The 63,413-nt window shown below is 33.1% G+C and overlaps 2 protein-coding genes across 2 annotated transcripts in view; one reads left to right on the forward strand and one right to left on the reverse strand.

Moving 5' to 3' along the window:
- Window positions 1-16,502: 16,502 nt before the first annotated feature.
- LOC142334343 (mitochondrial mRNA pseudouridine synthase RPUSD3-like) lies at window positions 16,503-60,558 on the forward strand. Its single transcript, XM_075382313.1, has 5 exons — window positions 16,503-17,136; window positions 27,702-27,933; window positions 36,926-37,127; window positions 47,293-47,571; window positions 60,273-60,558. Exons 1-5 carry the CDS (start codon window positions 16,965-16,967, stop codon window positions 60,531-60,533), a joined length of 1,146 nt encoding a protein of 381 aa, XP_075238428.1. The 5' UTR covers window positions 16,503-16,964; the 3' UTR covers window positions 60,534-60,558.
- A 1,790-nt stretch (window positions 60,559-62,348) lies between these two features.
- mRpL34 (mitochondrial ribosomal protein L34) overlaps window positions 62,349-63,413 on the reverse strand; it is a 3,008-nt gene continuing 1,943 nt past the window's right edge. Inside the window, exon 2 of the mRNA XM_075382315.1 lies at window positions 62,349-62,733. Coding sequence (XP_075238430.1) covers window positions 62,454-62,733 — 280 coding nt within the window. The 3' untranslated portion in view covers window positions 62,349-62,453. The remainder of the gene's footprint in view (window positions 62,734-63,413) is intronic.

Genomic DNA, 63,413 nt, shown 5'->3' on the forward strand with positions numbered 1-63,413 from the left:
CAAGATGCTGTCACACGAAGTCCACATCGGTCAATCCGTCGTCTCTCAGCATCTTTACAATTGCATAGTTCAAGTGTTCGAAGAATGTTAGTGAAGGACTTGCAATACCATCCATACAAGTTGCAGATCGTCCAGGAACTGAAACCAAATGATGAAGTTGTGCGAGCACAATTCTGTAATGTAATGCTTCAGAAGATAAATGATAACGAAGAGTTTGTTCACGAACTGTGGATGTCAGACGAAGCGCATTTCCACCTCAGTGGATTTGTTAACAAGCAAAATTTCAGATACTGAGCACAAGAAAATCCTACGCAGCTGCACCAGCGTCTGTTTCACAGCCAGAAAGTGACCGTGTGGTGTGCTATGTCATCTTACGGTGTTATAGGCCCTTATTTTTTTGAGGATAACAACGGTCTTACGATTACAGTGACATCGGCTCATTACGTATCCATGCTTGAAACCTTTGTTGTGGAACAACAAAAGAGATTTCCACCAATTCTTGGTTTCAACAAGACGAAGCAACGTCACATACTGCACGAATATCGATGGCAGCTGTACGCCAATTGTTTGGACAACGTGTCATTTCACGAAATGGTGACATTAGATGGCCTCCCAGATCGCTTGATCTCTCAGCTTGCGATTGCTTTTTGTGGGGTCACCTTAAAAGCAAAGTGTTCCACAGTAGACCTGCTACAACGGAAGAACTGAAGGCAAAGATCCGAGAAGCAATTGCGGAAATTCCAGTTGAGATGTTACATCAAACCATGAACAATTTAACGAAGAGACTTTGTGAGTGTTTACGTAGAAGAGGAGGTCACCTGGAAGATGTCATCTTTAAAAAATAAACTAAAATGTATGTATCCTAAAATGGCAACATTTGTACAATTACATGAAATAAAATTTATTTTCTAAAAAATATTTTTCATTGTTATTTAATTTTTTTAATTTACCGTTTCTTTGAATCACCTGTACTTGGGGTGCTGATTGAGTATGCATGCTTCCACTTCTACCGAGCTCTGATCTGTTCTCACTTAGATTATGATGCATGGCTTATTCGTCCACTTTGGCTACTACAATAAAAATGTTTGATGCAATCCATCATTCATTTATCCGTCTTGCTACAAGTGGGTCAATCCACTTGAAGTGTCCCAAAAAAAAATATGCTGGTTGCTTGACCAATTCAAAAGAAATTGAAACCTACCCACTTGTTTCCTACATGTTTCAGGATCTTAAAACTATTTTTTATTTAAGCAGTTTACCTATGGTGGCCATTTTTGTTACTGTGCACACCTATTTTTTGATTGTAAGGGTTTATGGAAAAGATCATAATTAAAAAAATATTGGTTCTGGAAGGATGGAACAAAAAGCAATTTAATCATTTTTACCTTGAGAAAATATTTTTGGTCCAGTGGTTTATTTGTGTATTCCTCTTCTTTTTATGAGAAAATTATCAATAAAGTTGATCATGAAAATCTGTGAAATTTCACTTTTTGTAATTTATTTCAAGAGGCAGGGATGGCATACACAGTTTGAATTATTTTTTTTATATTTAGGTAGTATATGTTGGTAGTTTTACCATAAATAATATTAATGGGTGATATACTTACCCCTAAATTTTTATCAAACTAATTTTTTTTTTTAAATTTAAATTTTGGCCTCCAATAATTCTGATGGGGCTGGTTATAAAATTCGCAAATTTGCACATCTTGCAGTGTTTTTGTAGATGTTTATGGCAAATACGAATGTTTCTTGTCTGTTGCACTAATAAAAAAGTTAATACTCTCAAAAATCACGAAAAACCTGTTAAAGGCGATATCATTTTGACTCACTAAATAAGTGCTACAAGGGGATTTCTTATCTTCTTGCTCTTTAAATTTTTTATCCTTAGCCACTATGTTGAAGTTGACATTTTCAAATGATAACTTAACCAATACCAGTAAACAATCAATCAAAATACAATTTTGATTCAAATATGCTCGTTAAACTTACCCAAACTGAGATTTCAATTAGTAGCCTACATCTTTTTTCAAGAATTCATTTTTATTTTTATATTGGTTAACCCTTTTGTAAACCCTTTCAAGAAAAAATAAATTGTAGCAATGAAAGTTTATTATTACTGTGGTTAACCAATCACACTGTGATATCTCTTCTGCTAATTTTCTTGAAATTGTGTGAGAATAACCCGTCACTGTAGTTAGAAAACTTTTTTATTTGCCATAAACATCTACAAAACACTGCAAGTTGTGCAAATTTGAGAATTTTATCACAGGCCCATCAGAGTTATTTGAAATTACCCAAAGTGAAATTTCACTGTTTTTCATGTTCCAGCTTTATTGGTAATTTTCTCTTTGGAAGAAGAGGGTTAGGTAAGTAAACCACTGGACCAATCTTTTACCCTGAGAAAATATGATTAAATTGCATTTTGTTTCATCCTTCCAGGACCAGTAGTTTTTTTTTAATTATGATCTTTTCCATAAACCCTTACAATCACAAAAATAGGTGTGTACTGTAACAAAAAGAGGCCGCTACAGGTAAACTGCTTAAATAAAGAATTTTAAAAAATAGTTTTAAGGACCTGAAACATATTGGAAACAGGTGGGTAAGTTAACATTTTTTTTGAATTGTCAAGCAACCACCCTTGGGTCACTTTGAATGGATTGACCCTGGTGCATTTTGCTCAAGCCGTGTGGTAAGCCTACTCGTGGACAGTGATGAGCTAGCTATCTCTCTGGAATAGATGGATCCAAATAAAATGCTTGTATTAAAGCGTGACCAAATCATCCTACCTTTGATGCAGTTTTCTCCAAACCACATCTTAATCGATATCAGGAACATCCGAGATCTACTGCTCCGCTAGGCATCTAGAGCTCAGCACCTTTTCTTAGCTTTAAATACACATTACATTCTGTTACTCAATGTTGTTTCTCCCCTTGGTAGCCTTCTTTCATAAATTATTGCTGGTCATGTCAAAAAAAGGACACAAATCCGGTTTTCATAGTGCTATAGTTTATATGGATGGCTGTAAAAATGTTAATTCTGTTGTTTGTGGTTGGCAATAGCATATACATGTTTGGCCTTTCCAGTATCATTAGTGTTTTCGTTGTACAGCTGTAAGTTATTAATAAGGCCTTACATATAATTAGCCCAATATTTTGACACAAAATATTTGTTCAGATTCCACGAGTGCCTTACAGGCGATTAAAGTTGTGCTATAGACACTCTTGTCATCTGTGACACAATCTGTTATCTCTGAAATGACTCAGCGTAACTACTTGATCTTCTGCTGGATCCCCAGCCATGTTGGAATTTCAGGCAATGAATGCACTGATAGTGCAGCAAAAGAGACTTGTTTCCAGTCTCCTTTCACTAATCTTGTTTCTGATGATCTTGTCTGTTTTCTGAAGAGGGTGATCTGTGTGTGGCGAACGGTAAAGTGAATGGAATGCTACCATCAACAATAAACTTCTCCTGTTAAGAATACTGTGGAGCTCCTCATGTAGGAATAACCGCCAAGAGGATGTTATTATTTGTTGTTTGCATATAGGGCGCACTAGATTCTCTCATGACTCAGACCGATGCACCCGTTTGTGTTTGCTGCAACTGCACATTACATCCTTATAGATTGTGTCTGTTTTGCGGCATTGCATCGGAGGTTTGAACTAGGGACTAAATTTCAAAATATCTTACAAAACAATGAGACACAGTTACGAATGTTTACAATTTCTTAGGGTTCTCCATTTTTATTCAACTCTTTGAGTTTTCTGTAGTATGTTTCAGTTATTTATGTTGTGTTTTGATGTTACTGACTTTAAGTTTTTAATTTAATTTTTAATATTTATTTACTTAGTATATAAGTATCATGTTCAGGCACTGATAATGACACTTCATTGTGCATCCAGGAAGAAACCTTCCACAAGATCATAAACAGACTTAATGTTATCATTGAAATTGGTACATGGACTACATTAGTGACTTTCGTTCTCCATTGCATCATAGCCACTTCAAAATTGTTAGGACCAATCAAATACTTCAGTTCTTAACAGGGTAGAATCTCCAAACTGTGCCTGGAGTTGAGTCAAAATTTCAGAGGTTTTGACACTTTCATTGCTGAAAAATTGGATAATAATTTGTTGCACAATTGATGATGGTACCTCCTGCTGACCTGCTACTGATGTGGGAACATGACCTACAGGCATGATTGGTCAATAGCTTTCCCTCCACACATAACCGACTACCTTTCCTGTTTGGCTTCCAGTAATTACCGTTCAGATATTACTTCAGAGGATGATATATATTAGTATAAATGAAGTGTAATCTTGTACAGTCTCAGTTCAACCATTGCTGAGATGTGTGGTTAATTAAAACCCAACAACCAAAGAACACTGGTATCCACAATCTAGTATTCAAATCCGTATAAAAATAACTGACTTTACTAGGACTTGAACACTGGAACTCTTGACTTCCAAATCAGCTGATTTGGGAAGACGTGTTCACCACTAGACCAACCGGTGGGTTTCCGACTAACTACCTGCACCTGCCACATCATATTCACTGCTCAGTCCATGTGGTAAAATAGCAGACAAAAATATAAAATTCTACACATCAAGAGTCGATCTTATGACGTTTAACATTGTGTAAAACATTGAAAAAGATCTCTGTAACATGTAAACAAGTATTGAATTCAAATTTAATAGTTACAAATATTAAAATTTTAATAGTACAGCAATAGTCTACATTTATGCTGTTATCAGAAGAAAACTACCGAAATTAACATAATAATTAATTATTAAATAATTAACATTATGTAATCTATAATTATTCTGCTGAACCATGGCAGTAATGTAGGAGATATTGTAACTTACTAGAATGTTGAATTATTAAAGTGTAAAATATGTATGTACCACAAGGATTGTTCTATAATTGAAGAGACAGTTGAAACTGTCTGAAGTTGAAGTTGACAACTTCTTGCATATACGAGGGATATATCTCTAAGTAAAGACCGCTAGGAAATTTCTCGTTAAGGTTGGCGAACCTGGGTCGTTCCTGGCCACGCAGTAAAGTACACACTGCCTTGTTGTCTGTAAATTGTCGCGTTGTATTAGTTTTGATTGTGTGCGAGTTATTACGTTATAAAATGAATAGGCAAATCGATGTTGCCGCCGACTGTGAAATATGTGGAATCATACGTTTTTTAAACCATGAAAACGTTAATCCGGGAGAAATTCGTAGGCTGCTGATTGCAGTATACGGTTATAAAGTAATGAATGAAAAAACGTCCGAAAACGTGTGAAGGTTTTAGAAATAACAGAATTAATGTGCATGATGAAGAACGTTCGGGAAGGCCTTCAACAATCACAGCGACTTGTTGAAACGCGTCGATGATGAGATCAGAAAAGATCGTCGCTCAACAATTTACAACCTGGCCCTTCTTTTTCATGATGTTTCAAGAGCTGTTATCGGTCGCATTCATAATGACCATTTAGGTTTCAGATAGGTTTGTGCACGTCTTAACGGAACGTCATAATAAAATCCGAATGGAATCCGCTTTGGAATTTTTGATACGTAACACAGAAAAAGGGGATGAGTTCCTTAATTCAATTGTTACCGGCAATGATACATGTTTTTCGTATTACACGCCAGAGAGAAAACGTTAGTCAAGTGAATGGCATCATCCTCAATCACCAACCAGACCAACAAAGGTCAAGCCACAGCCATTTGGACGCAAACTGTGACCACAGTCTTTTGGGATCGGTTTGGCATACTACTGATTGATTTCATGCTACATGGAACGAATATAAATGCAGAGCCTACTGTGAAACTCTACACAAGTTACGGCGCGCCATTCAAAATCGGCGACTTGGAATCATTTGTTTGGGAAAATTAAAGTTCTTTTAAGTGGTAAGCAATTTGCGGGCGACAATGAACTTAAAAATGCTGTTAATCAGTGGCTAAATGGACTGCCGGCAGAATAATATGACGAGGGTATATTGAAGCTGGTGTAACGCTACGACAATTGACAAGTAGTATATTTAAAAAGTTTTCAGAATAGATTTTTTTGACAATGAAACTGTCTTTACTTTAGAGATAACCTGTCATAAAATAACAGCTGTTAAAAAAGGATTTCCATTGTTACAACCTCTTTTGTTTATTTTAAAATGTCAATTCGGCTTGAACGAAAAAAAGCTTGGGTATTAAAATATTTATTTTCTGAAGGTGAAAACCAGCCAAAGTTCACTTACTGTTATTAAAACAGAATGGTAAAAAAATATTAATTAAATTTTTATAAGTGGATTGAACAATATAAATTTGCAGAAAGAAATGCCATAGACTTTTATGGTAGTGGAATTTTAATTGATTCTGCAAAATCTCATTAATGATCTAATTTGTAAGGATAGATAAATAAAAATTTTTGAAATTGCTGAAATTTTTAGTGCTAGTATTAACACTGTTCATTCTATTATCCATAAGCTAAATTGCTGCAAACTTATTCTGAATTAATCAGCTCAAAAATAGATACCCAAACTCTCATTAGTACAGAACATAACTGTTTTTAGCAGAAGATAATGTTTTTTTTAAATTGTATAATAACTTGTAATGAAACTTGGATTCGTCATTTTAATCCGAATATCACAGAGGATAGAATGAAGACATCCAAGGTCACCCACTAAGTAAAAATTTTAATACTTCACTTCAGATTTTAAAGTGATGCTGATGGATTTTTTTTTGTTATGGGCAAAAAACTTCTGCGTTACCATCATCTGGAAATGAGATATTTGTTGCAATAAACAAACATATTACATTTTATATTTGAATTACAACAATAAAATTTTTAACTGTTATATGACAATTGGCAAGAACAGCTGATACAAACTACAGTAATTTAAATTATTGTGTATAAACAGATGGCTCTAAGAAACTGTAAAACATGGATAAAAACATTTCATTATCTCCTAGGATAGTTTGATTGCTAGCCTCCAGTTTAAACTTGTGACGCAGTGCCACATAACAAATACAATCCACAAGGATGTGGTGGACTGTCAATTAGCATTTGCAGCGAGTACAAACTGGTGCATCTGTTTGATTCACCAGATATCCATGACTGAGCCTAGTGTGCCCTATTCACAAACAGCAGATAATAACCTTCTATCAGTGGTTATTTCTACTTGAGGAGCTCCACAGTGAAACAGTGTTCTTTATTGGGTGAAGTTTATTATTCATGATAGCATTCCAATCATTTGGCATTAGAAAGGCTAAATTTATTATGATTATTTGGAAGAACAGTGTGCAATCAACAGCAAGTACTATTGTAACATAACCAAAACAAAAAAGGAAACCCACAAGGAGGAAACATCCTAGTTCTCTCTCAAAAGGTATAATTCTTCTGCATTATAAAGCCCACCCCCAAACCGTTCAAAAGACATGGGAAGCTATTCAAAAGTTAGGTTGGGAGGTGCTGTCACATTTACTTTAAATTTAAAATCCTGATCTCACATCAGGTTATTTATGTTTGGTTCCCCCAAGAGCTGGGCAGTCGAACATCATGTGTTTGTTCGACGGGACCTCCCCGCAGACGCAAAGCTCATCAGCTGCCAGGCAGAACCAAAACAAATATTGGTTTAAATTTACATGTTTGGAGAGCACTCAGGCTACCGTTGTCCTTAAAAACAAAGAAGAGGCATACCATCCCCCCAGATCCTGTATAAATCTATACAAGAACCTACCCTTAGTTGTGGCATGCCATTCTTGCTGCCATGCTTCCATCACGAGGCTGTAAAGCTTCCTCCGTAGACAAGAGATGGGAAACTGTTTGAAATTTAGAACTGGTGCATTGCAATCACCGTTTTGCTCCGGTACAGGCCTGGCTCAAAACCACATCCCAAAAGGGAGGCACCTCAGCCTCCCTGCCTCTACACAATCTCCATATGGCTGCTCGAACTTTCACCACTAAATCAATTGGGAGAGCCTTTCCCAATACAGTGGTAGCCTCGTAGGAGATTGTTTTAAAGACACCAGTGCAAAAAATTAAGGCTCTGCGCTGGGCACTCCTTAAATTTTGAATAAGTGCTCGATTTTCATCCAACCTATGCGCCCACTAATTATTGTATGACCTTCATAATAGTAGTCAAGTGTTTTCAGTTTAGATTTTCAATATAAATTCTATAGATGTGACCAATCAACAAATCTGCTCCAGCACTTAAAAATTTGAGTCCATCAAAATACTAATGCTTGAGTTTTTCTCATATATAATCTAATAAATTACATAGCACTTATTATTTTGGCTTTATTTAACTTTTACATATAATTTTGACATTTTATAATTTACACATACATTACCAAAAATTACTTATGAGACAAAATGTATACACACCATGTTGAAATAAAAGCCACTATAACATACAGGTTATTTTCAGGGTTATTTAAAACACAGTATACACACAACAAAACTTGTAAACTGAACTTCAAAAAAGTGTATAATTAACTAATCTGCACGTGTACCACCAAATGCAATAAAAGTAATAAACAGATATGCACTGCCTAATTGTAGAAGGGAAGAAACATTTTGAACATTTCTCATAGACTAGTATGCCTTGAAAATTTACTGTGTTAAATAAATTAGGACCAAAAATATGAAGTAAGTATTATGATAATTAAAATAAATAATGTCACTTCACCAAGCTACATAACAGAAACACTAATCAATCATCAGAAAACAATACTCTTTCTCTGAACACTTCATTTGGAATTTGTGCTAATAAAGTATTTGCTGTTCGCCGTTTCTGTTCAGTAATCCATTTACAAAAGTTTGTCAAAATGATTTCACTTACAATTTTTTTTTTATTTCTAATATTATGCAGTGTTGATCACAGTCTATTAAGTTTAGCCACTTGTTTACAAATAGACATAGGGAGACCACTCAGCTGAATCAACAAAGACATATATATCTTGACTAAAAACCCATGACAAGTGAAGTCATGTGTTTTGTCCACTACAAGGCCTGTTTTTAACACTGCATTATTTGAGGTATTGTTTACTCGTTCATAGTAGTTTGTACACCTAAACCAGCTGCCCCTCAACACTGTAACTGTGCCTGCTCATATCAGTCATGTTTATGTAACTGAAATAAGAGAGCGAGTGTCATGTGTGGCCTTAAAAGCAGGGATACCAACCTGGTAAAAGAATTACTTATTATGAACTGATTACTCCATGACTTTCAAAACAGTAACCACATGATAATTGCAGGGAGATGTATGAGGTCTTGGATGTACTATAGATTAAAAAAGTAAAAATAACAGTCAAGCCAAATAAAAGCTTGATTATTTAGAACAAAAATGCCTTGAATCTATGACAGTACCAGCATTAGAGTACTACAATCTTTATTGAAATCAGTTTATTACAAACTCTTTCAATAATTATTCCAACAATATATCTATATTATTTACTTATTAATTTCACCTCACCAGGAATTAGTGAGGTTCGGTGGGAAGAGGAAGGCGACTTTTGGTCAGGTGATTTTAGAATAATTAACTCAGCATCAAATAATGGGCAGGCAGGAGTAGGTTTCGTAACCCACCGGGTTGGTCTAGTGGTTAACGCGTCTTCCCAAATCAGCTGATTTGGAAGTCGAGAGTTACAGCGTTCAAGTCCTAGTAAAGCCAGTTATTTTTACACGGATTTGAATACTAGATCGTGGATACCGGTGTTCTTTGGTGGTTGGGTTTCAATTAACCACACATCTCAGGAATGGTCGAACTGAGAATGTACAAGACTACACTTCATTTACACTCATACATATCATCCTCATTCATCCTCTGAAGAATTATCTAAACGGTAGTTACCGGAGGCTAAACAGGAAAAAGAAAAAAAAAAAAAAAGGAGTAGGTTTCGTGATGAACAAGAAGATAGGGAGGAGAGTGGAGTATTTCAAGACGCATAGCGATAGAGTCATTGTAATAAGGATAAAATCAAAACCTAAACCGACAAAGATTGTTAACGTCTATATGCCTACAAGCGCCCATGATGATGATGAGGTAGAATGTGTATACGAAGAGATTGATGAAGCAATTAAACACGTAAAAGGAGATGAAAATTTAATAATAGTTGGAGATTGGAATGCAAGCATTGGAAAAGACAAGGAAGGAAATATAGTGGGTGAATACGGGCTGGGCAAAAGGAATGAAAGAGGGGACCGACTTATAGAGTTTTGCACGAAGTATAATTTAGTAATTGCCAACACCCAATTTAAAAATCATAATAGAAGAATATACACTTGGAAAAAGCCAGGCAATACTGCAAGGTATCAGATAGATTATATCATGGTTAAGCAAAGATTTAGAAATCAACTCGTTGACTGCTAAACTTACCCTGGAGCAGACATTGATAGCGACCATAATTTGGTGATAATGAAATGTAGATTGGGGTTTAAAAACCTGAAGAAAAGGTGTCAGATGAATTGGTGGAATTTAGAGAAGCTTGAGGAAGAGGAGGTAAAGAAGACTTTTGAGGAGGACATCGCAAGAGGTCTGAGTAAAAAAGATAAGGTAGAAAATGTAGAAGAAGAATGGGAGAATGTTAAAAAGGAAATTCTTAAATCGGCAGAAGCAAACTTAGGCGGAATAAAGAGGACTGGTAGAAAACCTTGGGTTTCAGACGATATATTGCAGCTGATGGATGAACGTAGAAAATATAAGAATGCTAGTGATGAAGAAAGTAAAAGGAACTATCGGCAATTAAGAAATGCTATAAACAGGAAGTGCAAACTGGTGAAAGAAGAGTGGATTAAAGAAAAGTGTTCAGAAGTGGAAAGAGAAATGAACATTGTTAAAATAGACGGAGCATACAGGAAAGTTAAGGAAAATTTTGGGGTACATAAATTAAAATCTAATAATGTATTAAAAATAAACAGGAAGTGCAAACTGGTGAAAGAAGAGTGGATTAAAGAAAAGTGTTCAGAAGTGGAAAGAGAAATGAACATTGTTAAAATAGACGGAGCATACAGGAAAGTTAAGGAAAATTTTGGGGTACATAAATTAAAATCTAATAATGTATTAAACAAAGATGGTACACCAATATATAATACGAAAGGTAAAGTCGATAGATGGGTGGAATATATTGAATAGTAATACGGAGAAAATGAATTAGAAAATGGTGTTATAGAGGAAGAAGAGGAAGTTGAGGAGGATGAAATGGGAGAAACAATACTGAGGCCTGAATTTAAATGGATTTAAATGGCAGAAAGGCTCCTGAAATAGACGGAATACCTGTAGAATTACTGCGCAGTGCAGGTGAGGAAGCGATTGATAGATTATACAAACTGGTGTGTTATATTTATGAAAAAGGGGAATTTCCGTCAGATTTCAAAAAAAGTGTTCTTACCAATGAAAGCAGGGGCAGATAAATGTAAAGAATACAGAACAATTAGTTTAACTAGTCATGCATCAAAAATCTTAACTAGAATTCTATACAGAAGAATTGAGAGAGGAGAGTGGAGGAAGTGTTAGGAGAAGACCAATTTGGTTTCAGGAAAAGTATAGGGACAAGGGAAGCAATTTTAGGCCTCAGATTAATAGTAGAAGGAAGATTAAAGAAAAACAAACCAACATACTTGCCGTTTATAGACCTAGAAAAGGCATTCGATAACGTAGACTGGAATAAAATGTTCAGCATTTAAAAAAAATTAGGGTTCAGATACAGAGATAGAAGAACAATTGCTAACATGTACAGGAACCAAACAGCAGCAGTAACAATTGAAGAACATAAGAAAGAAGCCGTAATAAGAAAGGGAGTCCGACAAGGAAGTTCCCTATCTCCGTTACTTTTTAATCTATACATGGAACTAGCAGTTAATGATATTAAAGAACAATTTAGATTCGGAGTAACAGTACAAGGTGAAAAGATAAAGATGCTACAATTTGCTGATGATATAGTAATTCTAGCCGAGAGTAAAAAGGATTTAGAAGAAACAATGAACGGCATAGATGAAGTTCTACGCAAGAACATCGCATGAAAATAAACAAGAACAAAACAAAAGTAATGAAATGAAGTAGAAATAACAAAGATGGACCACTGAATGTGAAAATAGGAGGAGAAAAGATTATGGAGGTAGAAGAATTTTGTTATTTGGGAAGTAGAATTACTAAAGATGGACGAAGCAGGAGCGATATAAAATGCCGAATAGCACAAGTGAAACGAGCCTTCAGTAAGAAATATAATTTGTTTACATCAAAAATTAATTTAAATGTCAGGAAAAGATTTTTGAAAGTATATGTTTGGAGTGTCGCTTTATATGGAAGTGAAACTTGGACAATCAGAGTATCTGAGAAGAAAAGATTAGAAGCTTTTGAAATGTGGTGCTATAGGAGAATGTTAAAAATCAGATGGGTGGATAAAGTGACAAATGAAGAGGTATTGCGGCAAATAGATGAAGAAAGAAGCATTTGCAAAAATATAGTTAAAAGAAGAGACAGACTTATAGGCCACATACTAAGACATCCTGGAATAGTCGCTTTAATATTGGAAGAACAGGTAGATGGGAAAAATTGTGTAGGTAGGCCACGTTTGGAATATGTAAAACAAATTGTTAGGGATGTAGGATGTAGAGGGTATACTGAAATGAAACGACTAGCACTAGATAGGGAATCTTGGAGGGCTGCATCAAACCAGTCAAATGACTGAAGACAAAAAAAAAAATTTTCACCTCTTCAGTTCAAGAGACACTGGACACTTAACTTACCAACACCCATTAGAGGCTGGGACATAACTTTTGTGTAGGGCAGGTTAATATTTTAATCCTGAGTTGTTGCAATTATGATTATAATATTATTGTTGATAAATGTTAATTTTTTTAAAAACTAATTTAATATGATTATGAAATTAATTCCACGAAGTAGTTATTGTTATGGATAATGCACCATTCCATAGTAAAATTAGAAAATATGCTGAATACATCATGGCTAAAAGCAGATATAGTAAGTATCATGGCTGAGAGAAAAATAAATCCCTTTGAGTCTACATTTTTAAAAGTTGAACTAGAAGTAAAAAAAAAAAAAAAAAATTAACAAATATGTAATTGATGATATGGCTGAAACAAATGGACATACAGTATTATGGCAACCACCATACCACTGCAATTTGAATCCAATAGAACTAGTGTGGAGTCAAGTAAAAGTATTTTGTAGCTCAGAATAACAAAGCTTATAACAAGTAAGTACTAAGTAACGTTTTTTGTTGTTTTCTTAATTTTTAATTAAGCTGTCAAATTTAGAAATACAGTATTAACAATTTTGACTAAGAAATAATTTAATGTATGACCCCAGCAGTTCTTAATAGAAGAAGGCATTTAGAATTTTGTTTCCTAATTGCCAGATACTTATTGCTCTGTTTGTAATTAGACACTATCTAATCTAAGTTTTTAATTTAAAGGTTTTAAAAAACATTAAACTATTTTCATTTTCTGCCATAAAAAAGAATTTAATTACAAAAATCTATCAATAATACATACTGTAATTGTAATTATTGATGACAAATTTTTTTTTCAATCCTTTTTTAACCACACCAGGTCAACCGGTAACTGCCTAAAAGACGTTGCCTCAGTTGACCTAATTTGACGCAATGATGCCTAACCACCACCCATCAGCATTGTCCTCCCATTGGATACTTTCCCATCGGGGTCCCTTCTGGTTCACTGAAGCATTACGACCTCTGCTTCTGGATGTTGCAATGCCCCTCCCCAGGAGAGTCCAATCCCTATTCCTAGTTGGGGTCCAATTATGCCCCCCATGCATACATCCCCTGACCCTTGCATGCCCATACCTCAAACCTCAATGGTGCTTCATGCTTCACCAGAGTGCCCCAACCTAGACATTCTTGCATGTGACCAGGGCAAGACATCCTCCACAAGAATACTACCTCCCTAGCCCTTTACAGTTCTGCGCTTTGTCCCCTCTGGCTGCATCATTTTTTTAGCCAGGCCTTTAGTTAACAGTGCCTTGCCCACTCTTCCTGCTATACCTTCTTCTGCCCTTACTTAAGGCTCCGATTTGTTCTTCCATCGATTGTCTCAATTTTAAGATATCTGAATCGCTAGAGTGGCATATTCATTTTACCCCTATACTCTGCGTCAGTGTGTCCCTGCTGTTTTCTTATAGTGCCAGGCACCAATATTGCCCCAACCGAGCCAGTATCTCACTAGTAGTCCTGTACGTTGATATGTCGCGTACCCAACATTCTTGTCTGTTACCAACCTTTATATGGTAGTAGATGCAAGGTAGACAACAAAATTTTTATACCAATATACATCAAAATAAACACATTAAAACAACTAAAAATTAAATTACAGCAAAATAAAAGAACATCATGAATAAAGACTTTAAATAAACTTAATAATTAAGAAATCAGCCAATCCCGTCTGATATCAGCAGTTAATAATAATAAGTATAAATGGCCATCAAAATTTATACAAGAAAATATATATTTCAAGGTTCATACAGTAAAATATACATTAAATTATAGGAAACAAATATTTACAATTAATATATAAACAAAAGATACCGAGGTTTGACACATGAGATGAAAGCAGGAACTAGGGGATCAATTAATCCTGCCTGCCATTAACCATCACACACATAAAATATTTACACAGATTAAATACAACAAAATAATTACAAGATACATAAACAATAAAATAACTATGTACGCAGGTGAGATCTCAATTGACCTGTAGCACAGCATTAGTCCTCCCAAATTTTCACTTCCCTCTCCTTCATCTGAAAGACCCTTGTAGCCCAAGTTGCAAAGTGTCTCACTGCCTTTTTCCCTGAAGCATATTACCCATCAGTCACCAGATTCAGGAGGTTTCTAGGACTTAGTTACCTGACCTCCATGAATCGATGACACTGGAAGAATGTATACTCTGGTGAGTCATCTTCAGCACAGTAGATCCACATTGATTCTTCCCTGTCTGAAACCGAGGAGATATGTCCCGAATTCTACATGTCCAGAGAGGAGTTGAGTGAGGTAGTAATCCACCGCCCCAAAAACCCTCCGGACTTATGGTTCCACTCTGGGAATTAATTTTTTCATCCAGCTTCCTGTTGGAAACACATCCCACTTGGCTTACCATCTGTTCAGCATATTCCTTCTGGCTATGTCCCTGGGCGTTCCTTCATACACTGATCGAAGCTCCTCTGCTCTTAGGTGAATGTGGAGACTCCTGCAATGATACCAGCTGCCCTCTCCGACACTACTGGCTAGGAACAGAGGGGGTGGTGTAGCAACCTGACACGCTACGAGGCGGGATCTTCTCCCCTCGGGGGGGAATCGAGATGCCCTTTCTGACACGGTACAATAACTATATGTTATCTTTAAATTTGCCTGGCGTTGCAGGGATGACAAAAGATGTACATTTCGCTTGACCTGCAACACCTCGTGTCATACCGGTACCGGGTACAGCATGATAGATCGGGCGACCGAGAGGAGGATTCTCCTCTTGCTCGCCCTCGGTCCATCCTTCGTCGAGAGCACCTTACCTAGGTCAATCAGGATCTTTCCACTTTCTCGGCCACCTTCTGGATAAGGAGGGTGAAGCGCCCTGATCGATCTAATCAGACCCCAAGGTATTTGGCACTTCTTGAGTCCGTCACCACATGGCCATTAACCAGGACCCTCATCCTCCTTCTGCTGATTAGGGCCACCATTACAGTCTTCTGCCGGGGGTGTTGGAGCCCTCTCTCGTTGAGCCATGCGCTCACTCTTCTCATTGCTTCGCTGGCAGTCTCTTCTACTTGACACTCAGTATCTCCAGCGACCAGCATCATCGGTGTATGCAATCACCTGGGAATCTCCCGGTAAGACCAGTCTCAGGACGCCACGTTACAAAGCAACGAGCCGAGTACCGAGCCCTGCGGTGTCCCCCCCTGTATTTCAAAATGCTCCCTGTTCTCTTCTGCATCTACGAACACTGTTCTGTCCCGAAGTTAGTTGTTGATTATGGACAGAACAGTGTCCTTTATTCCCCAGTTCCACCAGAATAACACTCCAGGGAAGACTTAAACACATTCTGAATGTCAAGCAGGACACATTCTGGAACGTACCAGCGGAATCCTATGTGTCCTCCAGGTGCCTTCTTTCTTTTTCTGTTTAGCCTCCGGGAATTACTGTTTAGATATTACTTCAGAGGATGATATGTATAAGTGTAAATGAAGCGTAGTCTTGTACAGTCTCAGTTCGACCATTCCTGAAATGTATGGTTAATTGAAACTCAACCACGAAAGAACACAAGTATCAATGATCTAGTATTCAAATCCGTATAAAATAACTGTCTTTACCAGGATTTGGACGGTAGAATTCTCGACTTCCAAATCAGCTGATCTGGGATGCGTTCACCACTAGACCAACCGGTGGGTTGTCCACCAGGTGCCTGCGGCTCTGTTTCTGCACCAGCCCAGATGACAAATTTGTAATGCACCAACTTCACTGATCTCTATATAACTGAATAGAGCGTATGGCGTAAAATACAATTAAGTATTCAATATTGAAGCATACAACAGCGCTGCAGAAAGAGATGCTGGAAACGAAATAGAACAATTGTACGCTTGCGTGACTGTAATGTGATGGTAGAGCAGTTTTATCATCCGGAAGTCTCGGATTCGAATCCCGGTCAGGCATGGCATTTTCACACGCGCTTCAAATCATTCATCTCATCCTCTGAAGCAATACCTAACGGTAGTCCCGGAGGTTAAACAAACAAAAAATGTATCGCTATTTTTACACTTACATCTGCGCATACGCTGCTTCATTTTATTTATTTTACCACTCATTTTGTAGCACTGGTTTATACTTCAAAATTTACCAATTCCAATAAATGGTCCCCTATCCAATTATATAGAGATCAGTGACCAACTTCTGAAGTTGGTTATAGGTTATGTTGACTAAAATTCCATGATTTTAATTTTGTATGTAGTGTGCAGATGTCTGGGATGAAATCTGTAATTTTTGCTGTACATAAACCCAAAATCAAGTTTTTGTGCCGATGCTTTTGCTCAAATTTAAATAAGCACCCATATGATGAAATTGTTCCGTTTCATACCAATCGGCAATTAGCAAAATATGTATGTGAAAATATACTGTATAATAAAAATGGTATGTAAAATTTTTCCGTTTTTTCACCTTTATTTGTAAGTAATTATATTTCTTTGATAGGTTATTTTTTAATGCAGTTTTTTATTGTGATTACTGCTTATAAATGTACATGCAGACAATTTTCGTTCCTTATAATTAGATTTAATTCACAAGGTTTTTTTTTGTAAGATTTAGAGTTTAAACTGTTAACCAAACGTAACAATCGTAGCTTAAATATTTTCTGTAGTATTCCATTTCAGTGTTATCTTTATTTTAAATCTTAGTTATGATTATTTTTTGTACATATTTAATGATTCTTCTCTAATTTGTTTCAACGAATTACCCATACATTTAGGTATCTGATGACTGAACATTAGGTAATTGTGTTAAATTGGAAATTACAAGATAATGCATTTTTAAGTGTCATAAATTGATTTTTTAAGTTTTTTTAAATTGAAAATTTTAAGTATAAAATTTTAATTTTATAATTAATTATTTAGTTTAAAATAATTCTGCAATATGATATTTGGCTGTATAATAATTGTATGATTATAGATTAGTTACGTGAATCATAGTTTGACCAAAAATTGTATGGTACATGAAATATGTAACTGCATTTGCTTATTCTTCAGTGACTGCAGTTGTTTACCACACTGACAAAAATTATTGGCTTTATTGATATTTAACAGTAATTGCAAACCTAGGCTGCCCTTTAGTGATTGACTCAGTGTAAAAATAAAATTTAACATCTCTTTATAATTGTCACATTATTTTTTATTGTTGTAGTGATAAGTCGATAGAATTGTATGGCCAGAACTTAATATTACCTGAAATGATTCAGTCTCTGAATTTGATGCACATAAATTTGTCTCTGTAACCATTCATGTGATGTGAATCATCTTTATATTTTATTACTCTAATTTGCTGAGCCCCATCTGTTCATCAAATTTACCTGCGTGGAAGAATGTCCAGATCAAGTAAATTATAGTATTAATTTATTGTTAGATGTTGGAGACCTGCAGGCACCAAATTGTTTGAATTTGTATTGTTTGTTGCAGTTTTAAACAGTTTTCAGGTATTTTTTCTTTAATGATTTGAGAATTGAGAATCAAGTTCAGCAAAAATCAGTCCAGTGTCTATACAAGAGATCCTTGCTCTATTTTTCTACACAGCCCTCATTATCCATTGCAGGAGGTGTACATTGCCAGCAATGTTCTTTTTCTTGGTGAATGAATAAATCTCTGTCTTGCTAAAGGGTCAATCCATTTGAAGTGACCCAAGGATGGTTGCTTGACAAATTCAAAAAAAGTTGTAACTTACACGTTTGTTTCCTACATGTCTCGGAACCTTATAGCTGTTTTATATTTAAAATTTTTATGTAAGGAGTTTACCTGTGGCAGTCATTTTTGTTATGGTGTGCATACGTATTTTTGTGATTGTAAGAGTTTACAGAAAAAATCATAATTAAAAATCTATTCGTCCTGGATGGATGAAACAAAATACAATTTAATCATTTTAAAGTATTTTGAGAAATACCTTGAGAAATTATTTCTCAAGGTAAAAGATTGGTCCTCTTCTTTCTATGATAAAATTAAAAATAAAGTTGAACATCAAAACGGTGAAATTTCACTTTAGGTGATTTTTTTCAAGAAGCAGGGATGGCATATACAGTTTGAATTATTTTTTCATATGTAGGTAGTATATGTTTGTAGTTTTAACATAAATAATATTAATGATGATATACTTACCCCTAAATTTTTATGAAATTTTGTCAAACTAATTTTTTTTTTAAATATTCAAATTTTGGCTTCAAATAACTCTGATGGGGCTGGTGATAAAAATTTCAAATTAGCACAACTTGCAGTGATGTTTATAGCAAATAAAAAAGTTTCTTGTGTATTGTAATAATAAAAGAGTTATAACCTTTCAAAAGTCATGAAAAACCTGTTAGAAGCGATACTATTTTGACTCGCTAAATAAGTGCTCCAAGGGGGTTTCTTGTCATTTTTGCACTTCACATTTTTAAAGGTTAGGTTTTTAATTATAAATTAAAATGGTACTTACGTATTAATGCCACCGCAGCTACAGCTTTATTTAAAAACAAAGTAGTCAATCGAATTTCGGTGGAAAATGGGCCGATATAGAGTTTAACATAGATTCAAAACAGTCTCTTTATTAATTTTAATATAATTTAACCAAACTTAACCTACGCAATTATTACCTTAACCTACCTATTGCAATTATTTATTATTTAAATTACAATAATTACTGAATTTATTAAATAAATACTCAAAAAATTACGGTGTTACTTAGTCAAGGTTAGCAAGCGAAGTGAGCGTAGGTTAAGTTTGGTTAAATTATATTTATAAAATAAATAAATCTAAATAACCATTTCTTAAAATTAATAAACAGACTCAATAAAATAAATACTCAATTTTAAATAAAGCTGTAGTTGCGGTGGCGTTAATACGTAAGTACCATTAAAATAATAGTAAATGGATATGTAAGTGAAATATTATTTATTTAAGAAATAATATTTACTCTTATTAAAACATATAACATGTTGTTGATGGGTTTTAAAGAAATACTAATTAAATCAGAATTTTCTTCGGCCTTGTTTAATGTGTATACATTCACCAAAATAATTTCAATGTGTTAAAAGTTTTGTTTTCTACAGATTTCATTTCTTTTTAATTATTTTCTAGTATTCATGTTGTAATTGACCATTTCTCATTTTTTAATTAGTTGTATTTTATAATGCTCTGATCAAGATACCATAATTTCCAATGGTTCTTCTAACCAAATTCTGGGTCAGTTCATTTTTCTTCCGTTAAATGGCAAACCTACTCATTGTGATCTATATAATGTATAATTATGTAACTATGTGATTGAAATATATGTTTATTTGTATTTCGAGGCATTCATTTATATATTTACTTATTTATTTGAGTGAATTAAAACTTCTTACTAGATAATTCTATTTTTATGAATAAATTGTTTGTTTGTTCTTATTAACTGTGTGAAATTTTTTGAAATATAAAATCAAATTTCCCACAGAAGATCCAAAAGAAATGAAGCAAAAACGATCTACTGGAAAATTAACTGCTTAACAATCCTATAGAAATTCAGACTGGAAACTTTTGTTAAAACATGAACTATTATTTGTCTGGTTTGTGATAAAAGAAGGAAAAAACAAAATTAATTTAATAAATTGCAACCAACACCAGAGAAATGACTTTTTCTTAAAAGAAAATCCTTAAGTTCCTTCATTAATGTTTTAACCAATTACAAATTACTTAGGTATGATTTGTCAACAGCACTTCTGTTTCGTAAGAACTATGGAATCATTTGCTTATGTTAATGATTTGATTAGTTGATTTGTGTCTGTTAGGTTATCTTATGTTTGGAATTAACTTTTTTGGGTTGTTGCTGATCTGCATGGTTTTCTTTTCTTTCTCTACTAATGTGTTTTTGTTGAAGCTGTGAATCCATTAGATGATTATTTTCATAAAATGTTATTACTGGTTTCTGTCTGATATTTTAAAAAGTGGAGACTAATCCTGTAATATTCAGGACTACAAAAAGAAAGAAGCTACTAACAAAGTTAAAAAACATTTTATTTCTTAGGAAATAAATCCATATTAATTATGAAAAAGTATTTATAAATTATAATTTATAGTTATAAAAAAAAAACATTTTTTATAAAAATAATTGAATGATCCAAAGGTCAGCACAACAGATTGAGGTTTACATATTTACATTTTATTATTCTTTTTCTTAAATCAGCAGAAGTGAACTTAGGCGGAACAAAGAGAACTGATAGAAAACTTTGGATTTCAGACGACATATTGCAGCTGATGGATGAACGTAGAAAATATAAGAATGCGAGTGATGAAGAAAGTAAAAGGAACTATCAAGAATTAAGAAATACTACAAACAAGAACTGCAAACTAGCAAAAAAGAAGAGTGGATTAAAGAAAAGTGTTCAGAAGTGAAAAGAGAAATGAACATTGGTAAAATAGACGGAGCATACAGGAAAGTTAAGGAAAATTTTGGGGTACATAAATTAAAATCTAATAATGTGTTAAACAAAGATTGTACACCAATATATAATACGAAAGGTAAAGTCGATAGATGGGTGGAATATATTGCAGAGTTATACGGAGGAAATGAAATAGAAAATGGTGTTATAGAGGAAGAAGAGGAAGTTGAGGAGGATGAAATGGGAGAAACAATACTGAGATCTGAATTTAAGAGAGCATTAAAAGATTTAAATGGCAGAAAGGCTCCTGGAATAGACGGAATACCTGTAGAATTACTGCGCAGTACAGGTGAGGAAGCAATTGATAGATTATACCAACTGGTGTGTAATATTTATGAAAAAGGGGAATTTCCGTCAGACTTCAAAAAAAGTGTTATAGTCATGATACCAAAGAAAGCAGGGGCAGATAAATGTGAAGAATACAGAACAATTAGTTTAACTAATCATGCATCAAAAATCTTAACTAGAATTCTATACAGAAGAATTGAGAGAAGAGTGGAAGAAATGTTAGGAGCAGACCAATTTGGTTTCAGGAAAAGTATAGGGATAAGGGAAGCAATTTTAGGCCTCAGATTAATAGTAGAAGGAAGATTACAGAAAAACAAACCAATATACTTGGCATTTATAGACCTAGAAAAGGCGTTCAATAATGTAGACTGGAATAAAATGTTCAGCATTTAAAAAAAATTAGGGTTCAAGTACAGACAGAAAAACAATTGCTAACATTTACAGGAACCAAACAGCAACAATAACAATTGAAGAACATTAGAAAGAAACCGTAATAAGAAAGGGAGTTCGACAACGATGTTCCTTATTCCCGTTACTTTTTAATCTTTTCATAGAACTAGTAGTTAATGATATTAAAGAACAATTTAGATCCGGAGTAACAGTAAAAGGTGAAAAAATAAAGATGCTAAGATTTGCTGATGATATAGTAATTCTAGCTGAGAGTAAAAAGAATTTAGAAGGAACAATGAATGGCACGGATGAAGTCCTATGCAAGAACTACCGCATGAAAATAAACAAGAACAAAACAAAAGTAATGAAATGTAGTAGAAATAACGAAGATTGACCATTGAATGTAAAAATAGGAAGAGAAAAAATTGTGGAGGTAGAAGAATTTTGTTATTTGGGAAGTAGAATTACTAAAGATGGACGAAGCAGGAGTGACATAAAATGCCGAATAGCACAGGTGAAACAAGCTGTCAGTCAGAAATATAATTTGTTTACATAAAAAATTAATTTAAATGTCAGGAAAAGATTTTTGAAAGCATATGTTTGGAGCGTTGCTTTTTATATGGAAGTGAAAGTTGGACGATCGGAGTACCTAAGAAGCAAAGATTAAAAGCTTTTGAAATGTGGTGCTATAGGAGAATGTTAAAAATCAGATGGGTGAATAATAAATAACAAGTGACAAATAAGTAATAATAACAAGTGATAATAAGTGACAAATTAAGAGTTGTTGCGGCAAATAGATGAAGAAAGAAGCATTTGGAAAAATATATTTAAAAGAAGAGACAGACTTATAGGCCCCATATTAAGGCATCCTGGATTAGTCACTTTAATATTGGAGGGACAGGTAGAAGGAAAAAAATGTGCAGGCAGGCAATGTTTGGAGTATGTAAAACAAATTGTTAGGGATGTAGGATGTAGGGGGTATACCAAAATGAAATGACTAGCACTAGATAGGGAATCTTGGAGAGCTGCATCAAACCAGTCAAATGACTGAAGACAAAAAAAACCATTATTCTATAAGATTAATAAAAAATTAAATAGAAATGCATAGTTAATCTTAGACTAGGATATAATGTAGAATAATTTTCATGAATAAATTGTTCCTTTACAATTATTTTAGTAAACGTTTGTTAGAAATCCTGAATATGTTTAAATTTTTTCTTAAAAAAGAATAAAAGTAAAATTTACAAATTGCAAATTTAAGGACTGTTTAAAAATATTTTGAATATTATTTATAAAGTGCAGATTTTTAAAATTGATAAATATTTTATTAGATTTATTTTTAAAATGTTATGAAAATAATGTTTTTAAATGTACTGGAATTTTAAAAATTTGAGGTATTAATCTATTAATGTAGTAGGCGATCTACTACTGTAGTTAGTTTGTTAGTTCTTAGATAGTGCCATTGAAATAAGAAAATAAATGAAATTATAAATATAATCTAACCAAACTTTAACATATGCTTGCTAACCTTGAGTTAAGTTTGGTTAGATTATATTTATAATTTTATTTATTTATTCTGTTATTTCAATGTAGCATTTCAGTGGTGGCATATAAGAACTAACTGCAGCAGTAGATTGCCTACTACATTAATTTTGACTTCAGTAATGAGTTAGTCTTCTAACTGTCAATTAATGCGCACCTTTTGGTACTTGTTGGTTAGCTTCCCACCTAATTTATTTTGTTGGTTACCTAGACACCACCAGTGTTTTACTTTTTTCACAATTTTGTTTTGCTAAAAACTGCTATTATAAACTTTTATAACCTTAAAAAATTTATTTTTTTAAAATTACTTATTGTTAATTAGGTGATATTAGCAAGCATGAGGTTATGTTAATGTTGTACAAATCAGTACAGATTACAATACTTACAGATTCAGTATACAGAATCAATTAGATTGTCAAATAAGCCAGCCTCTGTGGTGCAAGTGGTAGCGTCTCGGCCTTTCATCCGGAGATCCCGGGTTCAAATCCCGGTCAGGCATAGCTTTTTTCACACACATTACAAATCATTCATCTCATTCTCTGAAGCAATACCTAACGGTGGTCCCGGAGGTTAAACAAGAAAAAAAGAAAACGTTATCAAGTAAGCTTTTGAACTTTTTGTGTTTAATTTTTTTTATCAGTGCTCATATTAAAAAATAAATAAGGTGGTACGCTGACAAGTATCATAATTTAATTACTAGAAGAAGATCTCTCAAAATATTTTTTTTACTAAGGGATATCCTTTAACATTAAAAAATAATTTACATGAATTAACCAAAAGACTTGTTTTAAATGTCTTTGTTTGGTTTTGTCTTGTTTTAAAACTTTCCAAAATAATTCTTTTTAATGGTACATGATCAGCTGAAGATTGGAGATCTAATAACATAGAAAAATATTAGAACTTATAAAGATTTTAAATTTGAACCCCAATGACTAAAAGTTATTGATTCAAGTAGCACAAGATAAATGTATAAATTTTATAGAGAAAACTACTAGCTCTACTTCTTTCAGTAAATTCACACACATACACCAAGGTTGTTCACCGACCAACTAACAAGCAATAACCATGAAAGTGTGGCTAGCAATATACATAAAGTATTATTCTCTCTTTTGTAAATTAATGGTATGTATTATAGTGAAACTTAATCCCTGATTTTATAAAAGTGTTGATTTTCAGGCATTTATTTGTATCATCATCCATCCACCCCATTTTTATTATTGCAACCATTCAGAATTACTGTTTACTTCCACATATATGCATACGTTATCACATATATTTATAAAAACTTATAAAAATCTTGCCATTTGATAACCATTTTTAATAACTAAAAATTTTACAAAATTTAATTCAACAATTTTCTCATGAACAGACAAAAAAGCAGCATCATATAATAATATATTGCTTATTGCATCTCATTTTCACAAACAAAACACATTATGAGAGCAGTATTGCACAAGGCAGCTTCTATTACGAAATATAAAATAAGTGAATAAAAAATATTTATTCAACCGAAAAATAGTCTGCATTATTTATTTGTCTGTAACAATGTTTTAGCACAGTTTGTCTCAATCTTTCTAATGAATTTAATAATTTCATTAATATTATTTATTTCCTAACTGTTCTTGTTACTCATTGCTCAGTACTTATACAACAGTTAGTTCACTTCTGATAATGTGGTTGGGCAGAATTATATTAGTAATAAAGTATTGACAGTTACTGTGTAACGTAAAATAATCACTGGCTTATATTTTACTTGTTAGTGCATTTTTAGCCAACTTATCTGATCATTGATGTTATAAAATATTAATTGATCTTCACCCATAATTTTCTTTGGGTGTTTAACAGACAGTGTAATCAATGCTTACTATTTGTGCTATAAATTGAGATCACATTCTCTTTTAAATGTAGCACAAATGCAAATCGAGGATTTTTTGTTAGACTATTCCCTATAATAACTTACATTTATGGCGTAAATATGAAATACATATAACAAATGCAGCTAATAAAATAAAACAACCGAAATAAATATAACAAATGAAAATTATTTAAAACTTATAGTAATTAAAATATTATTTTAAATAATTTTATTTAAAACTTATAGTTTTAAATAATTTTCACAAAGCATTTGTGTTACAAAGTCTTCACTAAAATATAAAAATGTAAAAAAATTATTGCAGTGGTTGTATTTTAATTTTCACCCAGTGTTAGAAATTTTCAGATTGCATTAAGCTGTAATGTATAAAACAAAATCATTACCCCCCCCCCCAAAAAAAAAGAAGAATTTAGTATTATTTTGCTTGGAATAGGATAACCATCAAAATTCCATCAGGAATATCGATTGTAAATTTTGCAGAAAAAATGTATAATTTAATTAGTTTTCAATGATTTCCTTATGAAATGTTTTACATTTAATTATATTCTATGTATCCTGTTTTTTGTTTTTTTTTTTCATTTAAAATATTTATGCTGCAATAAACAGTATATTCTATTGACAATATCTTTCAGAGGAATGAAAAATTTACATCATTATCAATGCTTTTGTTTTTCTCTGTGAATTTGTTATTTCAGTAATATTAACACTTTTGGTGTATCCTTCACTGTATCTTCTTTGGATTATTTCCTGCATTTCCTCATTGTAGTCATGATTCTTTTTTTCTTTGGTGTGGTTGAACAGAGTAAGATGCCCTATTACAATCCCGGTTCAAAAGCTGCCATATAGGCAGAGATGATTATGATCACCATACTATTAAGATTCATCTCAAATATTATGTTTAAAGTATGCGTTAAATAGTAGTCAGTTCAAGGTTTCATTTTCTTCAAGCTGTTCAGCAACTTTTTTGTGCTAATTTTTTTTAAATAAAAAAAAAATTAGATTAGGATTGATTAAAACATTTTATAAGGAAAGTATTAAAAAATAATTAAATTGTAATTTTCTTTTTCTGCATAATTTATCATCAATATTTCTGGTGGAATTTTGGTGGTTATCCTATTGCAAGTAATACTAAATTATTATTTTTTTTTAATAATGATTTTGTTTTATACAGCTTAATGCCATCTAAGGGATTCTAACACTGGGTAAAAATGAAACTAAACCCCTTTGTAATGTAAAAAAATAATTATTATAAAAATAATTGTTTTTATATCTCTATATTTCAGTGAAGAGTTACACAAATACTGTAAGAGCATTCTTAGGTGAACATGGTAATAAGGAGAAAAACTGGTCACTAAAACTCTTCAAACGATTCACTCCAGCCACCTTTTTCACTTTGTCACTGGCAGAGTGTTTGAGAGTATAGGTAGCATTATGCCAAAAAATAGCTCAGAATTTGTCTTACTCTTACTTAATATTGGTATTTTTGTAAGAGCTGTAGTTATTGTGCTTTATTTTGCAATAACTTGTCCGACTGATTTAACTTTTAAACTTTTGTGTTAATCTTGAAGTGGTCAATTTTGAACCTATCATTTTTCTTTTAAATCTAGTCTAGTCATCTTGTTGACAAAGAAGACTATATGAAAGCAGGAAGAAGTATACAGTTGACAGATATAGTGAAGGTCGTCCAGACAAAGCAGTTGTATCCATAAAGTCTCTATAATATTTTACGTTATATATTTATTAAACGTTTTATTGATTGGTTATTAAGTTTTAGTTATAAATATTTTATTTATTTATTTATGTCTCAAAGTTCCAGAAAAGATATCAATTAAATTTTTAAAAGAACTGAAAATATAATACATTATGTTCGTGTAATTTAGAGCTAATTCAAAATTTTATGTTAACTGAATTATGTAGATAAATATATGAGAAAGATAGATGTGGTTCTAATCAAAACATTGTAATTTAATGCTGTTGAGATTAATTTCCGTTAGGCCAGTGCAGAAGTTGAAAAATAATTCTTGCTGAATTGAATATCGATATATAAACCACAAAATAAGGTAATTGTGCAGAATTCGCCAATCAAGTGGTGCCTTTTGAAATCATCAACATGATATATAAGGTACATTTGATATAATCAGCATGTATATCTATGTTTTTACTCTGGCTTAGTGGAAAATCATGAAAATTAAAGGGCATAAATTAAGTTTACATTTAAAAAGAGATAGAGCTATGAGAGAACAAATATGAAACATATTCTTCAAAGTAAGTTATATTTTTTTATGTTGCTTTAAAGCAACTAGAAAGTTCAAGTTAACCGTAATAATTGACATTAGAAGCATTTGAACTAATTAACCCATCAAAAAGATGTAAAATAGACAACCTGTTTCTTAAATATGAATTTGTCTAAATTTTTTTATAGTATATTTTAATTTATCATTTTTTTATCAGGTATTATTGTTTGTAATAAACCATATGGTATTAGTTTTTCAAGAACTGAATCACAGTGGAAAAAAGGATTGAGCTCAATAAAATCAAGCGTAATCACACATAAGGTTTTTGAAGAAATTCAGGATCATACTATAAGCAATGCAGAAGATAAGATTAATTTGTTTGATGCTTTACCTTATATTAAATCGAATCTTAGTTGCGAGTCATTATGTGTAATTAAATGTCCTGAAAAGTAAGTAAATATATTTATACAGACTATTTTTATTGTATTTTTTCTGTTGTTGTTAGTTTAAATGAGTACTTACAGTATAGTTTTGTTGACATTATATTTCTTACAATAATCATTATACCTTTAATAAATTTTGGATCTTCTTGCTTACTTTTTCATTTATTTTTTATTATTTTTGTGGTATGATATATTGGCATGCTTAGAATATTTGTTAGTTATGTCATAACTAACCATTCTAGTGTCTTTATTTACATTTAACTTATTTATTTACTAATTCATAGCCATTTTTGTATTAAATGCATTAGGTAAATTCAATTTATTCCTGAGAATTTTATCTTATTATCTTTGATATAATATAACAGGGAGCAGATTTAAAGTTTATTAAAAGTTGCATTGGGATGTTTAATTTATGAATTTTTGATAGTCTAGTTAATTTTGGGTCAATCTGTTCAAAAGGATATAATCTAGAATGGTATTTTAAATTGTTATTACTATAATTAAAAGTCTGACTTTTTTTATTAAACCTTTCTTTACTTCTAAAAATGTGTTAGTTGGGTCATTAATTTCCTCATATTATCAAAAATGTATTGTTTCATTAAATTATTATATTTTCCAACTGTCATGATTACTAGTGTATTTGTTTTATCTGATTTTACTATTAAAAGATTGTTTGTATTTAAATTGTCTCTTTAATTGGTAAATGATTTGTTTGTTGATAAATGATTTATAAGAAAATTTTGTTTTTAATTTTTTAAATATTGTAGCTGGTAATATTGTGTAATTGTTTCATATCATTCAAGGATTCATTCTGTTGGAATTTGTTGTAGATAACATTCTTCTTAATAATGTTATTTTATTATTAATTAAGCTAATATTAATGAAGTAATGTTAAGAATCAATTAAGTTGAATTTAAATGCATTAGTGATGATAAATTTTTCATTATCATTAAAATTGATATTTTTTATGTTTAAAACTTTATTACTTATGTTATTATCCAAATTTTCTTGACAATGTATAAAATTAGGTTTAAATTTATTTTGAATTATTACTATTAACATGTTATTTCTGATTAAAAAGTTCTGCATCATAATTATGTGTATTTTTAATTTTGATTACATTATAACTTTTGGTTTCATGAGACCTTTTTAGGTTATATTTATGTCTATTAATTTCAATAAAATTTTTTATATAATCAAAGTTAGTGATCTGAGCTGTTTTGTAATTTTAAATGTGTATTCAATATTTATACAATTTCTCTTATAGTATACTTGTTCAATCTTTTGTTTTATTTGGAAACGTTCTGCACATTCTTTTGTTTTTATCATAGCTTTATTGTACTGGAAATTACTTAGAAATAGTGAAAACATATACATAAAGTATTTATACACTATTAATATCATTAAAAAGATTACTATAACTTACAATAAATAAGTATTTAAATCAGCATACAAACTTAATAAGCACATAATAAAATATTTAAAAAAACGAAAATAATAATAAAATAAACAATCTGTGTGAATTTATAAAATTAATGATTGTGTTGGTATGTATATAACAAATAAAAAAACAAAGAGATCCTTTAAAACTAGATTTCTTGAACATTATAGAAATTGCAAAAGTAATAAAATAGGTTTTTCTAATACAGTAGACCATGTAATCAACAATAAACTTTACTTCTGACTTAAATATATAATAGACATATCTATAAAATGTATTATAAAAATATTATATATGTAAATACAAACAAAATTTCAGTTTGATGAACCTCAGACAGTGTTTGAGGGAGATGGTGTTATAGAAACTAAAACAAATTTTAACAGTCATATAAATTAATATGCAATTTTCATTATTTTAGTATTTTTATTATGCAATAACAGAATTATTTTGATCATGACTGAGGGTGTGGGATCCCTGAAGTACTTTCATGAAAAAAATTAAGGTACGATATCTCAATATTCTGGTGGTTTATCTTAATGTAATTTATCTGTAATACATAGATATCTTTTGAAAATTCAAATAATTCTTTAACATATTGACTGTGCTAATAAAATTTAATATTAAATGAAATGTAAACCACCAAAATACAGTAAAAAGGTATGTTAAACTTACCATATTAATTACAAGAATTGATTTTCACAGGATCCTACATTTTCAGCTGTTATTAAAGTGTATAATTGCATTAAAATATATTTATTTATGATTTGTTAATTTGTTGAAATGGTTTTTTGAAAATGTTGAAATTTAATATGGACAAATTCACAAATTCTGCTAGTCAGTAAAGAACAGTACTGAAGATGGTTGTATATGCAGAACACATCAGCAAATATTAGAAATAACTGAAAAATTGTATTCTAATTTATACAAGGCCAAAATCAGTAAAAATTAAAGTTTTCTGTTGAAGAAGAAGAGGCATCAGATATTTGTTTTAGTAGAAGTAACAGAGACTATAAAATCAATGAAAAATGGGAAAGTTTCTGGAACAGATAATATTGAGATGCTGAAAGCTAGTGGCAAAACATTGCACACAGCACTTGCATAACTGTACTCACAGTACCTCAAAAATCAAAAAATTCTGAATGAATGGAAAACTGCTGAAGTGATTTTTCTACTTAAGAAAGGAAATAAGAAGACCTGAAGAATTATCTATCGCCCAGTAAGCCTCCTTTCAGTTATTTACAAGGTTTTCATCAAGATAATAGCAGAAAGAATGCTAACAACACTGAATAAATTGCAACCAAAGGAGCAGGCCGGCTTCAAAAGCAGTTTTAGAACAATGTATCACATCCAGGTTGTTCAGCAAGTCGTAGAGAGACATAAATATATCATGCCTCTTTGTATGGCTTTTATTGATTGCAAAAAGCCATTTGATTTGGTAACAACATTAGGCATAATAACTGCATTATATAAACAGGGTGTAAACAGTCTACAAGAACTTGCTACAATCAATATACCAAAAAACAATATACCTAAAGAAGCAAAAGCCGTCATTTGTGTCACCAAACAATAAGGTAAATGTATGTTATAAGGAGGCACCATATCATCACCCATGCTCTTCTCAGCTTGCTTCGAGGAGGTATTTATAAAGCTGGAATGGCAAGAAGAAAGAATTCGAATGAATGGCACCTATCTAAACCACCTGAGATTTGTAAATGATATAGTTCTATTCTCACAAGAACTGCAGGTGGCTGGTTTACCCTGTAGTCTAAGGATGAAACTTAAAAAAATTTTTGTCTCTTGAGAACTCAAACTTGAACAGGTAGATCATTATATATATCTTGGCTGACAGATGTCAACTGAAGGTGATACAGTGCATTCGGAAAGTCATTGTGCAGTATGCTTTAGAATAATGTGGAATAATGTAGAATAAAAGACTAAATTATTGTCAATGGCTTAAACATTTTATTGACCAAAATTCCATATGTATCCTCAACATTTTGTTCTTTACAGATGAACCACGGTTTCATGTAGGAGACTATATTAATTCACAAAATAGATGAATGTGGTTGACAACTAACTCCCATGAATTACACGAACAGTTTTTACTCAAAGCAAAGATTGGAGTCTGAATTGGTGTGATTAGAATGCGCATTGTGGGTTCAATCTTTTTTTGAAAATGTAGTTAACAGTGATCATTATTGTGCTATTTTAACAAACCTCATTAGTCAGATAACAGAAATAAAAATTAATCGCAGTTGGTTCCAACATGATGACACCACAACGCACACAGCTAACAGGTTAATGATTTTTTTTTATTCTGAACAAATAATTTTGAGGGATTTGTAGGCTGGGCAATTGCCCATTCTGACCCCCAAATTACTTTCTATGGTGGGGCATCCAACCCCGTAGGGGAAGACACCCGCCTAGTGATGTTCCTGTCGCCACCCGCCCCCCGTTCCTAGCCCTGATGGGCTTTAATGGAAGTCGTCTATCGCCCTCTGACTTTTTACATCTCATAGTAATAAGCCTGGCCTCGTTGGGATGCCACGGATGTAAATGCCCCAGTAGACATTTACAATGGTGATTTATTAACTCAGCTTTTGCCTTCCCTGTAGGCCTCGTCCGAACATCTTGAATGTCCTACATCGTTTCCCTCTGAACCAGCTAACCGAGTTCGCGGAAGCACGAACCACGCCTAGTTCACCGCTCCTAGTTCTACTATTATTGAGCCAATTTCTGTGAATGTCTCGAAATTCGAGGCAAATTAATCACATCATACCACCAAAATTGTTATTCCCAACAATGAAATGTAGTCCTAGTTCCCTTACTGAACTCAACATTAGTTCATACCTCAGACTTAGGTTAGATTGTGGACTCCGGTGTGGTCTACAAGGAAGAGACAGACAGACCTCTTACTCCCGCCCAGCTCCATCGCAGAGTCCCACGTGACATTCATTTTTTCAACCATCGTCGAGATGCCGCTACACCTCACGGCTGCATGGGATCCATGCCCTCGGCAGTCCAGTCGCCATTCCGACAGCTTTTACAAATTAATAATCACAATTCTGACTAACCGTGGCTCGCAGCCAATACGTCTACCGTCGGCCATTCAACTACCCAGGCGGTCCCTAGCCACCCGGAATGCTACTCTACTAAATCCTCTCGGCCGTCCTGCGCAGGGCGAGGAAACGGAGGAAGCCAGCCACCGCGAGTCTTCCAGTTGACTCACAGATCAAAGAAGGAGTTTACTCTCTCAAGTTTCCTAACAATTCTGGTACGTTCAGCTTCGTACCGGGGACAGACATACAGGATATGGTCCACAGTATCATCGATCCTACAGTCCGGATACAAGCCGCAGTCAACCAAACCAAACCTAGCCAAACTGTCCCTAAAGGCACCATGTCCCGAAAGGATTGAGTTATATGCCGATTTGGGGAAACCCAACTAATTGCTCGCAACTCCTTAACATTTGGAAAAATACCATGCGTGTATCGACCAGTAGAAGAATTGTTCCACCTAGCTTGCCAAGAGTCAAAACCTGGGTCTTCCAATTTTTCGCATACGCCCTGAAGTAAGAAGGACTCCCTATTTCCTAGAAATATAACGCTTGCTACGTTCCGTAGCTAAAATGTCAATGGGTTTTATGCCGGCGATCACAGTTACTGCCTCTCTGGAGGCAGTTCTGTAGCCACCGACAACAGAAAATGCTGGGCTCGCAAAACAATATCCCTATAATATTGATATTGTAAACGATGAGCCCAGACGGGCGCAGCGTACAATATTATGGCCTCGCAGACATCTTTGTAAAGAATACGCATGGTACGATAATTCAACCCCCAATCGGGATGGATGACTCTACGGATGCCGAAGAAGGCAGTGATATAGCCTTCTTCGCTACAAACTGGAGGTGCTCCTTGAATTGAAGCTTCTCATCAAGGATAACACCCAGATACTTCTGAACGGTAACATCCCTAATTGGAAGACCGTACATCACAACCCGCAGATGACAAATTGCGGTTAGACGACCCTTCAAGAAAATCATAATGGTTTTCTCCGCGCTGAAAACCATCTTATGCTGAAGACTCCACAACCTTAACATCTTGCATGCCTTTGTCACTCTGAGTTCTATCTCGGCACCCGAATTGCCCTCGACCAGCAGCAACCTATCGGCTTAAGCCACGATGCGGCAGCCAATGGGTATCCGCAATCGCATGAGAGAATCGAACTCAACGACCCAGACGAGTGGACCTAGAATACTGCCCTGTGGACAACCTTTAGACAGTGTCTTTCGTACCTCCGAGCTGCCGTCGCGAACGATGACAGTACTGTCGCTGAAATAACTCGAGAGAGTCCTAATCTCATTTAGCGTGCACCTACGCCGCTGCAGTTGAAACAAAGCATAGGGTCACCACAAGTTATTGAAAGCCCCAGGTATGTCTAAAAAGACGCCGAGTACATATTTGCAGTCGCTGGACGAAGCCAGATCCATAACCCTAAGAAGCGCGTCCTCTGTGTCCTTGCCGGGGCGAAAACCATACTGGTCGTCCATCAGCATATGGTTAGAAGTTAACCTACTGTTAATGCAGAGATACAAGACCTTCTCGAAAACCTTACCTACTACAGGCAAGAGCGTCAGAGGACGGTAAGAAGAACTTACAGTGGGATCCTTGTCGCCACCTTTGAAGAACAGTTTCAGCACCACGTTTCCAATACGCTGGCAAGTTCCCAGCAAAAAGCAACCTATTAAAAACCCTAGTCAAAGGACCAAGAATCACAGGCAACGTGCAAACAAGGAGCTCCACCGTGATAATATCCGGGGGGCTTTATTCCTAGCCGGGCTACAAATTACTTAACGAATTTTCGCCTCAGTAATTTCTGAAGATAATATCTCAGAGCGAAAACCTACGACTTCAATGCGAACACGTCGATGATACGAGGTTTCACCAACCTCGGTATCATCTGTAAGCAGATCGTCCATCAGATGAGCGAGGACACGATCTTTATCTACAACTTCATCCTGGGTCGAGAGATCCGACAGAAGAATGTCCTTTTTCCGCTTATGACCTAGTACTCTATAGACGACACCCCATGTGTCTTTATTTCCCTGCCCTTGCACAAAAGAGCACTAGGAATCACGTTTAGAAGACCTAACCTTATGAAAATACTCTGTCTTCTTCCGACGATAATCCGCATTCAAGACTGCACGCCGATCAGGATCACCTTCACGTTGTGCGGCTCTCCTGAGCCGGCCCGCAGTCCACTTCATCGCGGTCAAGTCCTGAGTCCACCATCTGGTCAACAGTCCAACCATGGACTGTTCAGCGGCTTAAACTACCGCAGAAGAAAAATTCTCTGCCAGGTTTTCTAACGGGACCTCGTCCAGACTTCGAGCAAATACCCGAAGCCTGGCCGCAAAAACTTTGAAAACCTTAGCCAATCCGCACGCCTGTGCAAGAAGCGCCCCTGTTGAACAGAACGTCACCCCTAAAGACATCACGCAACTCACCTATCCAATCAAAAATTATTAACCGGTGATCGCTCTGGCAATCATCGACTATCGACCAGTTAAGAATCCTACCAGGGATATCCTTCGTTAACATCAATGTTGATACCATGGAAGGCCCTCCGCAAACAGACTGCACCGGTGAAGGTAGTCAATTCGCTGGCTACATTGAAAACATCAAAATGATGCTGCGCGATGAAACCTTCAATCAATTCATCCTCGACGCTGGACTCATCCTCGGAGTAGCTTGATGGGACGGACTCCGGCTTCCTCTTCCACCTGGACTTGAGTACTTCCTGGAAACCTTCCATGGCCGAAGATTCCCTGTCCCTACAAAAAACTAACAAAATTCTCGCTGTCTTCCTTCCTATCCACTAGGTTGGGCAAGCCCACAAACGTGACAATTGCCCATAGCGAGCACGGTCAGCTGAAGACCTTATATATTCTCCTGTCACACTATGCACCTCTTCACCGCTACTAGATCGATTAAGTGCAATACGTACAGCACATATGGCAAGAAACCGTGGATTACAGCTCTCATTCTTAAAAGAATGCAAGTAGGACTAAGGGTGCTACCCATTACTCGTTACGAGGACTTATGACCTGGAGTCGTTGCCACCTTATCGCCACGCTGAGGCAGGTGTCTGAACAAAACTTTCGCCTTGCACTGAGTGCACAAGTAATAACTGATAGTAAATTTAAACGGTGCTACTGATGCTAAAGCACTCAAATTGAATTCGCTCAGAACTGCGGAAGGTACACACATGACCGCAACTCAGAACACACAGAAAGAGTCTCAGACGCAACATCACTTTGTCCGCATCAAAGGGCTAAAGTCTATGGTGGGGCTGTGAAAAAAGCAGTGTATTGCAACAGACAATGCATAATTGACAAACTAAAAAGTACAATACATACAAGACAGTCCAGTACATCAGCTGGTTAAAGCATTTGAAAACAAAATGAAACATGTGCAGTGTATATTGATGTAGGAGGAGGTGATTTTCTACACCTTTTTTAAACTATTTCAGTTATTGTAACATCAGTTTCTACAAAATAATGTAATAAAAATACAAATTAATAATAAAGAAAGTTTTGTCATTACACTTTCATAATTTCAGTACACAGTAACTTTCCAAGTGCTCTGTACAATCAAAGAAGTTGAACAAGTTAAACTTAGATGGCAGGCATTCGGGAGACTTAACAGAGTTTTCAAGAACAAACCCCTTTTGCCTTAAAAGGAAAGTTTTGAATCTGTGCGAACTGCCAGTCCTTGCGTACGAAAGTGAAACTTGGACATAATCATTCAATCATTGCAAAAGCCGCAGGTAGCACAAACAAATATGCAAATAAGAGGGTCATTCAGTAATTAAACAGACAAGCATTTTTAGTGAAGGAAATAAACTTTTGTAAGTGTTAGTTGGCAGTCTTATGAAGATTTTTAGTCAGCTGCAATTAATATTTACATAAACACAACCTCAAAAGTCTTAGTTATGATGGTGTGTCCGCTTGAAGAAAGCACTTTTGAAGAACAGCATTCTGTGATCCGATTTGCTTGTAAGTTGGTTGGTAAGGTTGATTTTTATTTTTATATTATAACTATTGCTTTTTTTATATTTCAATTGTTTGTATTTAATAATAATTTAGCACTATATATATATCCATGAAATAAGATTTTTTTTCTGTTATCTACTTTAATTGTCCTTTCTAAATAAATTTCTTACATTTTATAAATTACCAGTTTCCTTTTATTAACCAGCTACATGATTTCAGAAATAAATAAACAAAACCTGTCAGAATATGTACCATGTTCATTTTTCCTTTTATTAAACTAATATCATTCATTTTATAAAAATGCCACAAATGTTTTACACAAGTAACATTATTGTGTGAAAAATAATTTATAAAATACACAAGCTTTAAATTGTCTTACTTGCACAATTTCTTTTGTTACTAGTATTAGTGTTTTTTGGTTGTATTACTGGTATAAAATTAATTTAGTTGGAGTTAGTTTATTGTTGAATGTACAAATAAATTTATATTTTTTTTGTGACTAGATATACTACTGGTGTTGCTATACTTGGTCAATCAGAAAATGTCAGATCCAAAGTTCAGATATGTTGGGAAAGATCACGAGGACAGAAAATACCTTTAGAATCGTATCTAGCTATTTGTACTGGAAAACCGCTTGAAGATCATGTAGATAACCTTAGAATTGGCATTACTTTAGATGTTTCAGAAAATGGAAAAATGAAAAAGGTTGGTATTTTTAAATATCATGTATCTTAAAAGATATTTTTTTTATATTACTAACATTGACACATCTTTGAGTACAGATTTTCTGGAAGTATAGTAATCCTAAGTTTACAGATAGCTGTTTTATTGAATTATTTTTATTTGTCAAATTTTATCAAGAGGTGATGATAACTGCAATAGATTTTGAAGTAACCCTTTGCAAAGTTGTCCATTTTAGTGATCTGATTTTTTAATGCAATTTTTAATTACATTAAAAAAGTGTGCCACTCATAGAAATCTTGTAATTTTATCTCCAACATGGTCTTCATCACTATATGCTTTAATTCTTAAAATCTCTTGTTTTCTTAAATTCTATCCTATAATTTACTTTCAAATGTCTGAGTATCCACTTCACTAAGTTAAAGTGTGCTTGAATTAGTATGTCCTAAAATCTTGAAGCTATATTAACTGCACAGTCTAAATCTGGTCTGGTCCCCAATATTTAACACATTAAACTACTAATGATCTCACGATAGCTATTTTCATTTTCTGCCAATGATTAAGATCATTAATGGCTTTGCATCATTCATGCCAAATTTTTTTTTTTATATTTTATTCATGTATGTCGTTTGAGAAATTGTAATATATTCATGAAATTTATCTATTTCCATTCCCAAACAATGTTCCACATCTGATGGAGTAAATCCCAAAACGATGAGCCAATTTGATCATGAATTCATTGACTGACTACTTCCTCTTGTCCCTTAACTTACCCATCATCCACATGGAAAAGTAGTATCAATTTTTATTATAAAACATACAAGGATCTACACAACTCTCCTGTAAATTACAAGTTTCAAGGAATTCAATTAAACATTTATACCAATATTTCAAAGCCTGTTTCTGTCGTACAAACTTTTAAGTAATTACATCTACATCTTGTGTTGTTGTTATATCCCTGTGGTTGCTGCATGTATATGTATATTTTCTTCTCAGGTATCATTCAAGAAAACTTTTCATGTCAAATTGTTTAATACTCCATCCACCCTGAACAGCAACGCCCAGTAGAGCTCTTATGGGTTTTAATCTGGCAACTGGACTGAAAGTCTCATTCATCTTTTGAATTCATTTTTATGGAAAAAATCCATCTGTTACCAATGAGAGTACTTTGAAAATGTAAATTCACTAATTCCCACCTCTTATTCTTGTGTAATGAATTCATTTCATCGCCCATTGTAGCTTTACAATATTTAACATCTTTTATTTTCATAGCCCTCATCATAATTTGTTGGTACTTCTTTTTTTAACTGTGTTATTAAAATATAATAGATCTATTAGAAGAACTATTGGATTCTGTTGAAATGAATCATCTTCATAGCATGCTGGTTCTTGAATTTCCTGTCTATTACTTAGATTATAACGATACTTTTATTATCAATATTCTTTTATCTTACAAGTTATGAAAAACATCCTCATTATGTGTATAATTCACAATAACTGATTTTGTGTATTCCTCTCATTCTCATATACCTCAAATTGTAAAATAACATGCATGGGTTGTTTATCTTCTATATCAAATTTTCAAATTTATTTTGCTTCTGTTCGGGAATCCATACAAAATATTCTGAGCCAAAAATTTTAAAGTGGTGAAAATAATTTGTATGCAAAAGTAATTGTATGGGTGAGTTTCCATTAATTTTTGTTGGGACATTCTATTTAATGTTTACATCGCAGCAATATATTTAACGTATACGTCATAGCAAGTACAGCTTCACTCCATAGAAACTTAAATAGGTAAACAGCTGATTGAAGCCACGAACATTCCATCTCGCATATAATTCTATTTTCACATTCAGCCACTCCATTTTGTTGTGGACTGTAAGGAACTATAATTAAATGTTTTAGTTCATTAGTTTTAGCTTACGATCTTACATCTCTGTTATCAAATTCTCTTCCTCCATCTGTTATAATCAATCTAACTTACATCTTCACTAATTCAATGAATCTTTTTAATTTTTCTTTCACTTCATCCTTTTTATGTAATAGATATGTAACTGTGAAACTGAAAAAACATCTTTAAAAACAAGAAAATAATGATAACCATTGAAATCTATCTGCTCCATCAGGCCACAGATGTTAGCAAAAATCAGATTACCTAGATTAGTAGATTTTTCAATTCTTTCACTAACTAAATCGATGAGGTTTACCATGCATACATCCTTCACACAATTCATTACCTATTTGTACTGGTATTCCACAATCTTTCAAAAAATTCTGCATGTGTTTATTTTGATGACCAAATTTTTCATACCAACTTTGCAGTGTAGTGTATCTGTGCCTCAGAAAAAGCATACGATTTTTGTTGACGATTCTCACTATCAACCATTAAAGTTCATTTCTTAATTAGAAATAGATATGGCACTGGGAACATTTCTATATAAAATCTGTAATTTTTCATTATTCTGAATTGATTGGTTAATTCCCTTTTGTCCAGCTTTTTTAACTGAGAACAAATTGCAAATCCCATCTGGAAATTACCACACATCTTCAAAATAACTAACAGACCAATCTTGATAATTGAAAGTTTTAACATTTTTACAGCCAGTACCAAGAGCTTCTAATTTAATGTTGTTACTATTAGATGTTTACTATGTTGTTTGGTCAGTTAAAAACATTTACTGAAGCTAATTAGATGATTTATTTTATCATGGATCTAACATGATACCAGTGATGTGGTTATTAATCAATGATACACTATCCCTTGATGAGCACTACCCATTTGTTTTGACACTTCAAAAGGTTTAAAGTTACCATACTAGTCAAAACGATTTGTTACATGGTGTCTAGCACTACTATCATCAATGTACCACTCATCACAATTAAATTTTTCATTGTCGGTTGAAACAGTTAAATGACTCAAAATCATAATCAATAAACTTGTTCGTATCTCTCTCAATAGGTTTTTATATTTCCTTTCATTTGATTTTCAGTAGACATCATGGCATAATCTTTATTTTCATCTCGATTAGGAGAAAAATTTGATCATAGACCTTTCTTTTTACATTTGAAACACACTATAGCAATCTTACAATCATATGATAAATTTCCAACTTTTCTACTTGAGAAACATCACTTCAGGAAACATTCTACTTGAGTTTCCCACTTGAATGTTTCGTAAATCTACATTAGGATGGGCAGCACAGTTATCAATAAACAGGCAAATCCTTCTTGATTTTTTTCTGTAACTCATTGTTCCAAGCATTCAGCCAATCATGAAAAATTAGACTCGTCATCCGCGTTTTTCTATTAAAATAGTAGTGCACAGGTTAGCTCTCCATTCTAACCCACTTAAAACACTGTGGTTTACCTGCTTTATCAGTACAAAGAAGTTTTAATTTGTCATTGCCAGACATATTTGTGCAACAAAGCAAAGTAATTCGAATTGTTTTTTTGAGCCTGATAACATGATGTGTTTGTAACAGGGAGACCCATCTGGTGTAGCGTGATAAAACAGGTCCATTTTATCTGCATCATAGATGTCATAGGGTGAATATTTCTTGATTATTTCAGGAAGTTTAGAATTCTTCCATGATTCAGCACTGTCGGTATCAGCGCTTGCCTTTTCACCGAGAGCTTTTTTAAATTTTATTTCACATCTCCATTTCCAACGTGACAACCAACCGTCTGTTGCTTTGAAATCGCAGTGTCTCAATTTTTTTGCAAGCTCTTCTGTTCTTTGTTTTAGCATAGGACCATTGACACTTACTCCTCGACTAGTAACAATAGAAAACCATTTATTTAAAGCTTTCTCAATGAGATTTCCTTCACGTTTTCTTTTTTGATTAGTTTCTTCTCCTTCATGTTTGTTTAGACCATTCACTGCAAAGTTTCTTTCTATAAAATCTAAGCTATTGTAGTTTTTGATGCTTCAAGTAGTTCTGCAAGTTTACACTGACCAGTGTTTGGTGGATAACTTTTTATTTTGTGTAGCAAAGCAATTCTTTCTGCCAATGTCATGTCTTTACACGGCATGGCAAGGAATTGGATAAATTATGAACATTGACTTTTAACTAAACTAACACTTCAAAGTGAAAAGATAAAAGTGATTAAAAAGATTAAATGAATAATGAGAGTAAAAAAAGGTAAGCAAAAGTGATTAGAAATAATTACAAAAAAAAACAATAACAACAGCACCATACACAATGAACAATGGACTTGCACTGAAGAAAATAAAAGCATTTGCTTTGTCATAACTGCATGATGTCATCTGTGTCGTCATGCATTATGTACTCTACAGACCAGTGATAGAAGGAAGTTACCTCTCTCAATACAGCATTCAACAACAGTCAAGCAATTTAAATCAAATAAAATTGTTATATTTTAGAAGTAAAAGAAATAAATAAATGAGCTAGTGGGCCTTATAAGTGGCATTTTGGACCATTAAACCAATGTAATTTTACATAAATTATACCAATATGTTTCTGTTTTAACAAAAATGCCCCAATTAAACGGCTGCCCTGAATAACCGGTGATCCTATTGACCAGAATCCACTGTAATTGTAATTGGAAATAAAAGGCTAGATGAGAGTGAATTTATTAATACATTAACTGTGTATGTGCCATCAGCATTACATGGCGGACCTTGGGAGGATGCTGAAATGATCTCAGCGGCCCATCCCACCATTCATTTGTATATATCTCAGTCTTCAGTCAGTTCTTGTGTTGTGCGTTTCATACATTGTGAGCGTGTTACATATAGATGCACTGTTGTGTATGAGCCTGTTGTTCTTGGATTGCAGTGCTAGTACTCATGTGACACCAGTGTACCAGACAATGTCGTGAAAGTTACACATTATTTCTTTTTCTGTTATTTCTTTGAAAATTTTAGTTCTGTTATTAGTTTATTTAGCATAATTTTAATATTATTTTATTGCTATTAGTTACCATTATTATAATGGCGGCTAATGAGCCAGGAACTTCAAGAACAGGCCAAGACAACTTATTACGTGAAAGTGAGGACGAGTTTGGTCATCTGGAAAGCAATTCCGAGTCTGAGTGAGTTTGATGATGATGATAATATTGTTTATAATCCAACATGGTCCAACAAAACCTCCAGCTTGAAACACATTGCATTTACCAATAATAATGGATTGAATGTGCCAGTACCCAGTAATCGCCCTATTGATTTTTATAATTTACTGGTAGGTGTTGTTTATTTGAAAATGATTGCAAGTGAAACAAATCAGAATACAGAAAATATATTTTTACTGGAAAATACACGAGAAAATTCCCGCATTAGTCGATCGAAACCACTAACAGTTGACAATTAAAAACCTTCTTAGCTCTTATATTGCATATGGGAACAATCAATCTACACAGTTTGCATGATTATTGGAAGACACACTGATTGTTTGTTTTACCTGGTTTCAAAGCCTGTATGAGTCATGACTGCTTTTTATTAATTGTTAGGTGTTGGTATTTTTCTTCTGAGCCAAAAACTGATGCCGAAAAAAAAGCTGACCTGCAAAATACAGGGAATAAAACACAATTTTAATTCAAAAATTATTTTTATATATCAGCCCAGTAAACAACTTTCTTTAGATGAAGAGATGGTACTTTGACATGGGAGGTTAGTTTTTAGGTAATACATTAAAGGAAAGAGACATAACATGTTTTAAAAATATATACCTTGAGTGAGAAAGACAGTATAATTTTATGTTTTCATTGTTATGTAGGCAAAACTGACATAACAGCAGGAAAGCTCATGTCTCAGAAGCAGTGATTTATTTAATGCAGAATGCTCTGAATGTAGACCATACATTGTTCATAGATAATTATTACAATAGTTCTTTATTAGCATTAAAACTTCTGGTTAATAATATCTACTGCACTGGTACTTTAAGAAGTAATCAAAAGTGCTCACTGGTGGATATTGTATCGGTAAAACTGGGTAAAGGAGAGACTATAGCTGGGTACAGTGTGGGGTTATGATTGGAGCCTGGAAAGATAAAAGGAAAGTAACTTATATATCAACAGAATTTGAAAATGAGATGGTTGAGATAATTGATAAAAGGAGTCAAATGCAGAAAAACCTCTGCTAGTGTTGCAGTACAGTGCTCATATGAAAGGGGTTGACAGAGGAGACCAGCTGATGTCTTATTATCCCTGCGAGAGAAAAACCATCCAATGATATAAATACATTTTTTTTCATATCATGTCCATGTACATTAACAATGCTTTACATCTGTACAATATGTATTCTGGTAATACAAAAATGTCTATGTATGACTTCAGGCTGGCTATACTTGAGCATTTCCTGCCTTGTCCACCCGAAAAAATGTTAACTTCTCCAAAGCTTGCCCAAAAACATACAATACGTATCGCTGATGAACAAGATGACCATGGCAGATTGAAGCAAAAAATATGTAGAGTCTGCCACTCAAATAATAAAGAGAGAAAAACAGTGTATTACTGTAAAGTATGCCCAAATCAACCTGGCCTTTGCCCAGGTTGTTTTGACAAATATCATTAGAAACTGTAAAAATACAAAACTGGGTGGCAGGAGGGGTTGTAAATAGGGAGTTATTTAGTTTTTATTTAATTTCACGTAAGTTTTATTAGTTTTAAGAAAATTATTCCGTGGTAGTAACATCAGAGAATACAAATGAAACACAGATGTAAATAAAATATTCCTAGTTTTGTAAGGGGAAATAATTTTAAATTGTACTTCATTATCATTTACTAAATATGTATCAATAAAAGAATGAAACTGGTGAAAAGAAAACCATTGTATAAGATCTGATCAAGCACTCAGTGCTCATAGGACGTCAGGGCATATGGCAAATTTTGACTTCCTACATAAGAAAAACTACAATAAGCAAAATCGAATATCATATACAGGCAGTAAACACCAAAAGGTAAGGTAAATTGTAATAAAAAAATGTAGGTTCTAGGGTAGGTATATGGTTAGTAGATGAGCAGTGAATGTGTTAATTGTGTCCTTGATTAAAAAATTGTTTCTTTGATTATGAATGATTGTGTATGAATAATTTTATATGGTAAAGATACAGCAAACTATGCTATAGATTTTATAAAAAGCTTTTCTGAATGTTTTAATGAAAAAGTATGATTTAGTTCGGTGAGTATTCTTGCCATTAGAAATGAAAAATTTAAACTCAATCAAGATCCTCTTGAAGATAAGTAAGCTATTTATGAAATATATATGTATTTATTGATTTAATTTTAAAATATTGCCTTCTTTTAACCTTCTTAAATTTAACTAAATATTAAAGTTTAAATTTTCTGTTCGATGTACTCAATATGTACTGATTAATACTTTTACATACAGGTATTTTTACTGATCAAACTAATTTATAAGTTTATGATGAAAATATTTTATCTGTTTATGAGTCTGTAAACAGTAATTGAGTGTTTATAAACAATATATATTAAATGTTCAAAAATTGAAATGGCTTAAATGAAAAAAACTACTCAACATCAGGAAAAATATATTTTCTAACTATAGGAATTTAAGAACATAACGAGATAAATATTTATTTGATCCCAGGTAATTTCATATCAGAAACTTGAAAGTATTGTTTCCCAACAAGATAATAATTTATAACTTGTGTTTTGTCATAAATATCTGTATATTTTAATGTTTAAAAATAAAAGTGTTCTTATTTTGGATTTGAAGAAAACAATCAATTTTGAATCTTAAATTTGGGTTCCAAAAACTGGGTTAGGTGCCAGTCATCATACAGCCATCTTGCATTCTTTGCCAATGTGTTATTAATGGACATGTATCATGTTCTGTAATAAAAAGGCATACAGGTCAAAGAAATAAGCATAGGTCTAAAAAAAAATTAATTATCGGTTTTTAAGCTAAGCGATAGAAACTACTCTAATATTGAGGATAAAACTGTAGTGATTAAATATAATTACATTTGTTTAATATAAGCAACAGCTCTATATGAGTAATACATATTAGAAAAAGTGGTTAAAAATTCATAATTCTTATCTCTCCTTGTGGACATCCATGAGAGAATGCAGTACTGCTCAAAGAAGGGATAAGCATCATCCCAAAAAGCGTTTTCAAAACAGGGTATGCTAGTAGAGGAGCTGGAATAAATAGGCAGTCAGAAGTGAAAATTAAACATGGTCATTTTCTCTTTCAAAAATTCAAGAAATATTTAGAGTTCCAAAAAAAATAAACTTCTACATTAATCTAAAAATAGAGTTGCAAAAAGAGTAAACTTCTAATCTAACACTTTTCCTCCAAGCCTCATTAGCATTTCGATTATTTTCCAATATTACTCTACCTAAAAGGGATTTGACCTGCTGATAATTCTTTCTCTTTATTAAATTGCTGTTTTTAATCTTTTCATGGTATTTTGACCAAAAGATAAATATTGTACATTCTTCTTTTATCACTGAACCTTTTAGGAAATCATTTGATGTATTTTTTCCATCATTTAGGGAAATCAGTTATGCCTTCATAACATTTTTTAATGATGTTCAATATTTTTCAATTTGTTACTTCTTTGTTTTCTAGTAATTTCCCATTTTCATCTAAGATTCTAATGCTGCAGCCTTTCTTAAACTGGTTATTATTTCTTAACTGCTTTTTCAACTTTGCCATTTTCTAGATTCTCGTCTGCCTCATTTTGTTCATATAGTTTTTTCTTTTATACTGCTTTAATTCTCTCTTTGGTTTTGGAATTTTCTTCTCTTCTACATTTGGTGTAGTCTTGTACTTTTTTTCAGTTGTTCTATTTGTTGATGAGAAATCCATTTATAATCTATCTTTGTCATAAGTAGTTTTATAACATTTAAGGTTGAGTAAAAAGAATAAGAATGAATAGTTTTTCATTCATTCTTTTGTAGTTTTCCTTAATTAAGAGTTTTTCTTTTTTTACTTTTCCAGTATCACATCTGATATATTTGTTATTCTTTTTCTTTTAGCTTTAAACTAAATTTTAACATGACTAGTTATGATCACCTAGTATATCATTACCTGAGTAACTTTTATTGCATTACTTGGTAAAAGTAATCTTTTGAAATTATAGAATCAGTTGGTTATCTTGCTTTGTTTCGGGTACATTTTCTCTTATGCTGTTAAAATATAATGTTTGTAACAAGAAGTTATTTCCCTTTCTAAAAGTACTCTACTCCAACTGAAGCATTTAAGTCACCAAGTTTGATAAGGTCATTGTCACACCTGATTGTTCTCAGAACTTCATACGACTTTATATGTTTGGTTTATTTCACTTTCTTCATGACATGACTATTATCCTAATCACTGGCTCACTTGCTTTTTTCAAAATTATTATCTTAACATAAAATTGTACATAATTTATAATGGCCTTTATTTTATATTATTCCTAAACAGGCATACATTTTTTCTTCCTCCCTGAATATATATTAAGTTTACCACTTATTTATTTATCTCATTTATTGGGAGTTATGGGAAACAGTAACCTGAAAGACATACAACAGTTGAGTTTTTATGTTGTCAACCATGAGTGATATTATAGTGAATTCTGTTGTCAACAGTTGTTATGTTTGCCTTAACAATGAAAGCCAAACTAACTGCCTACCGTGTTAGTTAAACAATTCTTTATTTATAAAAAAAAAGAGTGCACTGTATTGTTTGCCAAATAGTATGTTATTTTCTGTCTTTTAAAGAAATTTATCTAAACTCAATCTCTTTTATGAACTGAAATTGATTATTAAGTGATGATTTTACATTGTCTAAGTCAGTCTTAGGCAATATCTAGATTTTAGAAATTGTCTTTTCTCTAATGTAATATCTGGACTTTGATCCAGTTATACCCCTCCACAACATGTCAATAATTTCTCTGCAAGTTCAAATTGCTTTATTTCTTTGTATGTCAACCTTTTCTGGATAAAACTAACTGTTGTAATGTAGGAACCTTTCTGTGACTGGCAGTTGTCTCATTCTACAGGATTTACCATTAATATGAAAGCAGTCAATCTCAATTATTTTAATGAAGAGGAAAATCTAAGTTTCTTGGAAAAATCTAGTCTTGGAAGTAAAAAGTTTGCTAATAAAATTTATTTAATAAGTTCCTAAAAATGAGCAAAGTTAACATTAAAAGATTTTTATGAAAATTTTTTTAGACTAGACAATCTTTTATTTTATAAAATTATTTTTTACTTTTTTCAGGCTTATTTAACAAAGAAATACTCCCATGCATCTGTATTAAAAAGCAGAGTAAAAGTAGCATCAGTGGAGTCTCATTTATTAAGTACCAATGAAAATCAATCAGCAGCTTTACTGAATTTAGTTACAAATCAGAAAAAATGGCATTTTGTTAGATTATTTCTTGCTACATACTTATTGTCACCTGCTATTGGAGATCATATATTTGCCTCAAGAGTGAAGAAAATTATGGGTATGGCTGTTCCTGTTGATCACTGGAATCCAAGTACTCTTCAACCTCAGGTATAAATATAACAAATTTCCACTAGTTTTCATTGAAGACAGTAATTCATAATTATTACACTTATCACTGAGAACAAACAACTCAAAAAAAATGTTACAACTTTATTAAAAAGAACTCCCCTTTTCTTGCGATCACACCTCCTAAGGATTACATTTGCAAAGTTTTTACTTTCTTCTTTTCCAAAATTCTTTTCCCTAACTTTTCTTTCTTTTCTTCGGTCCATCAATTGTGTTTCCTTTTTTGTTTATTATTAAGGTAAAAAAATTATGTAAAGTTAAAGCATAAGTATAAATTAGAAATGTTGTTGCTTATTATTTTACATATTAGACATATATATGTATTATTTTACATATTATACGTGTATTAAAAATATACTAGTTAATTGTATATTTTAGTTGACTGAAAATTACTTATGCTGTTAACTTTGTTCTGTCATAAAAATGTTTATGAATCTGAATAGTTATTTATTCTTTGCTCATTCTTATAGAAGTTTATTTAGATAGCATATGAAACTTGTCCAGAAGATATTGTTTAAATGCATTCCTATGCACTAAGCAATAGCAATGTCAGGTCTCAGATGTCAGTTACTTCCTTCTAATCAAGAATGAAGCAGTTCAAACATTCTATTACTTATGTTCATATTGCAGTTCACAATGCATCAATGGGAACAATTTACCCTGCCAGTTGTGGAAAATGGTAATGAAGTTTTTGAATGCAATAAATATTCAACCACATAAAATTAACCTTTATATTTGTGAAATTTACAGATAGAATCTGATTAGTGAAGGCATAGTGAGAAAGCAGATATTTAATGAGGGGAGGGAGAATGTTCATGATAAAGAGCATAGTGTTGCCTACCCATAGTCTTGTCAATAAATTTGCTACATTATGTTGAAGAGAAGATTCATTCTAATGGTTAATTCACAATTTCTGATTTGCCCCTACAAATTTTTATAGTTTTGACTTTTCAAGACCTTTCTTGCTGGAAATAATGATTGAACACTTGCAATACAAAAAAGTTGTTTTCAAGAAGAGTCGCAAAAGAGCTAATAGATGGGAGTAACCTTAGAGCATTTGCGGCCTATGAAGGCAAAGGAAATAATTTTTTGAAATTATTGTTACTGATGATGAAACATGGGTATGTCTCGATAACACTTTAAAGTAAAAATAGTTGATTTGAAACATTTCTTAAAATTTGATAGTTCCACTTCTCAGGGAATAACATACTGGAAATGTAAGGGTATGAAATACTGTAATATCCCAACTATGTTCATTGAACCAGTTCCTGTAGATCACTGAAGTTAAGGATGCTGGTGCAGATCACTGAATGCTGCTGACATTTTTCTATTGGCTAATTATTGTATTGTTCAGTGTTATAAAAAAAAAAAAACGTCTTAAGGATGCTTAACACATCTTGATGAAGTATTAAAATATTGTTTTATGAATGTGTTTTTTGGGTTAAATAAACTTCCAGCTCCTTAAGTTTTCTAGTAAATTAAAAAATTTCAATACAGTATGAATTGTACAATTTTTATTTTAAAGTGTATTTATTCACTTCGAATCATCCTGTATGACATAAAACCCACAAATATTAATCTTCAATAGTACAGTCGAACCTCTATATAACAAACCTCAATATTACAAAAACCTCGATTTACAAATTCTTTTACTGCACAGTGACATTTAAATAAAACTACGTATAATATTATGTATTTAAATAAACTACATATAATGAAGTTATAACATACTGTATTAACATAATACAGTATGTAGTAACACAGTAATTTTTACAAAATGTTTGTTTAAAAATAATATTAAATTTAGTATTTTGGACTTCTCTGAGTTTAAGGTAGTTATTCTGTTGATTTATGTATTTAAATTGTGCCTGTAGACAAACAAAAAGTACTCTTGACAGTCAGGCATGACAGATTATGTTTATTGAACTGGTAAAGTGAAAATCCCCAAGACTCTACTATAACCCATTAACAATAAAATTCTAACAAAAGATTTAAATACGTGTTCTGCAGTTACTGTTTGCTTATATATTAAAGTAGAGGAATTTTCTGAAATTCATTAATGCAGAGCACTAAAATTACTATGCAAACTTTTATTCATTTATCTAAACAAGACATTATCTACAGTATATAGACATAAATAGAATTACATAAAACAAAATAACTCGTTTTCGAGGATTTGAATCTCTAGAGGTAGACTACACATTTAACAAAAGGGCATGGATGGCTACCGAAATTTTTACAGATGGGTGAAAAAGCTGGACAAAGTGATTACCAGACAAAAAAATAAAAATTGTACCTTCTATTGGTAATCGTATGGCACATCCTCAAGACATTGATTCTGTATGAAATAATGTAAAATTCGTATTTTTCTCACCAAACTTAACATCAGGAGGTAATTAAAAATCTTAAATTGCACTACCGAAAAAGAGAACAAGACTGTCCCTGTTAATATTGTTGACCTCCAGGAGTGCATTTCTGAATTATCAAAAGTATGGACCAACGATGTTAACGATGAAACAATATTACATTGTTTTTGAAAAGTGGATTTCAGGATCACCACAACAGAATGGAATGAAGAATATGATATGACACTAGTGCTGTTAAAAAGTTACTGGAATTTCCTCCAAACAATTGAAAATGTCAGAAATGTTGTTACACTGGAAGATTTCATTCATTGCTGATGAACAGGTTACTGTTTCTGATTTTCGGGACAATGATGACATACTTCATAGTTTAGTAAGTCCTCCGAACTGGCAGAAGAAGATGAAAATTCCAAAGACCAGCAGGAGGAGAGAAAACCTACCGACAACGAGGTTATAGTCATTTAAAACAATTAGGCTTTGACAGCTCAAGGATGAAGTACCTAACAGTATTTTTAAGTATTTAAATAAATGTGAAAAATTTTTTTAATGCTGTACCTTATTTAAACACAGAAAATTACTCACATTTTCAAATAATAAATTAATACTGTATTAAAAATTATATACTGTAAACATTACCTATTAATATCTATCAAAAAATAAAGAATGCATTAGGATTAGTGTTTTTAGGTAGATTTCATAAGAAACCTACCTATTTTAATGGGTACCATGATTCAATATCTGGAAAATTTTAACATATACGTGTTGAATTAAATGTTTCACATTTCCCAGACCCCCAAAACTACCGTCAGTTTAAAAGTTTATACAGGGTCATTCACGGGAACCGGATGTTTTTAAAATAATCATAAAAAATTGAATATTTACTTTATTGGTACTGAAACACTTGTTAAATCAAAGCATTTGTTACTTACTCATGAACGAAAAATTATGTCCGGCAAGTTATGTCCATTTTGGGCAATACATTGTTGTAGCCTTTCACGGTAACTGGCCTCAATTCTTTGCAGCATGTCTACATTAATCTGGGTGACGTGATGACGAATTGTGATCTTTAGGTCCTCCATTGTACGGGGTTTATTGCCGTACACACGCGATTTCAGAAACCCCCACAGAAAAAAATCACAACTACTCAATTCGGGGGACTTAGAGGGCCAAGGAATGTCGCCGAATCTGGAAACGATCCGTCCCGGAAACAAGTTACGGAGAACAGCCATCGTTGCCCTCGCTGTGTGCGCTGTAGCTCCATCCTGCTGGAATAACACATTTTGAAAATCGATTCCCCGGTTTCGTAACTCAGGAATGAAAAACGTATTCAACATCGCAATGTAACGATCATCTGTTACAGTTACGGCAGCGTAATTTTCTTCAAAAAAATATGGTCCAATAACACCGACCGACCTTTCCTATTGCAAACCAGACAGTCACCTTTGGGCTATGAAGTGGTCTCTCGTGAAGCTGATGTGGGTTTCTTTCTGCCCAATACCGGCAATTCTGTTTGTTGACGAAGCCATTCAGATGAAAATGGGCTTCGTCACTCATTAACAATAACAAATTTTCATTTTCTTCAAAAATGGTAAGCATTTGTCGACAAAATTGTAATCGCTGCGTGAAATCTTGCTCGTTTAACTGCTGCACGACGGCTATCTTGTAAGGATGGAAATGCAGGTCTGTATGCAGAATTCGTCTTACCGTACTTATGCTCATTTGAAGCGCTGCTGAATGCCTCTGAATAGAGCGGCGTGGGCTTCAGACAATGGCTTCCCTTACTCGTTCGATGTTCTCCGGAGTGCTAGCAGTTCGTCGGGGACCCGGTGGTTTTTTCTTCAATATTGAACCACTTGTTCGAAGGTTGTTTACCCATCGCAATATTATGTTACGAGAAGGGACACTTGAATTACGATGGATATTAAACTGACGGCGGAAATCTCGCCGTAACAGCAGTTACGGATTCGTAATTTCGCACAAAACTGTCTTACGCGTACAGGTGTTGGTCTAGCGTCCACGGCTCCATCTCAACGATTAAAATGTAAATGCTATGAACAAAGGAAACGTCAGCCACGTGCCCCTCCCACCACGAACGCCCGTGTACAACCCACTTCTAAAACATCCGGTTCCCGTGAATGACTGTATATATATATATATATATTTTTTTTTTTTTGTTTTTTTGCGCCAGTCACTTTCAAACTGATACATAAAATATAACAACCCAAAATCTCTGTTAAGTTCGTTAATCGGACCATGGGGGTAGAAATGAGCGGGCTTTTTCGAAAAATCAAAATATCACTATAACTGTCTTATTAAGTAAAATATAAAATTTGTTTAAAGTTCCTACTATTCTTTGGATAAGGGCCAAAAACTTAATCTAAATAAAGCTTTCTGATATCACCAACCATTTGCACAGAGGGTGGAAAAATTGGGGTTTCGAAGACAAAAAAAAAAAATACCTCCCTTAATAGGCACAGTATCGATCAGTTTAAAGTGGTTGTTAGTCCCTACACTACCTAAAACTTTTATCTGAAACAATTTTGATATGACCAACCCTTACAGCAAGAGATGATAAAATGTTGCTGGAATTGAAAGAATATGGGGCTTGTCATGTGCTATAAATGTGAAACTTTTTTCACATGCAATCATTGTCATATTGAGTAAATTTGAAGTTCTTCTTAACTTTAAGGTGGAAATCTTTTATATTCCCTACCTAGCACCACTGAAATCTCCCTCCACCTCCCAGCATGCCAAAAGGGATTTTTGGCTTGCCAAAAGTTAGTGTATTCATTTTTTGTTATAGTTTTGAAATAATTATGTGCTAAAAATAAAAATACAGTATGTTAACTTACAACTGAGTACAACAAGCTTTTTTAAGTATAGCCTACATCCATTCTTAAGTATGAGATAAGTCCTTATCTGAGATACATAATTTTCATACAGTACATATTATGTATTAGATTAAAATGTAATGCATGTCATAAAAAAACACATTTACTTTTTTTTCTATAGCGCTATTAAGAAAAAAAAACTGTACTTAATTTTTTAATTCATCATAAAACGGGATAAGACATTCGTAAAAAAATTAGACTGGGAATTCTTGTTACGTCTATGTAATGAAAACCTAACTTAACAATATTTTTCCAGGATTTCAGATTTCATTACATAAAGGTTTGACCGTATAATATTAGAATGAAAATTGACATTCTGTCAACTGTTGTTATCTTATATATTACATTATAATTATTAGTAACATTTCTTTCAAGTATGAAGAGGATTAATTGGAACACTTTAGAAAGAAAGTGATAGTTTATTTTTTATTTTATTACATACATATATTATCTGGGCAAGCCAGGTTTATCATTAATTAAAACTTCTTTCCCCCTCCAATAATAATCTAGTTTTAGTAACACTTGACTAACCCTACACAGTACACAAGTCACCAGGAAATGGTTTAAAAAATAAAAGAGAAGAGAAAAAATCTTGCCTAAGTTGTTAGGGTACAGAATGTACTAATATAAGAGCATTTTAAGTGAAGTATTTGCTTAAATAGTAGATCATATAAGTAAATTAAAATCAACCAAAACACTTGGTGTGATAAAACATCATTTTTCAGTTAGTCTTTACATGTGCACTTGTTTACAAGTCTCATTTGTGAACAAATGAGTTTGTTTTCTGAAGCGTATTTTTTAAAGTTTTTGATGATTAATTTACCTTGTAAGGATAAAAATGTGCATGTGAATATGGTATGAACATTTTGGTAGCATTTTAAAAGTGGTGAACCTGATCAACATTCACACCTAGAACTTGGATAAGAAGAGTGAGAGTATTCTATCCAAACCCGTATACAACCAGTGCCCATGTTTCACCCAGGCAGTGGTCATATACTATCACTTATAGACCTGGTAAATATTCTTCTCAGTAAAATGTACGAGAACAAATAGAATTTTTATAAGTTTATTATTAGCAATATTATGTGGTGAAAATTGTTCAGATGGAAGAATACTCTCCCATAAATATTTCATATTGAAAGAATGTTTCAGTAATGTTTTTGTGCAAAAATTTATTAAAACTTTTTATGCTATTGGTACAAAAAAATAACAGAAAAATTGTACCGTATATGATACTGATACTGGGTTACTTCCTATTAGATTGTTCTTTAAAACTGTGATAAAAGACCCAAGTTGAGAATATACACCCAAAATTTAATTTTATACAGGTGTCCCACAAAGAATTGGAGAAACTTTAAGGACATGTTCTACTGGTGAAAATAACGAAATAGTTCATATAAACATAGGTCTGGAGACGCTTTGTTTTTGAGTTACATACTGGCAAAAGATTTCACCCAGATTTTAGCTCTTCTAATAAAAAGAAGCCCTCTATAATTTTTGGGAAACAAATTAAGGAGGAAAGTTGGTGGTTTCTTATATAATTTGTGCTGGGAAATACAATAAAACAGGTCCCAGAACTGTATCTATGACACCTGGTATAAAACACTAAATTTGGTGTCGAAAAACAAGTTTTTTTTAGGTTAGTAGTAAAATAGCTTTACTACCTGACTAATAAATATGGATTATTTACAAATACAAAACTTTTAGAAAATTTGAAACCTAATGTAAACACAGCCAAAAAAAGTTTACTTTATTTATTTTTCTACACTACAAGTGTTTTTTCCTCTTGCTCTTTTGTACTTACTTTTCTTTAACTCTCAATGTTTTTTTTTCATGTTTGTCCTCAAATCTTGCATCCTTAATGTAACATAATACTTCCTGACGCTGCCAATCGATGAAATTTTGCACAGTTACTAAGGTCGGATGAAAATACAGTATTCCATCATTACTTTTGAAAACATCCTTCCTTGTACAGAGCTAAATTAAGGGTGTGTGTGTAAAAAAATTCCAAATCTGCAAAATGGCTATGCAGGATTTTTGGGGTCGCAGATGAAAAATCCGATAGCCATTTGACGTTAAAAAATGACAAAAAATTTGTATGGGAGTTTTTATGGTTTTAAATTTGACAACATTTTGTCATCACTCATATATAATTGTGTGTGTATATATATATATATATATGTACAGTAAATGTTTGATATTTTATAAATATATTAGAAAATTTCAATATATTCTGTTATCTTTTGAAATCCAAATTAAAACCTACTAATTAAACTCTTACACTGTACGATAATAATTTGATTAACATATGACTAAAAAGTATGAAGCAAGTTTTGAAAATTATTTACTTTAATGTTAATAATGTTGAAATTTTAATGATCTCAATTTCTTGACTTAATTTTAAACTGATTATTATTTATATTGTAAAACTTATTGAACAACTAAACTGCACAAACTTCTCATCGCCTCCCTTGGAAACTATTGATCTATTCTCATAAAAAAATTATATGGGTCTATCCTCCACCAGGCACAAAAATTGAAATATTGCAATATTCAAACTTCATTTTTCAAAAGTGTAATAATAAGAAAAATGAATAATCGTATAGAAAAAGAAGTTCATACCTTCTTATACTTTGATTGGCAATGCTGCCCCCCTACATTATCAAGAATTAAATTACTATATAAAAACTGTTTTTCACAATGATGTCCAAGAGATACTGATGCTCTTGCTCCCTCCCATGAGCTATTACATACCAGCTCTTAAAATTATAAAAAATTTTATCTTGGTGATAACTTTTTTTAAAAAACATGTTCTGTTATCAATAAAATTAAGTCATGTAGGAGGGCAAGTTCACACCTTGGTGGTAACGAAACTTGTTATCTATCATATGTAATGATATTTAAACCAGGCCTCTGCCCCTGGCCCCCTAAATTAATAAAAGTAGAATTTATTGCAAACATTTGAACTATTTTTCAAAATATGTTCCACTTTCAAAATCATTAGCCTCAGGAAGGAGCCTCCCCGAAGATTGGTTACTGAAATCGGGCAATTCCTGGATATTCTAGTACCGGCTGATTCTTCCACGAAGGTGCTACTACACAGCAACAAGTATGCAGGAGGATTTATCTATGTGAATGGTCCTTTTTAGGACCAACCAAGTACAGAGCATTCATCAATCCTCATTGGTAACAACTTACGGATATGTCGCTTTAACATTGAATTGATTTCATCGGCTAAAAGTCAATATCTCTCATGCCTGATGCTGCAGAATGCTGTGGATATTGTGGCAATACAGGACACTCACACCAAGGATGATGTACATCTTTACAGAAGGGGAAGATTATATAGATATGTTCTGGTTGGGGCCATAAATGATGAACAATATGGCATTGCGACATATATCAGGTCCCATCTCAACAATTACAAAGTACTTTATCAAGACAGAACAGTGTATGTCTTTGTTTTGGCTGTGGAGGTTTGCCGGCACCACTGTTGTAAATATTTACAAACTTCCACAAGTCAGTTTGCCAAATCCACCTGTAAGGTTCTTAATCGTAATTTCATTAGGGAGAGGACAGCAGTGGAGCTATTCTAAATGAATGGATGGATATGTACAATCTCCAGCTTGTGTACAACGTTAAAAATCCAGGAATGTTCCGATTTGGTCGATGACTGAAGGATTATTCTCCTGATTTGTACATCATATCTACATCTGGACATAACGACATGAAACAACGAAAGGTCATCGGGACTTTCCCATGCAGCCAGCATAGGCCAGTCACAATTCATTATGGTACTAATGAAATTTCATTAGTCAACTCCATCCCTCAACCTCGATGGAATTTTCAGCTTGCAAACTGGGAACTGTTTCAGAGGGGTCTTGATAATACTATTCACTGGATTCTCCCAATTCCATCCACTTATGAGCAATTTGTGAATCCAAGTAAAGTTAATGCCAGGAGGTTATTTCATGTGGGTTTCAGAAAGAGTACATCCCTGGATGGTCTCAAGAGTGCGATAAGTTATATGCTGAGCATCAGGAATCTCACAATGACACAACAGCTGATGACCTCTTGAGACCTCTCAATAAGAACAGGAGAGAAAAATGGCATAAAACAATGGCAGGACTCGACTTTACGCATTCTATTCAGAAGGCCTGGGACCTATTAAGGAAACTTGGTACAGATCCAAGGAAGTCAAGTACAGTCACACATGTGAATGCCAATGATGTTGATCCAGACTAATGAAAATTTTGAAAGCTAAAATAGACAAGGCACACACACGAACCGTGAAAAAAGGTTTGTACATAAAGAGGTCCCATCTGAAACTGCATCCAGACTACTCACAGGACTTTGCATTGAGGAGCATGATATAGCCTTGAATATGCTGAAGGTAAATAAAGCTGTAGGCTTTGATGGCGTATATCTGGAGTTTATTAAGGCCATTGGACCTAAAACTAGACTGTGGCCATTGAATTCTTCAATGAGATTCTGAGAACTAGAAAATTGTCGAAGCTTTCCAAACAGACTAAGGTAATTGGCATCCTGAAACCAGGCAAAGACGGAACTGATGCTTCTCACTAGCGACCAGTATCACTACTCAGCATGACCTGTACTCTACTAGAAAGACTTATTCTAAATCGAATTCAAAAGGCCATTGATCAAATTACCCCTGTCCAGCAGGATGGCTTAGGAAGTATCGGAGCCACTGCGACAGGTCTTAACTTTGACAACTCTAATGGAGGCTGGATTTCAGCGAGTTCTCAAATCAGCTGCAGTTTTTGTGGATCTTACGGCAGCTTATAACACTGTGTGGAGAGAGGAATTGATGTCGAAGTTTATTGAGGTCATCCCATGTCAAAGTCTGGCATTTCTAGTGAGCAACATGGTTTGTGACAGGCGCTTTAAAAGTATCCCTGAATGGACAGGCTAATAGATGGAGAACTCTTAATAATGGCCTACTTCAGGTATCAGTTCTGTTAAGTTCGTATATCCATGACATGCCAGACAATGACTCCATGAAAATCCAGTATACGGACGATATAGCATTGCTTTTCCAGAGTAAGAATCTTATGCACTGTAGGAGTGTGCTGATAGATGATCCGACAAAATTGAGTGATAACTTCCATAAATGGAGACTTCAGCCTAATCCAAATAAGACTGAGGTTACTGCATTCCATCTAAATAATAAACAAGCCCTAAGGAAGCTACAAGTGACTTTAGATGGAATCGAAGTATATCTGGGAATCATTCTGGGTCGGTCCTTGACATTCAAACAACAGTGCATCAGGTTATCTAAAAAAACTTGGCTCAAAAGTGAATACTTTTCACTTCCGGCAAGATTACCGGAAGCAGTTGGGTTCCTGATGCCAATACTCTACGCTGAACGGCACTTTCTCTTGTGTATTCGGCTGGTGAATATTGCATCCCTGTGTGGGAAAAACAGCGCCCACACAACAAAGACTGATGTGCCGCTCAATGAAGTCATGAGGATTATCGATGGTACTGTTAGATCTATTCCCATTAAGTGGTTGCCTGTCCTGGCCAATATTGCTCTGCAAGATCTGAGGAGGAAAACAGCTAAGGTAGACTTGTTCAAGAGAATCACTTCTCATAAGAACTATCCCTTGTACAATGCCCTACAAGATCAAGATCTACCAGCAACTCAGCTGAGGTCACGCAAACCATCCTGAGCTGATTTAGAAAGTATCAATTCTGTTGACGTGGCCTCCAAGTGACGACAACACTGGAATGAATGCACACCCAACAATGTTCAACTGGTTTAAGATCTAACAAAAAAGGGTGAGGAATTCCAACTATTGTGCCAAACCTGGTCAAGGCTGAACTGCATTAAGACGGGTCAAGGGAGGTGTGGTTACACCTAGAAGAGGTGAGGTTTCCGCCCTTTTGCTGACTGTGACTGTGGAGCGGAGGAGCAGACAATAGAACATGTTACAGAGTGCCCACTTCGAGCATTTGATGGTGATCTGGAAACTCTACATAAAGTGACTCCTAGGTGCTCTGGACTGGTTGTCAAATTTGGACATTTCCATCTGATTATGGATACTTTCATATACTAGTAAAACTATACGATATATAGTACTAACTATACTTTTTCCATTATTTTCACCAGTAGAGTATGTGCTGAAGGTTTCTCAATTTCTTTGTGGGAAAATTTGTATAAGTAGATTCCAACAGCTGCAAATTGATTAAATATCAATTTTATGTTAATTCCAAGGTCAAGACATTTTCATAATTGATTAAACTTGGGCAAGGAAGATTCAGACTAGATGAAAACAATTTGAATTATTTATTTACCCTAAAAATAACATTTTTTGAAAAAGAATGGTTAGAACATTAGAGTATCTTAACATAATTTATGGGTGAGCAATGGGCAAAATAACCAGGGTATTCCATTTTAATTCAAATTTTCAAAAATTTTACTTCATCACTATTTTTGATTTTGATGATATTTGATAACGCCCACCTTGTAATAGCCAAAAAATATTGTTTTATATTTTAAAAAAAAACTTTTTCTTGAACAGAATATTTTTTCTAACTCACCAGCATGTAAAAACAGCATTCTTATTTTACATCATACAAAGGTCAAAAAGAGCTTATTGGAAAGAGTGAAGATGGAACTTCATCCTAGTTTACTCAAAATTAATTTTGTTACATACCCAAATTCTGTAATGTTTACTGAAGTTATGTTTAAAAATTTCTGGCCGAAAATAAATAATGAAGGGCTTAGGGTAACAGACCTGTTTTTTACCTTTAAAACTCTTAGATACTAAAGAGTTTTTTATAGTTATACAAAAAAATTGGACTGTTACAGAAAAATCAAAATTTTATGATTTGGCAGCCATTTTTTTTATAAGTAAAAGTTCAAAAACAGGCCTGTTACCTTAAGCCCTTCATTATTTATTTTGGTCCCAAAATTTGAAAAAACAATTTGTAAACTAACTTCAGTAAACATAACAAAATTTGGTTATGTAATAAAATGAATTTTGAGAACACTAAATGAAGTTCCATCTTTACTCTACAAAAAGCCCTTTTTTTACCCTCTGTACGATGTAAAATAAGAATGCTACAGCTCATGGAAAAAGTGACAAAAATGACTGTTTTTACTTGTTGGCAAGTTAGAAAATATCATCAAAATCAAAAATAGTGATGCACTGATCATTTGTTGAATACCCCAACCCAAATTTTCAATATTATAAAGTTTTTATTGATGCTCATAAAACTTTCCTCTTTTAAAGTTTCCACATGCCTTCTAGAAATATTGCACTTGGATAACAAAGGCTTTTGAAGTTACCCAATTTCAGTTTTTTAATTAAAAGAGACTAGAGATCCTTGCTGTGCTGAATCTCAAGGACAATGTTACATTTTCATGTTACATAAATGTTACTACATTTATTTTTTGTTTCAGAAACTAGATAAAAACTTATTGAAATCATTGGAATTACTTCCTGGCAGTGAAAAATTTATTCCAACTATGATTCATTTGTCAGAAGTCAAATTAATTGGATTTCCAAAGAGATCACAAGATCTTGTGCTGTCTGCACCACCACCACAATACTTCACCTGGACGCTAAACAGACTTGGACTGCACTTACAAGAAAATTTGCCATCTTTATTAGAATCTAAACCCTTGATTAAACAAATTTCTGCCTCAAATCAATGTAAATAACACTAAATAAAATTTATTACGAATATTTTTTTATAAATTCTTAATTTAAAAATACCTATTCAATTAAATTTTTTTTTATTATACTTTAGTGGAGAGGTAAGCTTAAAGCTGTAAAGCACTTATTGAAAGACTTGAAAAGTGAATGAGAAATATATATATAAAGTGTTACAGTAAAAATATAAATAGTCTTTTAAGTAGATGAAGTATTGCAGATTGAATGCTACTTGGAAGTGGAATCTAGGTTTATTAAAACCTAGATGATTGGAACCAGGCCTTAGTTTTTATCTCTGCAATTACTTATGAAATTCTATGATGAATCCTTCTGTATTGAATATAATCAGAATTGTTTACTTTTAAAATATTTACATTTAATAATGCTTAAATGAAAATAGATTTATATCAAATAGTTTAATATAATAAATTTTGTTATGCATTTACAAGTAAGCAATTACACACACCGATTATCCAGTAGAGTATGGTGTATTCCAATATAAACTTGTGCATTATTGTAGTTGATGTTATCCATTAGATCAAACACCCTTCAAACTGAGACTGAACAAAGCCTCTAGCAGTGTAATTGGTAGTTATGCCAGACGGACTGATGGCATCATCAGGCACCATCACCCATTTTATATGGCAATTGTAATAAAGATGTTATATATCACCGATGATCTAATAATTCTTGAAAAATCAGGAACAAGAGTTCACTGAGTGAAGATTAAGCCGATTTATACTGTATTGACACAAGCACTACTTAAAGAGTTCTTTTTAAAATAATTTAATTCTTGATAACGAATGGGATAAGATGGCTTAAATACCTTGACCAAAACAAAATTTTATTTTATTGTCAAGTTTAGAAAGTGTGAACAAATAGATGCACCATTATTCTACCTGTTGATGTTTGAGTAGTATTAGCAATGTTAATAGTAAGTACAAAGGAGAAGATAGTGTACCATGACAAAGGCAGCAAGAAACCAATCACCAGTCCAACAATCCATTTGCATCATTTGAGCTTTTTAAACTTTGATGAATAATACTACTCATAATGGTAATTTTTACTTACATTTTAATATTTTACATTCATTTTATTTTACACTGCATAATATTTTACATTCATTTTATTTTACACTGCATACCTAGAATGTAAACATGTAGCTGTAATAAATTTAAAACAAGTAATAATTAAAAATTATTTCTTTGGTAGTACATCAAAACTGTTCTTATTAGCTACAAAGTTTAAATACTTACCATATTCTGCAATTGGCTTTTATATTTTATTGTTACAATTTTTTTTTTTAAAGTGGTTTTGCCACTTTAAAAAAAAGCTTATATGACATCACTTCCAAAATGACTGCCACCTAAAATTTTTAGTTTGGGAAAATTAAAATCAGAAGGCATCATATCACGATTGTGTACAGTATTTCCTGGGACATTTCTAAATTATTAACTAGCATTTGAGTTTTTGCTGAAGGCAGCAAGCTATTATCATTAAACAAAACAATGCTGCTTTACAGTAGACCAACCTGTTTTGTATTGTGTAACAGTTACATTGTTTTCTCAGTGATTAACACTGAGCCTGCAAACGTATTATTATTCTACTTGTAGTACATGACACAGTAAGAGGCTTTAACAATCTCAAAATATCACAATCTCTTTTTGTTTGCTCAGAGTTCACTTGACTTTGATTTTGGAAAGATTTCTGAGTGGTCCTGGTACCCTGCTGGTTAGTTTTACTTCATTAATTTTATGGTAGTTCATGTTTTACTATCAGCACAATATAATTAAGAACTTTGTAATATAAGTAAATAAACCAAATTATCAAAATGCAATTTATTGGATATCATAATCATTTTTACATATATTTCAGTCTACAGCAATTTATAATTTCCTACACAAGAAACAATTAAACCAAAAATTATACTAATGAGATAATACATGCCTTCCTTTCAATATTCTTCTCATTAGTATTGCACGGCCACCAGGTGTTGCCATTCGTTTCTTAAATCCATGAGTTTTGACACGTTTACTTTCTCTTGGACGTGGGAAATTATTACGAATATTAGTACGAACTAGATCAAATGACCACAAATTATCCGGTTTAAGTGAAGATCCCATACCAATTTGATGGCAAGTATTATTCAACAATGTAGACTTAGTAGGCTGGTAATGACTGCAAGTCATCAGGGTCCTAACTGAAAACCTGGAAAAAAATTGGAATATTTATAAATGTTTTTAACACTAAATGAGAAAATTTAAGTTAACAAAGTTATAATCATTTAAAATATGGAAAATATATTTTTACTGTAACACACTTCTCTTGACCAGTATGTTTGTTGGGTAAAGAATTAAAAAAGCAAGAATGAAGGTAACTATTTCAAAGGTGTTTCAATCATCAACAGAAAATGAACAAGTCAGAAAAGAAGTTAATTATCCTGAAAAACAATTAACTTAAAGCTTAAAAGGTCTAGCATCTACTAGCCAATAGTCATTGTTAGTCTCCTGAGTTAGTTGAGGAATAGTTTTTTTCATTTTGAAAGATTAAACTTTACCTGTTTGATAATTATTGCCTAAATTAAAAACAATCAAATAGTTATAAATTATGAGATAAATAAGAGTATTCAATACCTTTGGCATTATTTAAGAAACTCCAGAAAAAATTAGTATTATATATAATAATTTATTTACATTAAATTAAGTAACAAAATAAAATTTATAAATATATATAAATTTACTATTTTTCATGATAACCGTTTAAAAAGAACTCACATAAGACGAATAAGAAAATTAAGTAAAAAATCACTTCAATACCTAATACAAGAGGTTGGTCATCACTCTACCAACCTCTATGCCAGAATGGTACCATATCAACTTTTCACCAAG

The sequence above is a fragment of the Lycorma delicatula genome, chromosome 1, assembly GCF_047948215.1.
Source record: "Lycorma delicatula isolate Av1 chromosome 1, ASM4794821v1, whole genome shotgun sequence".
Lineage (NCBI taxonomy): Eukaryota > Metazoa > Arthropoda > Insecta > Hemiptera > Fulgoridae > Lycorma > Lycorma delicatula.

Excerpts from the sequence above, each read along its gene's own strand:
- LOC142334343 (XM_075382313.1), top strand. The coding sequence starts at position 16,965 with ATGTCTGGGATGAAATCTGTAATTTTTGCTGTACATAAACCCAAAATC. Across the intron at positions 27,934-36,925 it reads GTAATTAAATGTCCTGAAAA|ATATACTACTGGTGTTGCTA; the intron begins GTAAGTAAATAT and ends TTTTGTGACTAG. Across the intron at positions 47,572-60,272 it reads CAAGTACTCTTCAACCTCAG|AAACTAGATAAAAACTTATT; the intron begins GTATAAATATAA and ends TTTTTGTTTCAG.